This window comes from Sorex fumeus, unplaced genomic scaffold, assembly GCF_029834395.1.
Source record: "Sorex fumeus unplaced genomic scaffold, SorFum_2.1 ptg000010l, whole genome shotgun sequence".
Classification (NCBI taxonomy): domain Eukaryota; kingdom Metazoa; phylum Chordata; class Mammalia; order Eulipotyphla; family Soricidae; genus Sorex; species Sorex fumeus.
Genome location: NW_026606067.1, coordinates 17,456,581 through 17,528,669, shown reverse-complemented (window position 1 = coordinate 17,528,669; position 72,089 = coordinate 17,456,581). Strand labels below are relative to the sequence as shown.

Genomic DNA, 72,089 nt, shown 5'->3' with positions numbered 1-72,089 from the left:
TTTTCCTTCTTCTATTTTTTATTGAATAACTTTGAGATAGTTACAAGCTTTCTTGTTTGAGTTACAATTATGAAATGATCCCTCCACCAGTGCACATTCCCCACTACCAATATCCTCGGAATACACCCCTCTTTAACCCTCCTACTGCCTCCCTATCAGAAAATATTCCCCATACTCTCTCTCTACTTTTGGGCACTATGTAAAGATTATTTTTTATGTCCATGTTCTATCTCCATGACCTGCATGGGAGAGAGCATTGCTAATGTGATTGAGAAGTTAAAGAATGCTGTATTATCCAGTGGACATTAATTCAATGGCAAGCATTCTTATAAGAGATCCAAAATCAAATATGAAAGGCCTGTAAAGATGAAGCTATTTATTAGAAGTGGGTGGCTAGCCACACGCCAACAAGTGCCTGGAGACACTTAAAACTTGGAGAGGCAAGGAAGGGCTCTCTCTGAGAAGCTTTGATGGCATTTTGGCTTTGCTGATGCCTTGACTTAGGAATTTTGGGACTTCATAAGTATGAGAGAATAAATTTCTGTTGTTTTAGCACTGCATGGGGCTGGAGCGATAGCACAGCGGGTAGGGCATTTACCTTGCACGTGGATGACCCGGGTTCGATTCCCTGCCCCTCTTGGAGAGCCCGGCAAGCTACCGAGAGTATCTCACCCACATGGCAAAGCCTGGCAAGCTCCCGTGAGGTACTGATATGCCAAAAACAGTAACACCAACTAACCCCATATCAAATTCACCAACCTTAACAATTCAAAGGTTTTATTTTGGAATAATTTTAACTTTATAAGAGAGTTGGAAAGAAAGTACAGCATGTTCGTATCTCTCATCTAGCCCCCACTAATGTTAGTGTTTGACCTAACTATGGTACCCTTTTCATAACCCATAAATGACTCACTGCAGTGCTATAAACTAATAAAATAAAAATTAAACAATAGAACATTTGGCTTTTACTGGGAGATGCGAGAGGTTACTAGGGCACAAAGCCTGGAATTATCCCTGAGTACTGCTGAGTGAAGCCTACTCCTGCCCTCAACAATAAGAAAAATGAATACTTCTCTACAAATAAAGTTTCCAATTATAAATAAAAATTTCTCATACTGCTTCGAAAGTAACTGGCATACTTATTATTTTATAATATCCTGGGGTGACTTTCTTTTCTCCTAAATCCCCGTACTGAATGCTTGTTTCAAGTTATTCTTCCTTCCTCTTTATTGAGTTTTAAAAGGGCATGCAAAGGAGTATCAACTAATTAAATAAAATGTAAAGACTCTGGTTAGTTGCCAGTGGATTTCAAATTAAACATGTCCTCCAAGTACAATACAACCATTAGAACCTGGAGTTTGTAAGTGACTACCAGAGTGTACACAGTGCTGCAGAAGGTCTCTGACTGCTGTTATTCCAGACACAGCACCAAGGCAAAGCTGGAATGACTAGAACATTTATTTCTCTTCCTGTATATACTGTCCCAGAGCAAAAAAAAACAGCATAAGCCATGGGTTCTGGGATCCTGGTAGCAGATTGCCCCCAATGGATCACTCATGTTCTTGCTCCTATCCATACTGCATAGGGGGGAGTATCTGCAGTGCTCAGAGCAACAAACATCAGTCAGGAAAATTAAACTTCACAGCTTAAAAAGAACCTAGAATTATAGCATTATAGAATTCTCCTAGAATTATAGTGAGCTGTATTAGAGTAGAGCATTTTTTGTGCAGAGGGTCTGGATGGCTCTGAGAGGCATACGTTTCTTGTGGCCATTGCCTTGGCTAGTTTTGCTCAGTGTTGGTGCTGATGTTCTGAAATTCTGGTAATTATACAGGTATGTGGCAGGTATGTAGGTCTAGCTGAGATGCACCAAGGTGGTAGTAGTTGGGGATCCTTGTGTGGAAGATCACAGTGCAGATGGACATCAACAATCTGAAGAAGATCCTCATAGACAAGATTATCTAGCCAAGGAGAAGTGCTCTCCTGTTTCTCATTCTCATGCTGCAGTTCAAAACCTTTTTACCATCACTTATATTTCAATCCTAAATGCTTAAAAGTATGCAACAATGTTGAAAACTCAAAGCCTGATGGCAGGGCAGGGTTTCTCCTCCAATGAATTCCTCCAATCATGCTATTTGAGCATCTCTTTTTCCTTGCCTATGTGTGTCCAAGTCAAAAACTTACAGCATACAATGGTAATTCAGGATCTGGTCAATTCTACCCAACCAGAGTATGGCTTACTCCTTCCAAAAGAGCCTTATTCAACCCCTTTCATTTGAAAACTTGGTATGAAAAACATGCCAGACACACCCTTCCTAGGCAAAAGGCATATCACTTTTGTCTTAGCTTGACTCTTGCTAGCTCTAAGATTCTACTTACAATATTTGTGCCCAGTTTCCTCAGATGTAAAATGATAATAATGGTAGCTAGCATGTATGATTATGAGGACTAATGAGTGGGAAGCACAATAAGCCTGGTAAATGGTGTCTCTGTCTGGTTAGTGATCATAAATTATAATCTCTCATTTCAAAAGTTCCTCTGGGTGGCAGGACTATGCTGCTGTGCTTTATAGAACTTTTTAGTGAGTATATATATATATATATATATATATTTAAATATACTAATTTTCTATTATAATATGTCTTATTTTATGAATTTCTGAATTATTTGAGGGAGTTTCCAAGTAGTGATCAGGGGTTCAGGGGTCAATCCCAGAGATAGTTGATATTTGGCCAACTGAGATGGATGACTCAGTGCTCAGCTGGCAGAGCTGAGGTCTACCAAGGTGTTGCCTCTAGGAACCATTCGGTGTTAGAGTTCAAACTAAGGTCCTGAAGATTAAAGGCCTGACCATTTGACTATATTCCAAGACCTGTGATCTACTTATTTTGAACTATTAACTATTCTTTCTCATATGAGTTCACCAATATTTTTATTGTTTTTATATTGAATATTTGTTACCGCAAAGGAGCTCCATTCAATATGCGGTAGATTTAATTTTATCAAAGATTGGGGTGATATGGGACAGTCACACTGGAGGGCACTTTTGGGTGTGGTGGAGTGGACAGAGAGACAGTTAAGCATCCAACAATGACCAGGCAGCCACCTCAAAATAAGTAATGTCTGGTGCAATATTTTATTAGTGGCAATATTGAGAAATTGCCTGAAAAGAACTTAGTGAAGAAAAATCATTAGAACTAAATTTCTCTTTAAAGCAAAGTTAGATGAAGAGAAGATAGAGCCCAGGGAGAACAGAGATGGGCTCATTGTACTGATTGATGATCATTGCTGGTTTCTTCTGAATTTTCTATCTTGTATTTTATGAGAAGGTAAAGGGAAAAGGAACAGAACGAGAACCAGAGAAAAATAAAACTATTGAATTCTAGAAGACTAAATGCTTACTTCACGATAGAAAAAAAAACAAAAGCACTGACATAAAAAATGTTTTTAGACACTGAGTTGACTAAAAGTCAACATCATCTTCAGATAAACTAAGTCAAAGATTAAGTTGAAATAAACATCACTCTTGCCTCTATCTGATTAAAATACTGATCATATGCACCAATAAGTGAAGCAGAATTTTCTGAAGAGTTTTCTGAAGAAATTTTGAATAGAAACTAGCTATTGGAAAAGGGTTGACTTTACTCAAATATCAGCATATACTAAGATTTTAAACACTTAGAAAAAAGCAATCCCTAGAATCATAGATATTCAAGATATTGTGTTTGGATCTTTAAACAGCTTTACTAAAGGCATTTGGTTGATACTAAGTTTGGGTCAATCTCTTCTCAAAGAATTCTTCCTGGCAAAGCATAGCATGTGCATTGCCACTCATTGATAATGGAGTAACCATGAGCTTGGTTTTGAATGGACCATCCATGGGACAGGTTGTGACTCATGAAACAGAACCCATCCTGAGGAGTGAACAATGATTGAGTAATTGGTTTTGTCCTCTAGCCAGTCACCATGAGAATAGCCAGTTACTGTGAGAAGACTTGGTATTCTCATGGCTTCTGTCCTTTCAGCATGAAACAAACCAAAATGATGGGCCCCAGTCTCTGAATATAGAGCCAATTCAGCCTGAATCAGCAAAATAATAACCTTCTTACTTACCTTCAACTGATAATAAATGCCTGTTTTTTAAAGTCGTTACATTTTGGATTGCTTTGTTGTGTAACATTAGAGTGGCAGCAGACGTGCCTTTGTGAACAACAGCTCTTTGTGATTTTTCTTTTAAGTGAATTAACTAAAAATAGGATTTTAAGTAGAAATGTGCAGATTTTTCTCTCTTCCCTTCCCCAAGAGGGATAATGACTACTACTTCTCTGTTTTAAATTGTGGACCAAAGCATATGTTTTGAGAGAGCTTGGAATTGGTTGCAGGAGGGAAACTCTGTATAAGGATTAGTTTCTACAAGACTTAGCAATGTTTTTCATGCTGTCCAGGGATGACTTCTGAGCAAAAGTTCTCTCAATGCTCATTGAACTGAGGAAATCATTGGCAGAGAGAGTCAATAAACTCTAAGGAAGACTGATGGAAAAGTTAAAAGAATTCATTTAAACAGGTTTGAAGAAGTTAAAGAGCATAGTAGCAGAACTCACCAGCAGAACTAAAGTGCTAAAAATTGAATCAGTGATATCCAAGACAAAAAAGCACATGACATCATCGATTAAAAAGAGGTAATAGAAAAGAAATCTCAAAAAAATGTGGAGATGTTTTTCAAATCACTGGGATTCTTGAAGGCATGGAATAATGGTCTTTGTTATAAACTTTACTTGTTTGTAATGGATTTTTTAAAAAAATACACTCGTAGTTTGCAATCAATTGGTGTGGCAGCACTACACAGTGAATTCAAGGGAAAGCTGAGTGGTCTCATTATTTCACTTTTGAATTTTCAAGAATAGTTTCTCCATTTGGCTTGTGAGATTAGGGATCTAGTTAAAAAGATACAGAATGGAACTTTGATAGGCAATTGATAGGTGCTTAAGCAAAGTGTATTGATTCTTTGCAATAGGAAATCTCATTTACATAAAATGAAGAATAATTATGTTGCATCTTAATTGTGATCTCTCCCGATTTAATTGAATTTCAACACTGACTAGAATGTGAAGGCAATTTCTTTCTAAAACATGTTTTAAAATTAATTTTCCTCCTTCACAGAAGGAGAGAGTGATAGAGTCAGAGATAAATGAATTATTAAATGAATCTGTATTAGGTCACGCATAAGTACTTTGACTTGGGTTTAGGAAACTTGGGAAGGTTTGCTGCTGTCATAGGCATACTCGGGTGTCACTGGCAAATCAGAAAGTGTATACATCTGGAAAAGCAGATGTGTCATTAACAATAACATTTTATTTCTTAATGTTAGAGTTGATGGAAATGCGCCCCTAAAGTTGAGGCTAGGGCACTGGAATTAGAGAATGCTAGGACTGAAAGCTTCCCTGAGGAGCCAATGAAGGATCTATCTGCCACAAGAGGAAGTGGACAATTTCAGGAAGCCAGACATCTCCCCAAGATGGTGAGGGCCAGAATTGGGTGGTCTAAGCAGACACCTTACTTCATAATGCTAGGGTTTTTTTCTGAACAAAGTCAAGAGAAATGGACTAGTTGGTAATCCCCAAAATAATTATGCATATGAACACACACACACACACACACACACACACACACACACACACACACACACACGGACATGTACTCACAGTAACTTGCTGAGTTTCTAAGCAGTCAATGCCTTTGCTTTACTTATCTATCAGTACAGCCCAGAGCCCTACCATGTAGGACAGCCCACCTAAGCACTGTAACTCTCTTTGTAGGTTCTTCTCCCTGACAATGCTCTCTCCTGACTCTTCAAGGACCCACATTCCTTTTTTTTTTTAATAAACTACCTTTTTATTTTAAGATTTTTTTTTTTGCTTTTTCTTTTTGGGTCATGCCTGGTGATGTTCAGGGGTTACTCCTGGCTTTGCACTCAGAAATTTCTCCTGGCAGTGTTTGGGGGACCATATGGGATGCTGGGAATCGAACCTGGGTTGGCCACGTGCAAGGCAAATGCCCTGCCAGCTGTGCTATTGCTCCAGCTCCAGGACCCACATTTCTTGCCTGGACTCTGTTCTGACAGCACTGTGCTGGGTGCCTCCTGATCATGACTGTGGAAGGGACATGCACTCTTGGAGGAGAGTGTAGGTCAGTGCCTCCTGGAGGGTGACTGTTACATAAGCCTCCTGTCCATGGCCACGTGGACCCACAGGCCCCAGCACTTCCGAAAGAAGAGAACATGCCGGGGGCAGTGTGTGGCCCTGATGCCAATGCGCTCATGCCCTCTGGCTTGGAACCAATTGTTTCTAGTGCAATGATTTTTCATATGGTTGGAAGAAGCCCAGAGAAAGGGTCTGCATCCTCCACGCAAAGTGCTTCAGTCTTAGCTAGGATATGTGTGTGTGTGGATGCAGGGGAGGCGGTGAGGGGCAGGGCCTGTTTATTTCTGTAGTGACTTTATTCTTTTCTCTCATTTTCAGTGTCAAACACTTCATTTTGCTTTCTCAGCATGCAAAAACAGACAGATTGGCCCTCTGGGTGTTCAGACAGGGAATGTCATCAATTCGCTCGGCAAACATCCACAGGGAGAGTGTAACCCGGGCATTCTGCGTGACCTGGAAAAGTTCCTCCGAAGGACCCTCAGCAAGGCTAGTCCACACGCTTTCCTTGGAGGCTGAAGAAGTCAGAGAAATTCACATAGGCTGAAACAAGGGATGGATGTGTTTATTGGGTGTGTGTGTGAGGAGGGAAGTGGGGGTGAGGTGCAAATATCTTATCAACAGAGAGAGTAGATGAGAGAGGGGAATTAAGTTCACTTCTAATGCACTCGTTTATTTATTTATTTATTTATTTATTCATGAATCAGGGACTCAGAGTCCCAAGTCAAACAAATGAAGACGAATTTGAGTCCCAGTTGGTGATTCTTCTTCTCTAAGGTCCTAGCTTTTCTTCTTATAAAATGAAATGAAGAATTGTAGCCCCTTTAGAGGGGATTTTCATTTACCTTAGTGATAGAGTGCTTAACAGAATGGGATGACCCCTACTCATTATCAGCTGGTGCTATCGAATGAACATCACAATGGACAAAGAGACAGGACACAAAAACACATAAAGAATAGGAAGGGGCTGGAGTGATAGCACGGTTTTTGCCTTGCACAAGGCCGACCCGGGTTTGATTCCCAGCATCCCATCTTGTCCCCCAAGCACCGCCAGGAGTAATTCCTGAGTGCACAGCCAGGAGTAACTCCTGTGCATCACCTGGTGTGGCCCAAAAAGCCAAAAAAATAAGAGTAGGAACTGCTCTCAATGCTCTCAAGGAACATGCATCAACTTGAGGATATAAAAATATCAGGCCTGGAACATACTCCACATCCCAAGGCTGTAGTCAATTTATGAAACACATTTAAGTTCTAAACAGGAAAAATATAGCAGTTCATCATCACTCATACAGGTGTTGGAGTAGGCTCCAAACAGCCAATGTGTCTGCTTAGTGACTAGGTGCTTCACTGGCATTTGCTAAGCAAGAAGCACACAGGAAGATTAGTGAGCCAGAGAACCAGGTTCAAGGTTTCTGGAACAATCCAGGAGGAAATGTATATGAGTTGGCCTTTGATGATCCAGGATCAAACCAAATCTTGTCTAAATGCTAAAGAGAAATGAATCAAGAACCAGACTCCACTCTTTTTAGCAAGGCTAGTGGTTCATCCTGGATATGTGACATTTAAGTGAAAAACTAAAAGAAATGATAACAGGAAATAGAGGGGGTAGATAGAAACAGTATTTCCTAACTCTGCATTCTTTCACTTCCTACTCTTTATTTTATGTAACTCTACAGTTGCTGAAATGATTATTTGGAGGCAATTTATCCAATATTATTGTGGCTGCCTCCTCCTCCTCATACATATAGTAGGTTTCTTTTTCTCCTTGAGTTTTAGTATTAGGCCAATTTCATCCATATTTGCTTTTCCAGAAAAAAATTAAGTCTAGAGAATTCCATCCTAGGAATTGCCAGACCATGATAATGTTTTTGATGTGGAATAATTGCAAAAGTACATAACTAGTAGATATGCCGCTTACCTTCATGTGTACTCCAGGTAAAATGTATGTTCAATCTGATTCTGAATTATGTGAGTTATACAGAATAAAGCTTTAGTGAAGAAACTGATCCTGCTCTACTGTCAGGTCCAGTCAAGCAGATCTTAGAGGATATAATTTGAATTGTCCTTTCTGCTTTGACATTTTTTTTCCAACATTCTACAAAAAAGAGTTTTATGTAGCTAATTCCAGAGATAAAAACTAAAGTGACTGGGATGGGGAGAAGCTGGTTTACTGTCTATGACTCTATTCTATCAATCCACAACTGTAAGTAGGAGAGTATTTTGTTATTGGTTCCAGACCAAACAGAATTTAAATGACTCGCTAACCCAGGGAATTGGTCATTGGTGGAATAGAGATGTCCCCAAAGAGAGTAATTGTAGGACTGTAAGATCCTCCAATCTTCCCTGGGGTTTTTGTTTGCTTTTTGGGTTATTTTTTTCTTTTGGGGTCACACTCTGCAATGCTCAGGGTTACCCCTAGCTCTGCACTTAGGAGTTACTCCTGGCAGTGTTCAGGGAACCATATGCGAGGCCAGAAATTCAACCCAGGTCAGCTGCTTGCAAGGCAAATGTCCTACCCGCTATACTACTGTGTAGGTTGATGATGGTTTTGTTGTAATTGAGAGATTGAAAACAACTTCAAGTGGTTGGAGATTTTCCATGATTGGTGACATTGTGATAGCATCACAGTAGTTGGAGTTTTTCAGAAATCCCCTCCACAGTGGCTTCCATGATTGATAACATTTCTTATGTTTTATCACCACTTTGCCTCTTGCCCTCTGACTACTTTTGATGCAACAAACAGTGCCTCAAAGTTCAATGTCCACTTCCACACTTCTCAAATGCTGGTGTCTCAGACTGTTTGCTTTGGTCCTGTTTTTTGTTTTCTTTTTCTTCCTTCTTGCCACATCAGTGGGAGGCAGATTTTCTTGGAAAGGATGTTCCTGGTGTCTCAGCCTGCACTGGAGTTTGAACTGCTGCTGACAGAGCCCTCCAAAGTACCCACAGGTGGTAGCCACAGCCCCAGAAATCCTAAGTGTCTCGATTTCCAACACAAAAAGACTCCATTGCTAAGAAATCTTTATGATTATAGTCTCCTGTGCCCATGCAGATGAAAAAAATAGCCTCACCTCCAGGCTAAAACAGGATGATCATCTCGTGAGAGGGCTTAGTTGTCTCTACCCTCCTGAGGAAGAATTTAGGAAGCTCAAGACCAGGTGGTAAGAATTCACGCTAGATTTGGGGTCTATGGCTCCCCTTTTTCTCATCTCCCACAGCTCATAATATCTGATACAGGAACTAGGGCAAAACCTCTTCATCAAAGGAGCCTTGGGGCAGGACTGTGTAAGGGAGCTGGGTAGGACGGCATCAAGGCAATCTCTGCAAAGGGAATGGTCAGTTGCTGAGCAGAAAATGCCTGTTAGTTTGCAGAATTGAGCATGAATGGCCCTTTACAGAAATCTCCATTTCTCCTGAGTAACTTCACTATTCTGGTCTTTGGCTGCGAACAGCCTGAGGGAAGCAAAATCACTATGTAAAACTGGGATGGATCCAAAGGCACAGTGCTCTGAGTTGTCATTCAGTCTTCTCTGTGCTCCAGGTGCTCTGAATGGGTACATAATTATGCCTGAAGTTCTCAGGAGGAATGTGAAGCATTGTTTAAATGAATAAAATCAATGTGTATGCATGCAAACAAAGGTGAGACCATGAAAGCACTGGAATTTATAAATACAAAGTACACATGCACACAGGGATAATAGTGTCAGAAGAACCAAATCTCAAAAAGGAGCTCAGGAAGGAAAGGTGAAGTAGGTGGCCCCCATGGGTGGCTTATGTGAGGCAGAGAGAAGAGAGATGGTCACCTCCTCCAGATCCACCTGTGTCACTCTGAAGTTAAAGTCTTCAGTAAACCCTCTGCTCAGTAAGGTTCAGAGATCCACCAGCCCCACAAAGTGTCTGTCAAGAGATACCTGATGCCTGCTTTTTCTTCTCTCACAGGAATTGATTGCCACCACCCAATGTCTCGGGGAGCCACGGACTCATGTTGGGTCAAGGAATTGCTCTTTGCAGGAAAGGCAAGTCAGTTCCAGGCCTTACCCAGGGTTCACTGGTTTCTTGTCTTGCCTTACAGAAAATAATTTCAGGGATATATGAGCAGTGAAGTAAAACAGATTTTATTTGGAAAATTTTAGGAAGGGGAAGGAGGGATAGAAAGTGTGTGTGTGAGAGAGTAATGTGCTAAAAGAGAGAAAGCAGGCTTTTCCAAGTGTGGAGAGAGAGTTGAATGGGCTTTAGGACTTGCTTGTATATGGATAGCTTCTCGGGTTGCCTTTGTCTGGAATGTTATGGAGTCTTCTTTGGGTTAAACTATAAGGGCTAATCAAATTAAAGAAGAGGGTTGAGGATTGAATATTTCGAGGATTTTCTTTCAGGCCCTTTCTATCGAGAGGGGTGAAGACTCCTCAGGGTCTGCTGCTGAAGGGTCTTGCTTTCTGTACCCACAAGGTGGGTTAGCCTTGCTTTCCTGAAATTTCACTGTAAGCGCCAAAATTTTATTGCCATGGGGTCCTTCCTTGTATCTGCCTGCCTACATCAAAAGGACTCAGAAACATTCTCTTTCTTGTTTGATTTGAAGCTGTACCTAGTGATGCTCACAGGCTACTCCTGCTGGGTTAGTGTTCGGGGGTTGCTCGCAGCATTGCTGGGGTGGGGGCATGATGCAGTCCAGGAATGAATCTGTGTGTCCAGCATGCAAAGCTGGTATACCATCTCTTTGAGCCACTGCTCAGTGCAGGAAAAACACTAAGACACATTTTGAGCAGGAATAAAAAGGCTAATCTTAGAAGAGATGAATCAACATCATGTATTTTTTAGTCACTCAGCAGCATTTTTTGAAATAAATTGATTTTATTTGGAGGGTTTTTAAGGTGTGGAGGGTGTGTGTGTGTGTATGTGTGTGTGTGTGTGTGTGTGTGAGAGAGAGAGAGAGAGAGAGAGAGAGAGAAATGGAGAAATGCACTCAAGAGAAAACACGAATTTCTCCAAGGGTGGAGAGAGTCCATACACATATCCTAGCATTAGACCTGAAAGCATGAAAGTACACATCTCAGGAGAGATGCGGGCGATGCATGTGCTCAGCCACCATATGTGCTCGGCCACGTAGGTGCAAGCAGCACATGGACTCTGGCAGCATATGCACGCACTTCCTTTCTTCAAGGTGGCCTTTATAGGTTTCTTTAACCTGCCCCCATATGGGGCTTCTTCCCAGCTAAAAGTCCGTTGCTAAAGAGGTTACCAGGGAGGTTGGGAGTGGTGATGGTCTTCTTTGGGCTGAATCACTAAAGTTAATCAGACTGAGGGAGAGGTCCAGGGAATTTGAGGAGTCTCCTTCATGGGGAGGGGTCCAATCTCCTTAGGGTCTGCTGCTCAAGGTCTCATCTGTATCCACAAAGTAGATCAGCCTTGGAATTTTCCTCCCAGAACTTCTGTGACCTGTTTCATTGTCCAGGGCCTCAGCATCATTTATTGACTATTTTACTACACATAAAATTCAACAAGGCAGCAGGGTAAAAAAAGATATTTTCTCTTTTCCACCAATGTTTTTAGGATCCTAGGTCCCTTGAGAATCTGGAGCAATGGGATTAAGAAAAGAAAGAATAGGGAAGGGCACTATTTAGAAGAAAGAGAAGAAAGAGAAGATGCAGCAATAGTAAACATTCACAAACAAATGTGGCATGTGAATTCATGGGCCTTCTAAAAAGTGGGAATATTAGATCCTTGAATTTGTTAAATTATAAATTCTTTGCTGTGAACTCCTAATTTATACCTGCCTTTTCTGATAATAGAATGACTTTTAAGACAGCACTAAAATAACTAGGCAAATATTCAGTAGGATAAGTACAAGTTCAGAAAGTACAAGTTTTTTCTAGTTTTTGTTGCAACAAATTTCATCTCATGATACTTAAAGGTTTATATTATATAACAATGTAACTCACACTGTTTGCTTCAAGGAAACATGTAGAATATAACATGCATTGGATAAATCATAGTATAGCATCTCCAAAGTGGGAACACATGAACACAGATTAACGTGTTCGTTATCCTAAGGATTTTGGAAGGAATTGTGTGTACATAGGAATAGGGAGCATTTATTGTACCTACCCTGGTTTTAGTAGAAGCAGAATACTGCAAACGTATTGTGCATCATTTTGTAACCAGTTTTCAATAGACTGGCAGATAAGGAAAATGAAATAAATATCAGATATTCTGCAACTGAGTTTACATAAATTGGTAAATCCACATCAGAGATTTTTCTCTTAAAACTGTGCATTGGACAGAGAAATGTAAGCATCACGATAATAGAACCGGGAGAGCATGACAAAGCTTGATGACTGAACTCAAAAAATCTTTAATACCAGGTTGATATGTCAGTGGTGTCACTAGGGTTCCATTCTTTTTTTTAATAAAACTTATTTATTTTTGCTTTTTGGGACACATCCAGTGATGCTCAGGGGTTACTTCTGGCTCTACACTCAGAAATTACTCCTGGCCGTGCTTGGGGGACCATATGGGATGCCAGGGATAGAACACTGGTCGGCCTTGTACAAGGCAAACGCCCTACCCACTGTACTATCACTCCAGCCCCTAGGGTTCCATTGTTATTAGCACAACATTGTAATTGGTGAATGTTACCATTTCCTAGTGTTACAATTGGTAAGAAGTTCCAAGCTAAACTAATACTGTAATTAAAAACAATTTAAAATCCATATACTTTAGTTGGAGCTCTTTTGTTTGTAAATGTAAATTTCAACTGGGCTTGAGCCCCCTCGGTATATAAATATTATTTTGCTCCCAGTGGGTTAGGTCACAGTTAGAACTATACTATACATACTCCTGGGTTAGGGACTGTGCCTACTCTTTTGAGAAAGAGATAAAGTTCTTAAAATCATTCAACCTAAGAAATGATTGAAGGAATTTGGAACTGTTCAACATAGAGAAATAATTTAGAGTGTTCATGCTGTTTAAATTATTCAGAAATATTATATAAAAGAGAATGACACATGTTCTCTATGGCTCTGAGAAAAAAATCAGGGCAACTGAATATACATTAGATGAAAATGTTGACTTAGCTTAAAGAAGAACTCTTTCCCAATGATTGTTAGGGGAAAAGTAGAAAAACATGTTCAGGAATAATGATGCCCCATTAGTAGGATTACCCAATTAACTATTCAAAAGGATGACTCAATATCACCCTATCATGTTTTACAAAGAGCCATGTGAAAGAATTGACCTGGAATCAATGCACTCTAGGATATGTCAAAGTAGAAATATTTTCTGTTCAGGAAATATGATCCTAAAGTTCCTTTATGCAAAATTATCTTTTTTTCTCATCAAAACTTCTGGTAGGGGGCTGGAGTGATAGCACAGCGGGTAGGGAGTTTGCATTGCACGCAGCTGACCCAGGTTTGATTCCCAGAATCCCATGTGGTCCCCAGAGCACCACCAAGAATAACTCCTGAGTGCATGAGCCAGGAGTAATCCCTGTGCATCACTGGGTGTGGAAGAAGAAGGAGAAGGAGAAGGAGAAGGAGAAGGAGGAGGAGAACAAGGAGGAGGAGAAGAAGAAGAAGAAGAAAGAAGAAGAAGAAGAAGAAGAAGAAGAAGAAGAAGAAGAAGAAGAAGAAGAAGAAGAAGAGGAGGAGGAGGAGGAGGAGGAGGAGGAGAAGGAGGAGGAGGAGGAGGAAGAAGAGGAAGAAGAAGAGGAAGAAGAAGAGGAAGAGGAAGAAACCTTCTGGTTGTGGTTTCAATGTTTGAACTTATTTATTTATTTATTTATTTAAATATTTGAACTTTTAAATTCATTTTCATGATCCAGTATTTATCCGATAAGAGAAATGTGGCTACAGCAACTAAAATCTCAATGGTTTAGAATCTGGAAACAATGCATGTGTACTGGAACAGATGACTGAATAAAAAAGTTATGGTACATATACACAGTGTGTTCACTACTCTGTTATAGGAAAAGACAAAATCATGCACTTCGCTGCTGTGTAAATTATTCTGGAGAGTGTCATGCTAAGTAAAGTTAGCCAGATGGAGAGGGACAGACACAGAAGAATCTCTCTCGTATGTGGGATATAAAGAAACATAGTAAGGAAGTAACAAATACCCCAAGGTCACAGAAACTTTTAACTTGTCTTCAGTAGGAGCTTATGAGTGGACAGGAAGGAATAGAATAGGGAACAAGGTACAATACTGGAAAGTAATGAACACTCTGGTGGAGGGTGTGGGGCTGGGATGTTTTATGCATTGTAAACCATGATGCCTAAAATAAAATGAAATCTTTAAAAACTCTGAGTGACTTGAAATAACAAAGACTTGTTTCTTACTCAGCACATTCAATGTCCATCACTGGGGACACTGAGGCTGTCCAGTGAGGCATCCTTCACTAATGTGGACAGCAACCACTATGAATCAGGAGAACTTTAACTTGTGTAGTCAAAAATTAGAGCAAAAAAATTAACTCAATAGAGTATGCATTAATTCTTACATTCACCTGCATGCCTGGAACCGTCACAGGTTTAAGAGTAAGGGGGACAGGCAACTTGTAGAGTGAGAAGAGAGGAAAACCAGTGATACTAAATCATACCCAATGAAGCTCTGAAGTGAAAACAGATTTCAGCCTTCACAAAAATAAAAACTCTATATATGTTCCATTGATTTCTCCTTGGTACTTGCCTCCAACAGTCTCTATGGCCCACATCAATTGTTAATACCTACATTTCTGCAAAAGAAAAAAAAAAGAATCAGTCCTTCTCTCTTACTCTTGGGATTTTAATCCAGTACAATGAATCCACAAACGTAAATGTAATTTGGAATATTTCAACATCCCCAACAACCACACACATGTAGACAACTAGCCAAACAGCTGGGAGTCCCCTGAACATTGAATGAATTTTTAGTATTTTTGGTGAGAATTTTTACCTGTGCAATTTAATCTATCTTTAACTGTTCCTGTATTTTCCAAAGGTAGGAAAAACTGTTTCTGATTGCATGCTACAAATGACAAGATCTAGCAAGGAGGTCATTGTAGACAGCCTTTCAGGGGCAGGAATAAATAGTCTCTGACTAAGGAGTCACTGACTCCCTCTGGCGAATGTGTGTCTTCTCCCTGACCACTTTGGCCTGGTTTGCTCTGTGACTCTGATTTCACTCTACAGAGTCTTGGCTTGGGGAATGGATTTCTCCATTGGTCCATGGATGTAAATACCTCCTGCAAGTGGCCTGCTCCAAAACAGCTCCAGTTCACCTAAAATATCCGGCTTGCCCTTCAGGAAGGTGACATGAGGGAGACTGGACACAGGATAGAAGCATTTGGGTCCAGTGGCTGTCCAGATGTTTCAGACCCTCATGCTGCCCTACAGATGGTCAAATCCAGGAATGCAGGTCTAAGGCCATGCGCTTTGAGCCCGGGAAACTCCCTTCTCCAGGAACTGACTGTGCCTTGGAAAAGGATTTGGAAAAGTTTGGAGGCCCAGCACACAGACAGCACACAGTGTCTGAGGTTCCTGGGGGTTGCTCTCCCATCTAGGAATGTCCCTGCTCAGGGGCTATATAGTGCATCTTCAAGAGTTTGACAGGATTCTAGGTGAGGGAAGCAGTGCATGTAAATAAACACCATGTGTCACACACAATGCCTCGTCACCTTGCCAAGTCAGCCTAAGAGGACTGACCATTGACCAGATAAGAGAGAATCAAAATGCAGACAGCTCAAGTGCCTGCCCTCAGGAACTTAGCAGTGACTGGAATAACCATAAATAAACATGTAACAATTCAAAATAATTTCAGTATCACATATAATATAACTAGGATAGTTATAGCTACATGAGATAGAGTTTAGAAGTGAATGAAATTATTGAGGAAGTCTTCATAGTTTATAGCACCATTCTTTTTTTCATATTTTCCCTTTATTTATTTTTTTTAATTTTTATTAGTGAAACACCATGAGGTACAGTTGTAGACTTACAAATTTTTGTGCTTGGGTTCAATTATACAATGATCGAGTACCCATCCCTCCACCAGTGCCCATTTTCCACCACCACTGATCCCAGTATCCCTCCCCCGCCCCTGTCCCCCCATCCCACCCTGCCTCTGTGGCAGAGCGTTCCATTTTGTTCTCTCTCTCCTTTTGGGTGCTGTGGTTTGCAAAAGAGGCATTCAGTGGCAATCACATTCAGTCTATAGTCTACTTTAAGCATGCATCTCCCATCCTGGGAGGATCCTCCCAACACCCTTTATTTGGTGCTCCCTTCTCTGAGTTGCCTTTTCCCCTAGCATGTGCAGCTGGCCTCCAGGCTATGGAGTAAACCTCCTGGCACTTATCTCGGCTGTTGTTGGGTGTCAGTCTTCCATTTTGTTACTTTATATCCCCCAGATGAATGCAATCTTTCTGTGTCTATCCTGCTCTTAATGACTCATTTTGCTTAACATGATACTTCCCATGTAGTACCACTTGTAAGTAAATTTCATGACTTCATCTTTTCTAACAGTATAGCATGGTTCTTGCCTAAGATCTGCCATTTCCATAGTTTGGATTCTTCCAACTTCTCCCAATATATAGAAATAGTCACTTATCACCTACTAGAGAGCTTTTGCCTCCAACATGTATAAAGAATTTCAGGAAATCAAGCTACATTTATGAAAACATTAAGGGAGAACTGCACCCATGAAGCATGTGAAGTGATCATAGTGTGCTATCTTTGGTGATTTTCAGTTGAGAACCAAATAGCTTACCATTCGATCTAATTGTTTCCTTCCTACTCTTACCTCCCAGTAGAGATGATAATGTTGGTCATCATAAAATGGGTTCTTTTCTGGCTATGGTTATGAAAATTTATGGGGCACTGGGAGTAGGAACAAGAGAAGGTGCCACCTGCATACTCTTGCTATTTAGCAACTGTATCCCTCTTCAAATAAAGGATCTGGAGGGACCCTACTCACACAGCCTAGTATGGTTGTGCTAATACAGATATTCAGTTGAATTCTTGCTGGAATAATAACAGTTTCTTCTGTGAAATATTCTACCATCACTGTTTTCCTTAAACAACAGGAGTTACTTACTTCTTATCCTCTTTTACTATTTCTGGATGAAAAGAATTCACCCAAGAGGTGAGTCAATAAGGAAACTGTAGAATATGTTGTGGGAATACTATTCAGCTACAAGAAAAGATGAAATCACAGTTCATTGCTACATGGATGGAACTGGAAGTGGTGCTGAAAGAGAACAGTCAGAGGAATAGGGACAAATACAGAGTGATCTCTCTCATATGTAGCTTATAGAGAAACATAGTAAGGGAATACCAAAGGACCAATGACAACAGACTCTGAGGATGCCTACAACAAGAAGATGTGATGAGGAGTTGAAAATAAGGAACATTGAGACATTGGTGGGTGGGATGCTGACGCTGGTGGTGGGAGCAGTGTTGTAATGTTAATATTGGAATATTAACCTGGAATGTTAATATTTATAGTATTGTAAATTATAGTACCTGATTAAAAATGAGGGTAATTATTCCCTCCAATAAACTATTATAAAGCATTCTTCTCTTTTGTCATGAAAATGAGATGAAGAAAGTGGGGTAATAGGGGTTTTCTTTTATAAGAAATATGACAATAATAGGCAAGTGTCCTTTATATTTGCATCAGTTCAATATGTGATGGGAAAATAACCTGGCCGAAAAAAGAGGAGAAAAGGACAGGTAAAGCTTTTCCCAATACACTGAAAGAGTCAGTTCTCCATACAAAGCAGTCTTCTCACCATATCTTTTGGGCTTTCTTGTGATCATGACTGTTTAATAAATCCTTAATTTTCCATTTTGATCAAGTTGACTGATTCTTCAAAGAACTCAGCACAGCTGTCAGTAGGGGTGCAGGTGTTACTATGTTAAACAAGTGCAGTTCCCACAACATATTAATGGGGTGAATGTCTTACCGTATGCCACCCAGAGGTCTGGACACTAGTCCTTTCTTTCTGGATCCTATTTTTAGGAGGCACATGTGATACACGGCACTTGCACCTGTCATCATGTGGGTCAACAGCCAACAACCCGTTTGTGCTGCTACTGTAAGTGTGTGACCATACGGTGATGACTGGCCTGGGTCTGAAGGTCTCCTGGTCTATGACCTTCAGACAAGGACACAGATAGAAATGGCCCTCCCAGCTGTTCTCCTTTACCTGAAATTCCTCCATGCAAACTTTGACATCCCAAGATAGTAATCCACTAGTTTTTTATGATTAAAAATGGTTTGGGGAGTTATTTGGCACAGTTAAAAATACTTTTTTACAAATACAAATATTTACTTATAAAGTATGTCACATAAGGAATATTTAAGAATATCTACTAAATTTAAAAAACTGTATAGAGAGAATACTAGCCTTTGGGAGTGAGAGGAAGATATAAAAGGACATTTTAACTTTGTCCCCGGGAACTTGAGTATTATTTGAAGTTTTAAGCAATGAGAATACTTCTATGGTCTTTTAAGAATGAAATTTTATTGGCTATCCTCCAGTTAATAACTAGAAAATTTGAGGACACAGCAGAAGATTCATGAAATTTTTAAGTCAACCTCATAGCACAGAAGTTGCTATATAATAGGAATTTAAGGGGGAAGTAAGAAAGACAAAGAGGAAAAGAGAAAAAGAGGAAGGAGTGAGGGAAAGGGAAGGAAAGAGGCAGAAATAGGAAAAAGAGAGTTTCCAAAAGAGAAAGAACCAAATCCACGAGCTCTGAATCAGTGGGTGGCTATTTAGTTATTAAATTTAAAAATAATAATATCCTGACATTTGCAGAAACATGGATAGGCATAAAGGTACCATGCCTAGTGAACAGATGGAGAGACAGACACCATCTGATTTCACTCATGTGGCAGGTCAAAATACAAAACAAACAAATGAACTAAATTAAACAAAAACTTACCTATTAGATTATAAGAACAAATTAGTAGTTTTCTGAAGGTAAGAATGGTATATCAACTGGATATATGGAGTCGATTGAGTGAAGAAGGATAGAGTTAGACTTAAATGATGAGTTTAACTTAGCTAACAGTCGTTGATTTATAAAGATGCATAACTCAGATGTAGGTAATGTTATCATGCAATATTATTCCAACATTTTAAAGAGGGGGCGGACTTTTGAACAGCTTTTTGGAATTTTTATATTTTGAGAAGAATTTACTGTATCCTAGAAAATGTTGATTACAGAAAAATTGGAAATCAGGAAAACATTACAGCCACCAGTAACAGTTGACATGAAATGGATGTCCTTCTGTTCTGCTTTGTTTTGTTTGGGGTCCACACCGAGTATGCCTAGGGCTTACTCCTGTCTCTGCACTCAGGGATCATTCCTGGCAATGCTCTAGGGACCAGATATGGTGGCAGGGTTTGAAAACAGGTCAGTTGCATGCAAGGCAACTCTACCCACTGTACTATTGCTCCAGTCTTCCTTTTACTCCTTTACAATTTTTTACGTAATATTCTGAATAGGCCCTCCCGTTGATCGTCGATTTGCTCGAGCGGGCCCAGTAACGTCTCCGTTGGAGACTTTGTTGTTACTGTGTCTGGCATATCGAATACTCTCCGTAGCTTGCCGGGCTCTCCGAGAGGGGCGGAGGAATTGAACTCGGGTCGGCCATGTTGGACGCGTGTAAGGCGAACGCCCTACCCGCTGTGCTAACAGAAAGGTTACATCACAGAAAAGGGAGAGGTAAGAGCAGAGGGGCCATTCTAGATGACAGTGCAAGAGTTTTTTGTACCTGTGAACAGGCAACCTCAGTCTGCATCTGGATTATTGATCCGATTGATCCATCCATCTTTTCTCCTGAAGGCTACCCACAGGAACAGTCTCTCAGCCTCAGTTGCTTCCCTGTAAAATGGAGATAAGCTTTTATCCTACCCTTCTGGCTGCTCCAAGTTTTTTCTGACTAAAACAAAGCACTCTAGCTAATTCCTCTACAAAAATGGTTCTAACCTGAAAAAAAGAGCAATGATATTATGCAGGATTGTGGACTAATTTACAAGAGTTTGCTTAGCTCACAACAATGAACTTGAAATTCTAGACTGGGGATTTATTGCAATGTGATTTTCTACCATTTTACCGCTATCAGTGTTTTATTTTCAAACACCGTGAGAATTTTATAGCAGATTCTTTGCATTTATGTGGAGAACCAATGCTTATTTATACTCTGAGGTAATGCATTTTATCTTCTTGGGAAGGAGACAGTTGATAACCTTGCCTGTAAATACCTTGGCTGCATGACCAAGGAGAAAGAAAGAGAGTGCAGAATGGGGACAGATTTCATTGTTGGAGACCCCTAGCCCCAGACAGTGCTCAGGTCAATCTCATCAAAATAGCATTAGCTATAACAACAGGTGTCATAAGAAAGGAGTGATGATTGCAGCTATCAGTTCTGGAGTGATTTGAGCTCACTTATCAGTTATTGATATTCCTAAAGTGCTTTCTGTGCATTAGGACATTGAATTCTCACTTTAAATTGATTAGGGCTTCAATTATTTTTCTCATTTTACAAAGGAAGAGAAGTTTACACAAGACACGGAGAGGTTAAGTAAGCTTATCCAAGATCAAGCACATTAATTTAAGGCAAAACCCAGTATTTTGTAATTCTGATAACCTGACTCCATAGGCTGAGTGCTATATCCATTGCTGAGACAGGGGTAGAAGGAGAGCCTTGATCTGTCATTACAATGAGTGGAGAGGTCCAGTACAAGCCCCCTAAAAGATACATCACTTAATTCCCATATCTAAAATGCCTTCCAGGCTGAGACCTTCCCTGTCAGCAGAATTAGCTGTGTTGTCCTAGTTCATATAATCAGCTGTGTCCAGGAGACCCTAAATCCCACTGTTGCTCAATTCTGCTGCTCGATTCTGAGAATTGGTCCAGTCATGCTCTGCCCAGGATAGGCTCAGATTATTTTATATAAATCTTACAGAACATTTTATATACAAGGTACTTCCCTCCCAGAATTGGATATGTGTTTCAGGTTCACCACTCCATCCCACCCCATGTAGAATTTACCCATCTACAGAGAGCAGAAACTTCCCACCGAGAAGCAGCCCGAAAATGCAAAAGCAAAGGGTCCCCAAGTGGGCTAAGAGAGTCTCTCTCTCTCTCTCTCTCTCTCTCTCTCTCTCTCTCTCTCTCTCTCTCTGCTGTGTCAGTCTGAACAGTGGAATCTCTTTTAACAGCTGGCTCTTCTCTGACCTCAACTGTCCTGCACTCTTAGTAAATTCTCTTTACCAAGCCATCACTCAAACCCAGAAGGTCGAATTGCTCCTTTTCCTTCTAAGAAGTTGTGCTGGGAGAATCTCCAGCCATTTTTGATGCATTTCTAAAGGGTAGAAAGATGGCAGCAGAAATCTATGTCAAGGAACATTTCATAGTAGTGGGCCTTCCCCTTAACAAACTTCTGTCTCAGAGATGTCATTCTGGACAACCTGGCACTGGCGAACTTTGTCCGTCCTTCTGGTAGCAGTAATGTTTTCGCTAGAAGGTTCATTTAAGGTTCTCTGAGCCAATTGTCTGACTCTAGGATTGGAGAAAACTTATAATCATCTCGTTCTCTCCCACACTGCCACTCCTCTGTTGGATCACAGATTTTCTAAATCATCTCTCAATTAGAATCAACCACCCATAGCATGCTCTGTTTGAGAAAAGAGATTTTTGTTCTTTGATTTGAACACATTTTTCCCTGTTTGGTTATATTGCTTATAATGTGTATGCAGCTGCAGACAGACTAAATATGCAATCAGTGTGAATCAATCATTCGGTCCTTATTAGGGAAAGGAGAGAATGTCAACTTGAATTTTATACAATTTTCAAGAGTTCTGTGATACCAAATGGTAAGTTCTCTTAATTGATGTGTTCTTAATGGGAATCACAAGGGGGAAATGGAATGCACATAGAGTTCAGTTGTTCGTGTTTTTATAACACTCTGGCTGAAACGAAACTATTAGCTTCCCATCATTCCCCAGATGAGGGAGAGTTCTCATTTCTAAAGTTTGCTGAAAGTGGAATGCCAAAGGACAGGATTTTGTCCTAGCCTTTACTTATTTTTCTATTTTATATGAGATTTAGATTTTTATGAGTATTTGAGAATGGGCTGTCACAAGAATATATTTATATACATGAACATATCCATATATATATCCTAGTATTGTATATTTCTACTAGAACACACTTAAAAAGCATCATATTTCACAAACTTAAATTAGTAATCTGGCTGGTGTTCATTCAATCTATCCTATCCACTATGAAGACTACTTGCCTATAGAAAATTAGTGCATTCCTTAACTTGTACTTCTTGAGAATTTTAATGCACAAATACAGAAGATGGAATAGATGTTTTTGCAAGATATCTCCAAATTTCAGACAATGATGCATGTTATAACCCTGAACAACTCTCTTGCTTAAGGTTACAATAGTACAATAATTGGTGAATAAGATTAAGGAACTATAAAAAAATCATCAAATTTTCATCTCTAGCCTTAATATTCTTTTTTCTTTTGATTTCCTTCCTTCCTTCCTTTCTTCTTCCTTCCTTTCTTCCTTTCTTTTTGTCTTTATCTTTGTTTGTTTTGTTTGTTTGTTTGTTTCTTTCTTTTTTCATTCTTTCTCTATTTGCATATTTGGGACTGGAAGAAAATATAAGAATTCAACAATATTTGATATAGTAACATTTATTATTATTTTTATAATTTATCACTCACAGAGAATATTTTTAATTCGTATTAGTCTTGCAAACCATGCGAACTGTGTAACATTGGTCAATTTGACAGAAGTGAAAGCCAAAACTTGGATTAGTATATTATCTGCCTAAGAGTATAAAATAAAGGACTGGCGCAGGATTTAAACAGTTTTCTGATGCCTGATCCTATCAATTTCCTATCATATCACTACATTTATAATGATAGTTCAATTCATAATGTGTAATGATACTTCTTCAAAAGGTGTTGCTTGTGTGGGAAACACTAAATAGGATATAACAACAATGACCTCTTTGTCACGAATATAGAGATGACTAAACATTTCTCATCTAGTTATTAGCCAAGTGTATGTCCTTTTCTCAGCCTGCCTCATCCCAGACTGGAAATGGGGTAGTACTGCACTGTAGCACTGTCCTCCCATTGTTCATAGATTTGCTTGCACGGGCATTAGTAAAGTCTCACAACAAATTGTGAGAGATGTTGTTACTGATTTTGGCATATCGAATAGGTCACGGGTAGCTTGCCAGGCTTTGTTGTATGGGTGAGATGCTCTCAGTATAATCTAAAAATCTTTAAAGCCATGTGTTTTCTAGTGAATTGTTTTATAATGATTCTTGGGAATTTTTTTTCTTTTTTTATTAGTGAGACACCATGAGGTACAGTTATAGGCTTACAAATTTTGTGCTTGGGTTTAAGTTATGCAATGATCAAGTGCCCATCCCTCCACCAGTGCCCGTCATCCATCACCACGGGTCCCAGCATCCCCCCCACCCCCCATCCCCCCCTATCCCATCCTGCCTCTGTGGCAGGGTATTCCCCCTTGTTCTCTCTCTCTTCTTTTGGGTACTGTGTTTTGCAAGAGAGGCATTGAGTGGCAATCATGTTTGGTCTATAGGCTACTTTTAGCATGCTTCTCCCACCCTGGGAGGGTCCTCACAACACCCTTCATTTGGTGCTCTCTTCTCTATCTGAGCTTCCTTTTCACCTAGAACGTGTGGCTGGCCTTCCATTCATGGAGCAAAATTCCTGGTACTAATCTCAGCCATTCCTGGGTGTTAGTCTCCCTTTTTGTTGCATTATGTTCCCCAGATGAATGCAATCTTTCTGTGTCTATCCCGCTCTTAATGACTCATTTCGCTTAACATGATACTTTCCATGTAGTACCACTTGTATGTAAATTTCATAACTTCATCTTTTCTAACAGCTACATAGTGCTCCATTGTGTAAATGTACCAAAGTTTCTTTAACCAGTCATCTGTTCTTGGGCACTCAGGTTTTTGATTCTTGGGAATTTTTAACTGGCAATGCTTTCTTTGCATTTTAGATGATAGATTGAGTAATAGTTTTATTCTATCCCAGGCTGAAAGGGTTTGCAGCTTACTTACTCTGGATTTCTGAAAATAAAAGTGGTTGTTTGATTCTATGGCTCAATAGGTCATTGCCTTGAATGACAAAACTCAACCAGGCAGTAGAGTGAGGTTGAGGAGGCTTCCGAGAGTATTCTGCCCACACAACAGAGTCTGGCAAGCTCCCCATGTATTCAATATGCCAAAACTCAGTAACAGTGATGGGTCTCATTCCCCTGACCCTGAAAGAGCCTCCAATGTGGCACTTGCTAAAATATCAGGGCTAGGACGAGTAGAGATGTTACTGGTGCCTGCTCGAGGAAATCCATGAACAATGGGATGACAGTGATACAGTGATAAGTAACATAAGGACATTGGTGGAAGGTATTGGGCACTTTGGTGGTGGTGCAGTGACTTTATGGACCAATATCATAAATGTTAATTCTATTTCAATCCTCTTATTGGAACACTAATAAAATAAATATAAAGCAAAGTCAAAACCACCACATATTATATGACTTGGTTTGGTAGGAAGTTGCATAGATGATAATGAAATAGTGACAGAAACTAAATTTACAGTTGCTTAGGGATGTAAGGAAGAAGAGAAAGAGACTAGGGATATGATAAAAAATAGGATTTTATTTTGTTTTCTAAGGATATAAAAATATTCTAAAACTGATAATAACTGTAGTAATTATATCACTGTCCTGTCACTGTCCTCCCATTGTTCGTTGATTTGCTCAAGCAAGCCCACTAACATCTCCATTGTGACAATTGTTACTGTGTTTGGCATATTGAATACATCATGGGTAGCTTGCCAGGCTTTGCCATGCAGGTGAGATACTCTCAGTAGTTTGCCGGGCTCTCTCCGAGAGGGGCGGAGGAATCGAACTCGGGTCAGCTATGTTGGCTGCGTCCAAGGCAAATGCCCTACCTGCTGTGGTATCACTCCAGCCCAATAATAAATTAAGAACCATTGAATTATATACTTTAAATGATAATATATGAATTTTATCTCAATAAAATTATTTTGTAAGTAGGTATGTGTGTAATAATTTCAAATGATCTCAGTTGTTCTCTGTTATAATATGAGTGTTCCTGACAGACTTGTTATTATGAACAATGTCTACCCTTATTTTTTTACCCAAGGATATCTATGATCCTATAGGTGGCAGGGTATTTTCCATGAAAACCATTAAATTCTCACTATGTTTTTCAAAACAAACAGCTTATCTCTTATACTTTGAATATGTGATCCAGATGTCAGGCTACTTGCTCTTTATTTCCATTATTTCATCATTCGTCATGTTTCTTTGATTTCACCCAGGCAACAGTTTGTCTTATTTGTCTTTTTATACCTAGCACCATGTACAGCTAGTAGGTTATTGATAAAGGAATGAAGGAGGAGAAAAATGAGTGGGGTTGGGATGGGTAACAGGAGGGAAACTGAGGACATTGTTGATGGAAAATGTATAGTGGTGGAAGGATTGGTGTTGGAACATTGCATGACAGAAACTCAAACATTTGTAACTTTGTGGGTGAAGGTTGGCTTATTACTGATAAAACCTTCAAAGCATGGTCTTGGTGAGGGGTTGCACATGGGTTGAATTTATATACATCTGGGGAAAATGATCAGTAGATACCACCAAAATGTCTGAATATAAAGTAAATTAAGTAATTTAGTGTTGGTTTATAGTTAATACAATGTCACTCTTTAATTTTAACTGACTGGAAATTTACATTCATGAATCTGCTGTGTGTATTTCCTTTGGTATGCGCTGTTATAAACCAAAATCCAAGGGCTCTTTTGTTCACATCTCATATGTCTTCCAAAGCAAAGACCACAGAGCAATCTATTCGTAGACTTATTCTCTGAATAAATGCCTAAATGACAACATTCACTGAATTTCCTAGGAAATCTGACATTGCTAAAGACAACTGTAGTCTGACAAAAACTTGGAAAAGTTTTAATTGGCAAAGTAGGTTGGGATTTTTTTAAACTCACCATTAAATTAGCAACCTGATTCTTTCATTCACTCGTGTTCCAGTTACTCTATGTGAAATTCTGTATCACAGGCTATTTTGTAGTATGGTCATAAAGACAACATTTTCCCAAAAGGAATTAGGTATTTACAGTGAAAAAGATCAAGTTATGACATCTATTATGCCTGTGGTCATCAGTGGCCAGGTGCAAAGAGAATTTTTTTCTGACTGACCTTGTGACTCTGGTCCCCTTCCTGTCCTGCCTGCCAAACCCTCTCTGTGTAAGGAAGCCAGGTGCTACTCGGCTCTTTCTGCAGTAATGTTCTGTTTCATTGATGCCAAAATGTAAATCATCACGATTAAGCTGCTATTAAATGTCCTCTTATGAATGATGTGGCTTTTTCTGCTAGAGTCCTGACCGTAACTTCATGTACCTTCTTGGTCAGGGCAGCTGACCACTGAATTGGAAATTCAGTGACTCCCTACAAAGGGACATTTGAAGCAAGAAAAAATAAGAGTAAAATTTGTCATGCCCTCTACAAGGAAATTTATAGGAAACCCAAAACCAATTTTTCAGTCCAGAAAGTGGAAGTGAAAGATTTGGAAATATTGGAGCTTGTCCTGTTGGTTTTCTACTGAGAAACTTGATCCACTGGAAAGAGACAGTCATGGGCTTGGGTCCAGGAATCAGGAAGGCTATTTCCAGTGCTTCCAACAACTCAGCACGACTGGCTTCACTGTGTTTGGGATTGAGCCAACCTTAGGGCAATATGAGGCCATACTAGGTGTCCCTAAGTGGCCTTGTGTGTGACTACATGTACATGAATCTGCATACTGTGCACTTTTTTCAATAGAACATACCTCTAATTGGTAGTCTGTGATGGTGACATTGGGTGGCATGGAAAGCCACCACTTGGAGGGCTGTTTTGAGTCCTCAATGTCCCCAACTAGCTTCTCCTCATTTATATATTTAATATAACAAGAACTGAGTTAATCATTACTGTGTATCAGTTACTGTTTTAATACAAGGGATACAGTGGAGCATGAAAAATCTCTACTGTGGAAAGTAATCTCTGGTTTGGGGACATGGACCAAAGAATGAAACTATTCAGAGCCCTCATATTTTTGTTGCATTTGCGTTAGTGGTTTTTGCTGGCTACCCAAGGGTTTCCCTTCTCACTGGAAATTTTCTTGAATAGGACATAAAATCTTAGAATGTGTTTTTCCACTTACACAAAGTCCCCATCCTCTAGAAAAAAACTAAAAATATTGTCCCCAACAAACTTTTAGATAGGCAGTAAGGACAGGAAGAAAAAAAAAGTCTTCATACACTCTTTCTGGCTCTACCATTTACTATCTACATATTGGAGGCTACATTGGATAGTATTTGTGTCCCACCCCCCAGCATATATAATTTACATGTTAAAATTTATCCCCCCAATGTAATGGAGAAAGAGGTCGAGTCTCTGGAAGGTAAGTAGGCAATCTTTTCTAGTGACAAACTAAGCAAGCTGAGACAGTAAATTAAAGCCTCATCTCCCCTTCCATATTTGTAAAATAGTAATAATATTAATGATATACATGTGCAGACCTGTAAAAAATAATAATGAGGCTTTCACATAAAACATACCTGTTTATTTATACTTAAAATACTTAAAGTCTTATCTGTCTCCCTTTCTTTCCAATATTAAATTATTATATATAGGGTGTTTCAGGATGTCCCAGACATCTCTCTGCAGTCTGCTTGTATACCATCCTGCTCCCTATTTGACCTTTCTATTGGGTCTCCATGCAGTGGGGATAGGAAGTGCTTGCTTCCTTCTGCTGAGAAATGAATGGGATGTCATTGACGCTGTCTTGGCATTGCTGAGAAAGTACACAGTATGTAAAGTCACCTCTCCCTCCATCTGCCTGACTATTCTCCACAGTCACTGAATTTTCACCAGCAACCAGAGTCTACACCTCAAGCACACTAGTTTCTCCTTTTTATTTTCTCAAAGTAGGTGATTGTCCTTTAACAGTCCATTGTAGCCAATAATACCTCTTTAGTTCATTCTGTGGTTCTCATCCCCTCACCTCTTCCCCATGACTCTTGTCATTTTAAGCCCTTTTTAATGATATTCTTGCCTTTGATTCACAGATCCATGTGTTATTCCTGAGCACCATTTGGTGTACTCCCCCCGCCCCCCAAAAAAAGCTAGAAAACTGTAAAAATGGTTAAACGAAGGTTTGAAGTTGGCATTGTTTGGAGTGAAAAGAATGCAGAAAAGAGCAATGCATCTGTGATGTAACTGTTTTGACAACTGTTTGCTTTAGAAGACAGCTACTTAATCCACATATTAAAAGCTAAAATTATAGAATTATACCAATAAATGTAGTACTGGAGGATAGAAAACCCCCAAACTGAAAACTAACTTGAAAAGGACAAAACCCACTGGGTTTCAGCTGTGTACTGGAACCTGAATGAAGAATTGGTGTACAAAAGATAAACTAGTTCAAGTAACTACACTAACACAGTATTTGACTATCTGATAAGTGGAGAACAAAAACATCCTGAACTATATTTAATAGATTTATGTTTTATAGTGGTAGGTCCAAGGCAATTCAGAAATTATTTAAAGGGTGTACTAGGTTAGAGCCAATGAGAAAAATGCAGCAAAGTCAATGGATTCCAAAGATTTTGCTGCGGAAGAAAAAGACATAAATAGGAAATGTGGAAGGAAAGAAATAACCAAATAAGGATAGATAGACTTGAATCTACCATTACAAACCCACAATTTCTAAAATAAGTACTTATGGATAAGTACTTGTGCTTATGTAATAAATGACTTATACATGTAATAAGCACATATGTATTTAATGCATGAAGATGTGCATGTATACACATGAATATGTTTACATTGCATTTATATTATGTGCATATACTTCACACTTAAGAGCCTTCGAAGTAAAGGCACCTTAAAAACAATGAGAATTTCTAATGCCCAGACCTTGACAACAAAGATGGTATCCCCAGGAGACTGAAAGATTTCAGATCTCGTCTCAGGATAGGGGCAAGATGCCTGGAACTTGCTGGTTTGTCTGAAATACAGAAAATGCCAGAAACTTGCATGGACATGTCTCAAAGACATAGGAACCCATAACGAGGTTCCCCACTGGCCAACCAAAAAAAAAAGGACTGGGGCTAGAGAGAGAATATAAGAATCTTGTCTTGCATATGGCTGACAACAGTTTGATCACCATGACTACATATGGCCCCCTGAACACTACCAAGACTAAGCCCTGAGCACAGTGAGAAATAAAAATGATTCTAGTCAGCACAAGATTAAAAAACAAAACAAAAATTAATAATGAGGACAATAAATATAAATGGTAATCCATAATTTCATATTGGTAATAGATAAATGGTAATAAATTTGAAAGAAATATAAGCAGATAGAAGAACAGAGGATGTAGAATAACATTGGTTTGTCCTTTCTGCCTTGCCACAGGGAGCTTAGGTTTATTGGGTTACTCCCATCACAGTGCTCCCATTCCCCTGTGTTTATTTTTAACCTCTTTCTTTGTGCTCTGTTAACTTGTAAATATTTCTTTTTCTCTTCTCCTTAAGTCCTTTGGATAGTTAATTCAGAGCAATGCCCTTTTTGTATAGACACAGGGAGACAGTTAATCCTATGCTTTTGTAACTTGGTAGTTAATTGACTCTGGATGATGTTCACCCGTGGGCATCTATTCTCTTGACTTAAGCCTCAGTTGCCTTTACTTCCTAGTGTCCCCAAAGCAGGGTCCTGACAAGGGACTGGATGGACCCAGGGCAATCAGTGAGCTACCCTGGCATTGAAATGGACCTGACCAAAGCGCCATAGTACTTAACTATAAGTTAAGAGCATGATCATGGACAAATTTTGTCATGATCCAAAAAGTAATAACTGGAGTAGGACACTGCTACGATTAGTAGGACACTACTAGTGCTCTGGCCTGAGCACTGTAGCCTGGGATCCATAGGAAGACGTCCCCAGGAGTGCCACCCTACAAGCTCAATGTATCTCTTACTGTGTCCATACAAAATAACTAATATTATGTAGAATTAGATGTTAATTACGATGTTGATTAAGTTATTGGACTAAGGCGAGGAGAAATATCCATGGGGGTATTTTGCCCTTGAGCAGAAGAAGGGCTTTCATATGTTGATTTTGCTACCAGGACAGATACATATATGCAGGACAGAGGGAGTGTGATGGCTACCCCCAATGCAGGGGAGTGAGAGAGAGAGAGAAGGAGAGAGAGAAGAGAGAGAGAGAGAGAGACAGAGACAGAGACAGAGACAGAGACAGAGACAGAGACAGAAACAGAGACAGAGACAGAGAGACCAGGACAGCAAGATGTAGTGCAGAGAGACTAGCAAAGGGGACAGAGGGAGGGAGAAGAATGTAGGGGAGGAATGCAGGGGCAGACACATGTAGAGACGAGAGTTGCAGCTGTGAGAGGGAGCACAGAGAGATGAATGGGAAAGATAGGAGGAGATGGGAATGAGGGGCAGTGTGATAATAGAATGAGGAGCTTAGTGAGACTGGAACAGGTGCGTGGGGAGAATGGAATAAATGGCAACTGATGATCAACCAGCCTGGCAGCCTTGTTTCCTCCTTCATCTGCCCATGGCATTGGCTGTCCCGGTTGGGGAAGTATCCCGAGATCACTGAATGCAGGCAGCAAGCGAGTGAGCCATGTGGGGCCTCCAGGTCCCCCAGAGATCACACAGAGAGACAGATACACATATGCACACATACACAGATATACACATATACAGACAACAATAAATACTCAAGTAGAGAGAAAGAAGGACTCCCTTTGTAAAATGATGACTTCCAGCTGGAGAATATGAAAAGTGCTGGAGATGAGAAATTATCTTTATGTGTTGTCACAGGAAAGATAGGAAAGATCTCTTTGGTCAAGAATTGTTAATGGTTACAAATCCATGAAAATGCCAATAAAATTGATATTTGCATGATCAAATGCCTTCCTTTCACAGACTAACTATTAATTGAAAGAAAAAAATCATGAGTGTGCAGCTGAGAATTTGGCAACTGCTTGGCAGTGTGATAAAAATTCCATATGTTGCCAGTGAGTCAGAGAGTCATGATGTCTCTCCAGATGTGCTACGTGAGAAAGATGCAGCATCATCCCTGTTCAATGCAGACCAGGAACATGCTGTCTGGATTTAGTAATGAGGAAGTACCAGGTAAATCCCAAAGAACAATTGTTCTGTCAGGAAGATTGAAAAACACTGTGGCCTTCAAAAATTAACAAAAAGCAAATAAAAACTGTGGAAATATTCCAGATATAGGATGTCTAAATCCATATAAACAGCCACATGGAATGTCAAGTAGAGGACATTCCTGTGTTGATTTTTAAAAGAATTACAGGGGTCAGAGTGGTATTATCAGGTAGCGTGCTTGCCTTGAATATAGCTGACCCATAAATCCTTGGCACCCCATAGAGACCCCCAAACCCTGCCAAGAGTGATACCTGAGCTCAAAGTCAGGAGGAGAAAGCCTTAAGCATAGCCAGGTGTGGCCCAGAAACAAAAAGAAAAAAGGGATAAAAACAACGAAGAAAGGATAAAAACAGAAAAGCAGATGAAAACGTCCATTCATATTAAATGTACTGAAGTTACTAACTGAATTGTGCCTATATAGAACTTCGTTATTCTCAGAAACAGATATTCAACATGTCATATGCTTTTGAATCATTCAGAAAACATGTATAGTGTATCAACGCATATGTGTGTATGAATATGCATATTATAGATAGAGTATACTCTGTGTGTTCTCTCTCATTAGAAACACAGATTTATGTAGAGAAAGAGAATTGGTGGAGGAGCAAATAGCCCAAATGTCTACAAAAGAGGTATCTGAGTAAAGAATTTGAACGGTTTCTTTTTTTTTATCTTTAATCATTCTTACTCTTTCAATGGCACAGTGATAGGGCATTTGCCTTGCACGCAGCCAACATGGCCGACCCGAGTTCGATTCCTCCGCCCCTCTCGGAGAGCCCGGCAAGCTACCGAGAGTATCTCGTCCACACGGCAGAGCCTGGCAAGCTCCCCATGACATATTCGATATGCCAGACACAGTAACAACAAAGTCTCCAATGGAGACGTTACTGGGCCCACTCGAGCAAATCGATGATCAATGGGAGGGCCTTTTTTTCCCCCTTGTTAATTAATTATTATTGCACCATGATTTACACAGTTAATCAGACACTACTAGTGCTAACTTCCCTCCACCAATGTCCCCAGCTTTCCTTCCACTCACCCCCTAATCATCTTACAACTTTTTAGAAAAGTTTTGGTTCTGCAAATTCAATGTTGGATTGAACCAAACAGAATAAAAGTAATATTGTCCATGAGCAAAAGTAATCAGACCATGAGAGCTAAACTAGTAAACAGGGAGTGCAATGGAAGAAAGTGTTGGGGGAGGGGGTGGGAGGGTTGTGGTTAGGCAATTGTGGGCATTTTCCCATCCTTTCTCTCCTGGTGGTTTTGTCTGTTTCTGTCATGCAAAAGCCCTCCTCTCAATCATGAAACTCAAATCTGCCCCTTTTGTCTTCATCCCAGTGGTTATTTAATGACCTGTCCCTGGTATGTGTGACCTTGGGGAAGGATGCAGGTGTCAGCCTTCCTGCTGAACTTGAACCTCGCCCACCACTAATGGGCTGCAGGTAGCCATGATTCCCACCTGGAGCTCAGTGTTCTCATGAGTGAGTCAGTGGTAAGTACTGTCTGGTGAGGATTGAGTCAATACTGTAAAGCACTGACCCCAATGAAGTTAGCAATGTTGAATGTATTTAGTTATTGTTCTAAATAAAGCCCTCTATATTTTAAGTCCCTGTCCCATAGCTATATTTTGTAATTTTTTCCTTCATATTATTCTTTATCTGATTATTACCACATAAATACATATTTCAGGTCAATAGTTGTTGACCACTGACAATGCTCGTATGCTCTCAGGCTCCGCATGTAAACTGGAATAACAGAGCACCTCCTGATAGACCAAGTGAGGCTTTACTCAGTTTCTCAGGAGCACAGTCCTTAGCCAGAATGAATGATGGAATACAGAAGTCCTCTGGAGTCCAAAGTTCCCCTTGACACCTTGTCAAGTTAAATGTTCTGTTGAAAGACTGATGACAAATTGAATTCAAGGTAAAAGCCTACAGGGAGAGATCAGTGCTCTTGGCCCATTCTATCAAAGTCCATACTTCTTCTGCAGATGCTCCAACTCCTCAGGGATTTCACTTTCCCCACCAGAAAAGCAAGGAGGTCATATCAAACCCTCAATGGAGTTTTATATCACTTGATACTTGATCACTTGATAACCCGTTACTCATCAATTTGCTCGAGCGGGCGCCATAACATCTCCATTCATTCCTGTTGCATGCTACCATAGCCCAGTGGCATCTGCTCATTCTAGGAACATGAAGAGCTTCAAACCGATCATTCAGATTCTTGACAAAGAAGTCTGACCATCTCGTAGGGCAACCACACAATCTTTTGATGTCCCGTGGAATCCAGTCAGTAATGGCTCTAGTCCAGCGATCATCTCTAAAGCTTATTACGTGTCCAGCCCATCTGATTTTCAAACCTTGGCAAATGAGACACCGTCCCTGATTCTTGAGCGTTGATGGAGGTAGGAACTCCAGATACTTTCTCTCATTTGAGTGAAGCGTGATACTCCAAGCATAGCTCTCTGGATTCCTCTTTGAGAGACCGGAATAGCGTTCTCATCCTGTTTTCGTAGGTCCCAGGTCTCTGAGGCGTATGATAATGCAGGAAGAACAGTGAAATCAAAGAGATGTGCTCAGAGCTGGAGGTTCTTCGTCCTCTTAGTTATTTCTTCTACACTCTTAAAAGTGTTCCAAGTCACTCTTTTCCTCATGGCCAACTCAGTTGCCAGGTCATTCTTCATGCTGACTTCTCAACCTAGGTACACATAACTGTTGCATTTGGAGATGGTCATTCCTTTGAGAGTAAATGGAATGTAAGGAACGAGACCATTTCTCATAAACATTGTCTTTGTGAGATTCTGCTATAATCTGACCTTTCCACACTCATGGTCAAAGTCGGTCAGCATTTGTGCCGCTTGGCTGATGTTTGGTGTTATTAGAACGATGTCATCAGCAAAATGGAGGTGGTGTAGTTGCCGACCATCTATCTTCACTCCCATTCCTTCCCATTCCAGCCATCACAGGACGTTCTCGAGGGTGGCACTGAAGAGTTTGGGTGAAATAGTATCACCCTCCCGAATCCCTCTCTTGACACGGTTGATCACTTCTTTGTAGAATTGTGAGATCCTGGTAGTGAATCCGTAATACAGCTCATTGAGGATCCTGATGTATTGAGTTTAAATGGCCTGATTGACTGGGGATTTGATGACCTCTTCCATCTCAACAGAATCAAAGGCCTTCTTTAAATCAATGAACGTTAGACAGAGTGGTATCTTGAATTCCTGAGAAACCTCAATGAGCTTGGTTATTGTGTGGATATGGTCGATGGTGCTGAATCCTTTGCGGAACCCAGCTTGCTCACACGGTTGTCCTTCATCTAGTGTTCTGCCAATCCTATTCAGGATGACTCTAGTGAACAGTTTGTTTTATATACAGAATATTTATCACAGGCATGCCACCAACCTCATCATTATTATGACCATCTTACCTGCATAAACAGTTAATCAATGATGTTACATTAAGAGGTAGGCACTAGAAATAGTATGATGAGCAAAACAAATATGGGATAGCCTATTGGAAGCAAAAAGTTTGTTTAAAGTGACAAATTATCATAGGAAAAGAAAATGAGGCTAGGAAGAATGCCAAAATAGGGGCTAGAGTTAATGTCAGTGTTTGGTCATCAAGATAGACAGAACTGAGAAGGAAATCATTCCCTTGAGGCTTGGGGAAGAAAGAGAAGCAATTAGGTGAAGAGGAGCACCAAACTTGGGGTAGGGGGCTCTTCCAAAGACTCCTTCCTTGGTGGGCATTTGTCCAGAAGTGCTTGATTTAATGGGTGAATGAGTGAATGCTCCACAATAACCTTTTAAGAGTCATCACACATGTAGAACATACCAGCACATGGGTGTCATTTTAAACATAATCTCATGAAGCCATTGAAAGTTTTTAGGCAAGAAAGTAAGATGATATGATTTCCTGTTCAGATGCTCTTGCTAGCTGCATAGAAAAGTCACTGACCTAAGGGCAAGACAAAATCCAGGCCAACTAAACCTTATTGGTTACGGAATTGGCTGCTGCAGGCTAAGCCACATGACCACCCATGAAGGGGCTTTTGTAGATCACATATAAAAAATGCATGTCTCTGTTCTAGAGAACCAGTCCAAAGCCCCATGTACTCCTTGGGCTTGGATCACTGATGTCCCATGGGGGTTTGGAGGAGTATCTTCTGGCTCTTGAATCCTGTCTTACAGCTTTTAACATGTGGCTTTGATATAGTTGAATGGAGATCTCAGTCTGTTTAGCTGACATCATTATTACAATCCCTTTGGCACATAAGCAGTAAGTTACATCCCTTCTTATTTTAATTCTATAATCAGTTTGTCTTTAACTATGAATACGAAGATGTACTCTTCAGTTCTCCAAGAGGAAATGGGGAAATAATTTCAAGATTTAAAGTATTTTTCATGTTGAGATGACATTCACACATGCGCAATGCACACACATATAGATGTATTTATACTTAGTGTGTCTGAATCACTGTGATCACTGTGGTTTTGTTTGCTTGCTCTTTTAAAAAATAATATGCTTGAGTGTCTACATCTGCATGATTATATTAACTAGCTTGACTTATTTTTTACAATATTTTTTATATATAACTGTTCTTGTTTAATGTAATATCTATTGTTCTCTCTCTTAGCAGCCATGTGAATTTCAGCCTCTGAAGCCTTCCGTACCAACTGGTTACTGCAACTCTCACCTTCCAGTGCTCTGGGAGGTATTTAAGGGAGAGAACACTGCTTTCTTTCATTGTGTTTTTGTAAAAATCTGCCCTAACTCTGCAGTTAGGAGGTCAGAAGGCTAAAGGAGGAAGAATGTGATTGTGAAGGGAAGGGAGGAAATAGTACCCGGCTGGAGTGTCATCAAACTGTGACAAAGTCTTTGTCAGCCCTACTTTAGACTCCATACCATCATCTGTCCATTATAGGGTTCTGTGCTGGACAGAAATAGCCCGACCCTTGTAGTACCATCTGCCTAGTCCTTGACATAGAGTCCCCTTGAGAAAAGTGTGAACACCATCAAAAAGCTCAAGTGGTCTCTCCCTTAAAGAGCTAACAGATGGCTGTGGGCAGCTTGCCACGAACCTAGGATCTGGGACATTGCCTTCTCTCTGAAGGCAAGATGGAACACATCTCTCTCTACACCTATGTGCAAACCGCATCCCTCTATAGATCCAAGATAAATGCGATGCAATCCACTTATCTGCATGCCTAATAAAAGAGGATCTCCCTCCTTCTTAAAGATAAAGCTAGAAAATTGTGAAGAATGGAGCAAACTACAGACCTTAAGGGTGACAGGGTGACTTTATCAAGAGCCATAACTGGTCCTCATTGGATTTACCTCCACCTATGTGCTTTCTGTCTTTAACCTCCTGGTCATTTTCTCTGCAGACTGGACATCTGGCCAAGTCATTGCCACTGTACTTGGGGTATTTCTCCCTGCTACCTTCCAGGATCTTGCTACATGCCATCATAATATCACCATCATTAGGTTTTGATCTGTGCTCCCACACTGAATTTATCCATTGAAAAAGCATAGCTGGAGAGATAGTAGAGTAGGTGGGGTACTTCCCTTGCATGTATTCACCTGAGGTCAATCCCATGACCCCATACAGTTCCATTATATGTGACTGGAAAGTTAGTGTGACGGGAGGCTGCTTTGCCTTGCTTATTGCCCTGAGCCTTCCAGGAGTTATCCCTAACTGCAGATTCAGGAGTAAGCCCTGAGCACCTCTGGTATAGTCCCCAAATCAAACAGAAGCAGAACTCTTGGGCTTTTTCTTCTTGCCTGGCTTTTATTATAATCTTCTGCACAAGCCCATGAGTCTGAGATGAGGAAGGAAATTTCATGGACTTAGTCTCAAATATCTGCATGTGTATAATTCTTACCACTCCCACCACCAGAGATATTTGAATGTTATGTAAGTAACCCTGATTTTTGGCCATAGACTGACATGCCATACAATATTGGGGATATCAATAGCAGAAAATAATGTGATGTGGGTTTCAAAGAACTTCAGGGTAAGAATAATAGTACAATTCATAAAGCTCTGGAGGCAGGGGTGCCATCTCCAGCAGAGAACTATTCACCATTCAAAATTTTCTATTACATGGAGCTGGAGAGGGTAGTATAGTGGGTAGGCATGTGGTCAGTTCAGGATGTAACCCATATACCCCATATGGCTTCTCCGAGTTCTACCAGATGCAGAGCTAGAAGTAGACCCTGAATACTGCTGAATATGGTCCATAAACCAAAAAGAAAGAATTTCCATTATTTGATAAACCAATTACAAGCAATTTGAAGAAAACAGTGTGGCAATAAAGAATTTTGGAAAAAAAATATCCAACTAGCAGTAGTACTATCCCTTTACAATATATTATTTCAAGATATGATCAGTAATTTATGCCAATTAAATTACTGCCCTTTCCTGTCTCTGTTCTCTGCCTGCCCCCAAGATGGGGTCTTCCTGGACAGCTGGAAAGCAAGAGTTGTAGTATCCAATCTCTATCCTGCTGCCTGGTTTCTCTAAAAATGGGGACCAAATGTGCAGTGAAAGGGGTTTTGAGTTAGAGATAGAAATGAATTGTGTTGGAGATTATCAGCATTTTCTTTAAAAAGGAAGAGAGCCAGGGGAAGAAACCACACTGAGAAGCCATCCTGACGGGTTGTGCCACCCCCATGTGGGCTCTGGACGTCACTTATTAGAGGAGTCTTCCTTGGGTTTGACATCAGTCTTGCTAAGTTATTAGCAAAGGGACACTCTGAGATGACTAGGATTTCAGCTGCTACCCTTTGCTCTATCCGTGAATGAAAGTCACCTCAAACTTGTGTTCCCCGTCTAAAATATGAAACAGACCATGAAGGTAGGTCTAAATTCAGGCAGTGAACCCCATGACACACAGCTAGACAAAAAGTCTCTTTTTGAGGAGAATCTTAGCCTCACATCTTCACACCTGCCAGAAAAATCAGAGACCAGTAGATGTAAACAACCAGAAGGACTTCTGAAGAATTATTTTGTTTCTTCCGCATTTAGATGTGATAAATCAGACTAAGCACTATTTGTCTGTGAACCTTGCAGCACACAGTCACAATAGGTCATCAATTTTAATTGCATCTCAATTCAGAGATGTCAGGATCTAGGAAAACGCACATCTTAGAACTGACAACTATGGTGTTTGCCTTTCTTTTTGATGACACTTCAGTGATGAAAATACCCCAGGTTTTTCCTTAGAGATTCAGTCAAGAATCATGCTGAATTGCAAAAGTAGCCCAGCTTCATTTCTTGTCATTGTGTTGTCTGTGGATCACATGGAGATGAGATCATCAATGTCTCTATTTCACTAAAATGCAACACTCTTGGGTCACATTAAATTCACACTTTGTTCCACCTCTGCTCAGAACTCAAAGCAAAAAGAGAATAAATAAATAAGAAATAAAACTAAAAATCATAACCAGGCCCAAAATATACACAAATATTTCACCAGTGGGTTTTTAAATTGGTACCGTCACTTTTGGAAAATTATTTGACAGTATTTACTGCAGATAAAGATGTATATACCCGATGATTCAGCAGTTCTGCTCCTTCCCAGATATACAGTCAAGTAAATAGATGCTAAAGCACATATTCAAGAATGTTCCAGTAGCATTACTCATAGTCCAAGTTGAAAGCAACCCAAAGACCCACTCACAAGTAGAATGGATAAATTAATACAGTATGAAGCAACATATGAACCACTGATTGGAAACAACAGTATGCATGAATTCTATACAAGACACATGCAAAGAATATTGCAGTGGTATCATCCTGTTCATAACATGCTAAATTACAATAATCACGTCTACAACACTAGAACAAATACCAGGATCTTTGTTATCTTTGAGAGAAAGAGGACAGGACAATAGTAACCAAGATTTGCCCTAAAGTTGCCAAATTTTACAGAACTTTACCAAGCTCTCTATATAAGCTGTATCCAATTTTGTGAAATTCAAACCATTTCACAAAACTCTATACTAATGATTTTACACTTTGCTATATATGCTCTAAGAAGCTGATAATGGAGAAAAAAATAAAGTACAAATAATTAAAATGTTAGGGTTTGAAAGAGCTAGGTATCTAAGGAATGGTACACTGTCACATTAGATTTCACATGCATAAACATTCATTATAAAATTTTGAAAAAACTTGAAAATCATGAAAATTCTTAGCTTTTTTTCTCCAATTAAGAATTTGCTCAGAGATTGGTGGTATATTGATTGAAAAATAATTTCCATCTCACTAGTCTTAAAAAAGGTATGAAAATGTATAAAAGCTATTATTCAAATTCTAACAAAAGGAAAGATGATGTTATGGCACTTATGAAAATATATGTCAAATTTTAAGGGGCCAAAGAGATAGTACAGTGGGTGGGACTTTTGCCCTTCATGCTGCAGACCCTGATTTGATCCCTGGCATTCCATTATGGTCCCTGGAGCACCACCAGGAGTGATTCCTGAATGCAGAACCAGGAGTAACCCCCAGAGCATCACCAAATGTAGTTCAAAAATAAAAAATAAATAAATAATATAAAAGAGGTAAGTAAAAACATTTACTATAGGAAAAGATAGCTTCATAATGTAAACAATATACTTGGGGAGGAGGGTCCAAAGCAATGTTCAAAAACTGAGGGGCTTCTGGTGATGCTCTAACAATTGTGCTGGGCACTTCAATGCTCAGAGCAGCAGTGCCATGTTCCTTAGCCCAGCGGTGTTGGGAGCCACCGAGGCCAGTGGTGTCGGGCTTAAACTGGAGGCCTCAAACATGCAAAGCACGTGCTATAGACTTTTGAACTAGCACCCTGACCAATTTGAAAGGCTTAATTCAATAAATAGATGTAAAATAAAAACTGTGTTTATCTCAAAACATAACCCAAAAGTGAATAAAGAAAAAGTTTACAAACTACAATGAGTCAGACAAATCCACCATTATCTAAATAAGGGAATGCATAGATTTAAAAATCTACTGCAAACTATTAAATGATAGAAAAAGTTTAAATACTTTAGTATAATAAAAAATGTTGTTCCACATAGCAAACTTACACAAGACATAAAGTGCAGACAGAAAATTTTAGCTTTTGTCTCATATTGGAAATAATATGTAAAATGTTGAAAATTAATTAATAAACATTTGAAGACATAAAAAAGGACAGAAATATAAATAAAAAATAGTAGGTAAGAGAAAATTTTAAAATAGAAATAAATAAAATGAAAATATTTTAAAATAAACATTTTAAAATAAATATTAAAAAATAAGTAAATAAAATAAAACACATGAAACAAAACATACGTTTTTCATAACTTACATTAAGAAATATTTCTTAAACTAAATATAAAATATAAGCTACACAGATAAAAGCCAAATATAAATTTGGCTACCATTGAATTAAAAGCTTCTTTTAACTAAGAGATTATATTAAAGAGTGAAAATGCAAGATGTCACATAGAAGATGTTCTAAAATATACATCTAAAAATTATTACTATCCATAACACATAAAAAAACATACTCTATAAAATAAGCCAGCCTATCCAAAGGTAGGAGAAATGATCTCTCTCATGTGGGCTTTAAAGAAAAATAGAAATGGAGTAACAAATCACTAAAGACAGCAAACCAGGAGGGTTGACCTACAGAACTGAGTGGACCTGGGTGGAATGTATGGAGGGGAGGGGATTATTGGTGGAGGAAAGTGGTTGCTCATTGTGATTGTTAAGGTGCTGGAACAATGTATGCTGAAAACCCTAGTAGCAACAGTACTGTGAAGTCAAGTGTGTGTGGGGTGGAGGGCAGTTAAGGTAAAGGAGGGTTCAGTATGACAATAATAATTCGAAATGACCACTCTGAATAAAAACTGTGTGCTGAAAGAAGGTAAAGATATACATAATAACCTTTTAGCATCTGTATTGCAAACCATAATGCCCAAATTGAGAGAGAGAGAAACAGAGAGAGGAGGGGGGAGAGAAGAAAGAAGAGAGAGGTGCCTGCCATAGAGGCAAGCTGGGGTAGGTAGGAGGGAAACTGGGAATATTGGTGCTGGGAAATTACACTGGTGGAGTGCTGGTTGTTGGAACATTGTATGATTGAAATTCAATCATGAACAGCTTTGTAATGCTCTCTCTATCTCACGGTGATTCAATAAAAATTAAATAAAAAAAACAGTATTGTGAAGTTTAGTTCTTCAAATAAAAGAATAAAATATGTTCCTAACAAAAGCCTACAGCAAACATCATCCTCAATGGGGAAAAACTAAGAGCCTTTCCCCGAAGATCAGGGACAAGACAAGGATGCCCACTCTCTCCACTACTGTTCAATATAGTACTGGAAGTACTTGCAATAGCGATTAGGCAAGAAAAAGATATTAAGGGCATCCAGGTAGGGAAGGAAAACATCAAGCTCTCACTATTGGCAGATGATATGACACTATACTTAAAGAATCCTAAAACCTCTACCAAGAAACTCCTAGAAACAATAGGCTTGTATAGTAAAGTGGCAGGCTATAAAATCAATACCGAAAAATCCATGGCTTTACTATATGCAAATAGTGAAAGAGAAGAAAGTGACATGAAGAAAACAATCCCATTCACAATTGTGCCCCAGAAAATTAAGTACCTAGGAATCAGCTTAACTAAGGAAGTAAAGGACCTGTACAAAGAAAACTACAAAACACTACTTCAGGAAATAAAAGAGGACACAAGGAAATGGAAAAATATCCCCTGCTCATGGATAGGGAGAATTAACATGGTCAAAATGGCAATACTTCCCAAAGCACTGTACAAATTCAATGTGATTGCTATAAGGATACTTATGACATTCTTTAAAGAAATGGAGCAAACACTCCTGAAATTTATATGGAACAATAGCCCCCACGAATAGCTAAAGCAATTCTTGGGAAAAAGATAATGGGAGGAATCAATCTCCCTAACTTCAAGCTTTAATACAAAGCAGTAATAATTAAAACAGCATGGTACTGGAACAAAGGCAGAGCTGTAGACCAATGGAACAGAGTTGAATATACTGACATCTCCCCCCAAACATATGATCATCTAATCTTCGATAAGGGGGCAAGAAAAGTGAAGTGGAGCAGGGAATCCTCTTTAACAAATTGTGCTGGCAAAACTGGACGGCTACATGCAAAAAAAGTGGGCTCAGATCTCTGCCTGACACCATGTACAAAAGTAAGATCAAAATGGATTAATGACCTCAACATCAGACCGGAATCCATATAGTTCACTGAAGACAAAGTTGGCAAAACCCTCTATGACATTGAAGCTAATGGTGTCTTCAAAGATGTCACGCCACTGGCCAAGCAAGTGAAAACAGAGATAGACAAATGGGACTATCTTAAACTAAGAAGCTTCTGCACCTCCAAAGAAACAGTGACCAAAATACAAAGACAGTCTACAGAATGGGAAAGAAAATTCGCCGATTTCACATCCGACAAGGGGTTGATATCAAGGATATACAAGGTACTAGTTGAACTCCACAAGAAGCAAACACCCAACCCCATCAAAAAATGGGGCAAGGAAATGAACAGAAGCTTTTGCAAAGAAGAAATCCGAATGGCAAAAAAGCACATGAGAAAATGCTCTACATCATTAATCATCAGGGAGATCCAGATCAAAACCACAATAAGATATCATTTCACACCACAGAGACTGGCCCACATCCAAAAGAACAAAAGCAACCGGTATTGGCGTGGTTGTGGCGAAAAAGGGGCCTTTCATCACTGTTGGTGGGAATGTGGACTGGTTTAGCCCTTTTAGAAAACAGTATGGACAATTTTTAAAAAATTAGAAATTGAGCTCCTATTTGACCCAGCAATACCACTCCTGGGAATATATCCCAGAGAGGCAAAAAAAGTATAGTCAAAGTGACATCTGCATTTGTTTGTTCATTGCAGCACTCTACAATAGCCGGAAACTGGAAAAAACCTGAGTGCCCGAAAACAGATGACTGGTTAAAAAAGTTTTTGTACATTTGCACAATGGAGTACTATGTAGCTGTTAGAAAAGTTGAAGTCATGAAATTTACATACAAGTGGTACTACATGGAAAGTATCATGTTAAGCGAAATGAGTCATTAAGAGCGGGATAGACACAGAAAGATTGCATTCATCTGGGGGACATAAAGTAACAAAATGGGAGACTAACACCCAGGAGTGGCCGAGATTAATACCATGAATTTTGCTCCATGACTTGGAGGCCAGCCACACGTGCTACGGGAAAAGGCAGCTCAGATAGAAAAGGAAACACCAAATAAAGGGTGTTGGGAGGATCCTCCCAGGATGGGAGAAGCATGCTGAAAGTTGACTATAGACCAAACATGATTGCCACTCAATGCCTCTTTTGCAAACCACAGGATGGAGAGAGAGAGAGAACAAAAGGGAATGCCTTGCCACAGAGGCAGGGTGCGTTGGGGGGGCTGGGTGGTGGGAGGGATGCTGGGACCCGTGGTGGTGGGGGATGAGCTCTGCTCGAGGGATGGGTACTTAATCATTGTATAACTGATTCTCAAGCACAAAAATGTGTAAGTCTATAACTTTACCTCATGATGTTTCACTAAAAAAAAAAGTAGAAAGAAAGGGGCTGGAGTGATAGCACAGCAGGTAGGGCATTTGCCTTGCATGTGACTGACCCAGGTTTGATTCCCAGTATCCCATATGGTCCCTCGAGCACCACCAGGAGTAATTCCTGAGTCATGAGCCAGGAGTAACCCCCGTGCATCGCTGTGTGTGACCCAAAAACCAATAAATAAATAAATAAAATTAAATAAAAAGTAGGAAGAAGCATGCATGAATATTTCACAATGAAAGAAACTTTAATGACAAATAATATGCAAAACAAATCTTACATAATAATTAGTCAAAAATGCAAATTGAATACACAAATATGTGCAGTGGCATGCCCTCCAGATTGGAAACATGCAAATATCTGATTATACCAAGTAATTGGAAAGATGGAAACTTTTGTCTGTGGCTAGTGGAAGAGAAAGCAGCTTCAAGAATTTTGGAAAACAGTTTGGAATTATGCAGTAAATTTATGCACAGATGCACATTCTCAGATATGAGCAATTTAATTATTTACAAGAATATTTATAAGACCACTCTGAGTAACTCAAAATCTGTAAACATCTCAAATGGATATCAATGATAGAAATTTTAAAGATTGTGGTATAGTCATTTTTCAAAAAGGGCTAAAACTATACAGAGAGATAAAGAAAGCAAAAACACTCATTTACAGTAAAGAAATTATCTAAAAAGTCAGAATAATAATTGGGAGGAAGGTGATAGCAGGCACCATATGGGAGAGTCACAGAGGACCAGCTGCCAATGTTTTCTTAATCTGGGTGATGATTGCACAGATATCAGTTTCAATATCAGTATTTAAAACATATATGGCAATGTATTTTCTTTCGTGTATACTACATATCACTGTACAAATGAAAAGTTCTGCCTCTTGATAAGAACTGAGCAGGTTTTCTAAGAGTGAGTGTGATCAACTGATCAACTACAAAGCCATTAGTGAAGTGAGAATTGCTCAGTCAAAGCTGCTTCCTCTGTCACTTCACACCTGTTTGATGGATCACCTGGATGTGTGATTTCCTTACTGGATTTATCTATTTGGATTCCAGGGTATCAAGTAGAGTTATCAGCAGTCTCTAGAACACTAACTTGACTAGTAATGGTAGGTATATATTACCCAGGAAATACAGGTAGTCTCTTAGAAGTTATTTTTTTCCTTTTTTAGTCTTTATTTAGGCACTACAAATTACAATACAATTAACAATATAGTTTCAGATATAAAAGAATACAATACGCTATCCACCACCACTTATTTGATTGAAGTACATTTTTGGGGGGTTTGGGTTTTTTTTTTTGCTTTTTTGACTCACTCCCCATTGATGCTCAGGGGTTACTCCTGGCTTTGCACTCTGAATTACTCCTGGTGGTGCTCAGGGGAACAAACGGAGATGGAATTGATTACAGTTCTTGAAGTAGCTAAGATTGTCTCAAATGATCAGTTTCCTGTCATCACACGGAATATAGATGGTAGAACACAACTCTGGACTTTAAACGGTAATTATGGGGCTCCAAGACCAACACTCTTCACCTTTCAGACCTCTGTTGCAACTCTAATGAGCTGCACATATTTGGCAATACATAATGCTCTAACTGAGGTCAGCCAAAAAGCCTTTTTTTTTTTTGCTTTGGTGGCACCTGGTGTCTTAACTCACTTTTCTTCTTAACATCTTCCTGTTGGAGTGGATGCCAAGAAGGCATGAACTCAGGTCATGATTGTATGTTTGCAAGTTCCTGTGGAGCAGAATTGCAATCCATGAGGCTTTTGTGGGACTGGAAAGCTTGCTGTTTTAATTGCAGTAAAAGTTTGGGCAGAAGGATTAAGGGTGAGAGCACAAATCTCTTTCTTTTTTTCTAGATATCAGCAAGAGTATTCTGTGTGTGTGTGTGTGTGTGTGTGTATGTGTGCGTGCGTGCACATTTTCCACCACCAGTGTCCCCAGTATCCCCCCCACACACACACACACACCACCCCTCCTCCTACCTCTATAGCAGACAATTTCCTCCATACTCTCTCTCTCTACTTTGGGGCATTATGGTTTTTAAAACAGATACTGAGAGACTATCACATTTGGTCCTTTATCTACTTTCAGCACACATCTCCAAAATCTCTTTAACTAGAGAAAGGGTATAGAAGGGGGACACTATACAAGAGTTCAAAGGCGGGGAGGGGAATGGTGATTTAAAAGGAGGACGGTCTGGCAGAATGAACCAAAGGAAGGAGCAGAATAAAGTCATGAAGCAGATTGTGTTACACTTACACTCAGAATAACATAAAAAAGCCCACAGACCACAAACTAATTTAATAGTAGTCTGAGAGAGACACACTAATCCAATTCCTTTTCCTGGCACCCCAAACTACTCACTACCTACAAACTTTCAGGATGTTAAAAAATAATTCTGGAGCTAGAATAATCAAATGAGCCCCCCAAATACATAAATCTTATTTAGGACACTGTAAGTCAATCTCTAAGTCCTTTTGGCGACAAAGCAATCATCCATTCAGAAATGAATGAACCAGCTCCTGGATCTGGCCACTAGGAAGTCTCTCTCCATCCTATTCTCTTACCCACCTTTGCAGATTTGAAACACAGAACAAATCTCTTGCCATTTGAACAGTGGCCATTGTTTCTCATCTCACAGACAAACTATCCTATATCTGTAAAAGCCCAATTCTGGATGTGCACAATTTCAGGTGAAAGTATTCATAAAAACTGCTGGTTTCAAGATTAAAAGGTTGTTAGACTCTGATCATAAAGAGAACAGAAAATTCCAAAATTAAAAGAATATTGAAAACTCATATAGTTCAGACTTACTTTCTTACCAATGAATAGTTAAAAATTTTAAAATGGGACCCAGAGAGACAGCACAACAAGTAGTGTACTTACCTTGCTTGCAGCTAACCTGGTTCAATCCCAGGTACCACATGTGGTCCTCTGAGATTTCCCCAGGAGTGAGTGCAGAACCAAGAATAAACCCTCAGCACCTCCATATGTGGCCCTCAAACCAAAAACCAAACAAAAAAATGTTCTTTAGAACACTTAGGATTTTAAGTTTGAGAAATCATTCTAGTTGCTCAGAGATTTTGTAAAAGTTTTCAGCATAGGAAAAAGTGCAACGGATATGGGAATGAATGAATTTCACTTAAAAATTTTTAACACAAAATCCTCCTGAGTCAGAGGCAATAACAACTGTAGTAATTTAGGTTCCACTTCCTTTGTCTTTACAATCATCCTAGAATGATGTTTTCTTATCTATTGTTCATGCCCAGTACTGTTAGCAAAATAGAGGCTGGGATAATACAAACTTACCGATGATTTTGAACAGTGACAATTTCAAAACAAATGCTTGACTGAATCTACAGAAACGGGGAGAAGTGACTTCCACCTTTGTTTGGAACCCAACGTGTCTATAAAAGAATGCAGTGTTTATAAAGAAAAAACACTTAAAATGAACTAATTTAAAACTTAAGCACACATTATTAAAGCAAATCAATAGTTGCTGTAAATGTTTAGATTCAGGGGGAAATATTCCAGGAAACTGACATTTTAACAGTAATGTTTTTTTAGATTTAGGAAGGGAGAATGTTGGGAATGACATATCCATCCTGTGGAATTTGGTATGTCGGCAAGTGGACATGGCTATCGAAGAGATTTGAGTAGAAGTCATGGATAATCTTCTCCATTGCCATTCTGGAGGATGTGATGGATCCATCAGGACGTCGGAGGGCAGTCATCTTGGTCTTATAGTTGGCGAAGGACAGGTGGGCGTTACGAATACTTTTGCCGGCTTCTGCCGCATCTACCAGTACTTCTGCTCTTCTCTCTTTGAGGTCTTCCTTGATCGCATCTCTGCACTGCTTTGCGAGCTCGGACGTTAGCTTGCGGTTGCCTGAGGCACTGCTTCTACCCCAGACTCCTTGGTAGTCTACCCGTGGGAGACCCTCGCCTCCCGTCCTTCGCTTCCTCCTGTCCGGATCCGGCAAGACCTCGTAATGCATGAATGCATCTCCATCCACGTTGGCCAGGCTGGTGTCCAGATTGGCAATGCCTGCTGGGAGCTCTTCTGCCTGGAACACGGCATCCAGCCTGATGGCCAGATGCCCAGTGACAAGACCATTGGGGGCGGAGATGACTCCTTCAACACCTTCTTCAGTGAAACGGGCGCTGGCAAGCATGTGCCCCGGGCAGTGTTTGTAGACTTGGAGCCCACAGTCATTGATGAAATTCGCAATGGCACCTACCGCCGGCTCTTCCATCCTGAGCAGCTCATCACAGGCAAGGAAGAAGCTGCCAATAACTATGCCCGTGGCCACTACACCATTGGCAAGGAGATCATTGACCTCGTCTTGGACTGAATTCGGAAACTGGCTGACCAGTGCACCGGGCTTCAGGGCTTCTTGGTGTTCCACAGCTTTGGTGGGGGAACCGGTTCTGGGTTCACCTCCCTGCTGATGGAACGTCTCTCCGTCGACTATGGCAAGAAGTCCAAGCTGGAGTTCTCCATTTACCCAGCCCCCCAGGTGTCCACTGCTGTGGTTGAGCCCTACAACTCCATCCTCACCACCCACACCACCCTGGAGCACTCTGACTGTGCCTTTATGGTGGACAACGAGGCCATCTATGACATCTGTTGTAGAAACCTTAATATTGAGCGCCCAACCTACACTAACCTGAACCGCCTTATTAGCCAGATTGTGTCCTCCATCACTGCTTCCCTCCGATTTGATGGGGCCCTGAATGTTGATCTGACCGAATTCCAGACCAACCTGGTGCCCTACCCCCGAATCCACTTCCCTCTGGCCACATACGTCCCTGTCATCTCTGCTGAGAAAGCCTACCATGAACAGCTTTCTGTTGCAGAGATCACCAATGCATGCTTTGAGCCAGCCAACCAGATGGTGAAATGTGACCAGGATCTCACCATTCTACAAAGAAGTGATCGTTGATGTCAAGAGAGGGGTTCGGCAGGGTGATACCATTTCACCGAAACTCTTCAGTGCCACCCTCGAGAACATCATGCGACGACTGGAATGGGAAGGAATGGGAGTGAAGATAGATGGTCGGCAACTACACCACCTCCGCTTTGCTGATGACATTGTTTTAATAACACCAAACATCAGCCAAGCGGCACAAATGCTGGCCGACTTTGACTGTGAGTGTGGAAAGGTAGGACTACAGCTGAATCTTACAAAGACAATGTTTATGAGAAACAGCCTTGTTCCTGACGCCCCATTCGCTCTCAATGGAACGACCATCTCCGAATGCAACAGCTATGTGTACCTAGGTCGAGAGGTCAACATGACAAATGACCTGGCACCCGAGCTGCGCAGGAGGAAGAGAGCGGCTTGGAACGCTTTCAAGAACGTCGAAGAAATAGCTAAGAGGACGAAGAACCTCCGGCTCCGGGCACATCTCTTTGATTCCACTGTTCTTCCTGCATTAACATATGCCTCAGAGACCTGGGCCCTACGCAAACAAGATGAGAACGCTATTCAGGTCTCCCAAAGAAGAATAGAAAGAGCTATGCTTGGAATATCACGTTTCACTCAAATGAGAGAACGAATCCAGAGTTCTGACATCCGTCGACGATCAAGGATCGGGGACGCTGTCTCATTTGCCAAGGTGTCGAAAATCAGATGGGCTGGTCACGTAATGAGATTTAAAGACGACCGTTGGACTAGAGCTGTTACTGATTGGATTCCACGGGATGTCAAAAGACCGCGTGGCTGCCCACCTACCAGATGGTCAGACTTCTTCGTCAAGATCATGAACGATCGGTTTGAGGCCCTTCATGTTCCCGGAGCGAAGAGATGCCATTGGGCTACACTAGCACGCAACAGGGACAAATGGAGACGTTACTGGCGCCCGCTCAAGCAAATCGATGACTAACGGGAAGTTAAGTGGTTAAGTGATTAAGTTTTTTTAGAATTGCCTGCACTCCATGATAATCAAATATAACAATGGTTAGTTCGATGATTGCTCTGTTATTTTCTATGATGATTTTCTCTATTTTTCTTTGTGAGTTTTGTCAATTTTTCTTTCACATAATTCAGAATTTCTCTCTTTGCCTATAATCTATAATTGAAGTTTTAATCATTATTTAGTCTTAATATACTTTTTGTTTCAAGGTTTAATGTATGTCCTTTGTTAACTGCAAAAAAACACAGAATATGGGCTTTGTTTTTGTCATATTATCCCTTGAGTTTGAAGAAAAACATTCAATTAATGTTGTCTATTACTCTTACAGTCAAGTTTATATTTATTTTCATTATCTTAGTTTGTTTTTCATTTTCTCATTCTCTTTTGTTGCTTTTTACTTTTGTTTTACAAAATTTAATTTCCTTGATCTTGTTTTGTATGACCAAGTTAGGTCGATCATGTTCTACTGTTACTGCTTTGGAAGCTGTATACTCTATTTCTGTTGTTCTAATAGTAGTAGTTTGGAAAAATATAACATATTTAAATAAGATAAAATTAATTTTATCCTTTTGTTCTTTTATAGTAAAAGAATATTGGAATTCATTTAGTTTTTCCTCCAGACTTCCTTATGTTCTTGTTCAAAACTTACGTTATAAGATGATTTTTTAATCCACAGATTAGTTTTACTTCACATTTTGTTGTTGTTCATTCTTCACATTTCCTAATCTACTTACCACTTTTCCTAACCTTTCCATTCTGCATTTCAATTCCTCTTGTTGAAATCATGTCCTTTCTTCTGAAAGTTGACCTTTGAAATTATCTTTATGAAGGATTTATCCTTGATGAACATTCTTCTTTTATTTGTTGATAGTACATATTTTTATTATACTTGTTTTTGCAAGACATATTTTCCTGCGTAAATAATTTTATATCTACATTGACTTTCTTTCTGAGTAATGAATATTCTGCTTGACTCATTCATCTTACTGCTATTAGAGTGTAAATATAAATGACATTCATTGGTAGGAGCTCTAATTTTCTCTCTGCCAGTTTTTAAGATAGCCTCTTTGTCTTATACATTCTCATATATCTATCCTGTGCTTTGCTTCAGGCTAGATTTCCTATTTATCTTGTTTGAGTTTTATTATATTTCCTCAATATTAGCAATGGTGTCATCTTAAAGATCTTGGAAAAGGCATGCACATTATGTCTTTAAGCAATGTGTATCAATTTTCTCTCTGAAATCTAATTGTCTGTAGTGTCATCTCAACTATTTAGACTTCCCTTTGTCTCTCTATGTTAACTTTAGCCACATTTATGTCCCTTTATTCCAGCTACTAAATCTTAAATGTACACATATTTTAACCAATGTATGCATATTCATCTATCTGTAATTAACATATATCTCCCTATAGAAAAATAAATACAAAAAGAAATACACAGACATATATATGATATGTTTCCCTACATATCAATTATTCGAGTATTTGACATTTTGTGAGTTTAATTCTATAATTTATTTTTCTGCTTACCTTCATATATGATAACTTGCCTTTCTTTTATTTTTTGCATTAAAAATTATTAACATCTTGCAAATTCTTCGAAGCCTAGGTTAAGAAAGTATTTCTTTTATAAAAGGTCTTTTTTCCATGAAAGGTTAACCTGAAACTCTTTTTTTAAAATAATAAACTTAACTTTTTAAAAACCAGGCACACGGTGTAAATTCAAGTTCCAAACCAACATGAGGAACAGATTATTGTTGATATTTCTCAAGAGACAGTTATTGTTTTTCTGCCAAAAATAAGTCAAACAAATTTTCTCCCTTAGTCCTTGCCTCTGGCTCTTTCTTTCACTTTGGAGCTTTGTAGAGACATGTTTGATTGGGAATACCATTGGCATTTACTAAGTAGAGTCCAGGAATATTAGATACTTTGTGACAGATAGGATGATATAACACAAGTATCAAAATTTCTTACTGTTGATAAAAAGATGTTTAGAATTATACAGTTCTAGCTTATAACTTCCTTACATGTTTAGCCCTACAGTATATTTTTCACAGTTCAAAAATATCCTGATCTTTTCCTGGAATTCACAATTCATCTGAATCACTATTTTCATTTTTTGCAGAAGTTATCCAAGACAAAAATCCCATTTAATGGATTAAAGACCTCAACATCAGACCAGAAACCATAAGGTACATTGAAGATAAAGTTGGCAAAACCCTCCATGACATTGAAGCTAATGGTGTCTTCAAAGATGCCACGCCACTGGCCGAGCAAGTGAAAACAGAGATAGATAAATGGGACTATCTTAAACTAAGAAGCTTCTGCACCTCCAAAGAAACAGTGACGAAAATACAAAGACAGTCTACAGAATGGGAAAGGATATTCACCGAATACACATCTGACAAGGGGTTGATATCCAGGATATACAAAATACTGGTTAAACTCCACAAGAAGAAAACATCCAACCCCATCCAAAAATGGGGCAATGAAATGAACAGAAACTTTCTCAAAGAAGAAATCCGAATGGCAAAAAAGCACATGAGAAAATGCTCTACATCATTAATCATCAGGGAGATGCAGATCAAAACCACAATGAGATACCATCTCACACCTCAGAGACTGGCCCACATTCAAAAGAGCAAAAGCAACCGATGCTGGCGTGGATGTGGCGAGAAAGGGACACTCCTTCACTGTTGGTGGGAATGTCGACTGGTTCAGCCCTTCTGGAAAACAGTATGGACAATTCTCAAAAAATTAGAAATTGAGCTCCCATTTGACCCAGCAATACCACTCCTGGGAATATATCCCAGAGAGGCAAAAATGTATAGTCGAAGTGACATCTGCACTTGTTTGTTCATTGCAGCACTCTTTACAGTAGCCAGAAACTGGAAGAAACCTGAATGCCCAAGAACAGATGACTGGTTAAAGAAACTTTGGTACATCTACACAATGGAGTACTATGTAGCTGTTAGAAAAGATGAAGTCATGAAATTTACATACAAGTGGTACAATATGGAAAGTATCATGCTAAGCAAAATGAGTCAGAAAGAGAGGGATAGACATAGAAAGATTGCATTCATCTGGGGGATATAAAGTAACAAAGTATGAGATTAATACCCAAGAATAGATGAGATCAGCACCAGAAGGATTACTCCATAACTTAGAGGCCAGCCGGGTATCCTAGAGGAAAGGGCAGTTCAGATAGAGAAGGGAGCACCAAATAAAGGGTATTTGGAGGATCCTCCCAGGAGGGGAGATGCATGTCGAAAGTAGACTATGGACTGAACATGCTTGCCACTCAATGCCTCTTTTGCAGACCACAACACCCAAAAGGAGAGAGAGAACACAGGGGATTGCCCTGCCACAGAGTCAGGGGGGTTGGGGGGATGGGGGTGGGGGGATATTATCCATGGTGGTGGAAAATGGGCACTGGTGGAGGGATGGGTATCTGATCATTTTATAATCGAAACCCAAGCACAAAAAATTGTAAATCTACAACTGTGAAAAAAAAAAGAAAGAAACAAAAAAAAATTTTTTTAAAAATTTAGTAGCACTCGGATGGGGGAGATGGGGGGTGGGAGGGATACTGGGATCCGTGGTGGTGGGAAATGGGTACTGGTGGAGGGATGGGTACTTGATCATTTTATAATTGAAACCCAAGCACAAAAATATGTCAGTCTGCAACTGTACCTCATGATGTCTCACTATTAAAAAAAATTTTTTTAATAAAAAAAAATAAAATCTAAAATCCCATTTAAGAAAAGTCGTCCTTATGAATCTTTAACTGCGAGGTAACATATTTGTTGTATCAGTTTTAGTCATAGTCTCCACCTTCACAAAGAATTAACACGTACATTTATGCATCTTAAGATTTTCATATGATTTTAGTGTAATTGCAGTCATTATGTAGCAAAATACAAATAAATTTCTTCTAACACACTTTTATTTGTATGTTTTTCAGGAGTCAAGTTTCATTTTAGTTATGTGAATATGTGATTAAATTTATTGTAGAATAATAAAGTGGAACATTGCAAAGTAGAAAATAAGAGACTGTTATTTCTGAAATGTTCTGTGAACTACTGAGCCAGTCCACAGGCATAAGTGGTAAGTGTCCAGGGCACACAGATAATTCAGATTCTACTTGGCATTCAAAAGACCAATACTCTGAGACATTAGGAGTGTGAATCACTTGATTTCTATTTCTACTTTTTATTTTTCTTCTAAAAAATGTCCTTAAGGTTTCTCCATTTTATCTATGCATTTTTGGTTTTAAGATTTGCACCTATGAATGCAGAGGACGGCTGTTTTTCCTCCTCATTGGACAAGATTCTTCCTGTCAAAGCAGAATGTATATAAAAGCACTTCTTAAATGTGTGTGTGTGTGTGTGTGTGTGTGTGTGTGTGTGTGTAAATTCCTATGTTCAACGCAGCACCATTCACCATAGCCAGAATCTGGAAACAACCTGAGTGCCCAAGAATAGATGAATGGATAAACAAACTATGACACAGCTACTCAATGGAAAACTATGCAGCTGTCAGAAAAAAATGAAGTCATGAAATTTGCCTATAAATGGATGGACATGGATAGTATCATGCTGAATGAAGTGAGTCTGAAGGAAAGGGACAGATATAGAATGACAGAATTCATTTGTGTTATATAAAAATATTTATAGTAGTAAAATAATATCCATAGCCAGAACAAATAGGGCCTAAGAGTACTGGTTAATGGTTAAAACTAACCAAAAGTGTGTATGGGAGTGAGGGTAGGTAGGATAGAGAAGAGATCTCTATGATAGTAATAGTTGGAAATGATCATGCTAGCCAATGAAGGTTAAAAGTAGGTAAGAGATAATCTTGATAACCTTTTAGCACCAATATTTTAAATCACAATATCCAAAGAGAGAGACAGAGAGAGAAAGAGAGAGAGAGAGAGAGAGAGAGAGAGAGAGAGAGAGAGAGAGAGAGAGAGAGAGAGAGGTGCCTGCCATAGAGGCAGACAGGGGGTGGGGGATGGGGGGTGATGGGAGGGAACCTGGGAACATTGGTGCTGGGAAATTACAGTGGTGGAGGGATGGGTGTTGGAATACTGTATGACTGAAATCCAATCGTTAACAGCTTTGTAATGGTCTATCACAGTGTTCAATTTAAAAAGGTTTTAAAAAGAAAGAAAAAGCATATATAAACTTCCAAATGCATGAAAAAAACTGGTAATGACAGTACCCCCCAGGCTATTGATTTACTTTTTAAAATAACTTGGGGTCATGGGGGAGTAACACCTTGTGGTTCTCAGGAACTATTCCTGGCTCAGTGCTCAAGAATTGAATCTGGGTCAGCTGCATGTAAGGTAAGTGCTTTACCCACTGTATTATCTTTCAGGTTCTAGCTTCATGATTTGTATTCTTCTCTAAGAAAATAACTTATAAAAGAAAAAATATGAAGATTGAGTATTACATGATGTCACAGCTTTAAACATGTTCCTTGTCCCCAACACCTACAGTCTATAAAAAGTATCCAAGTAAGCACACAAAGGAGCAAAAGCTTAAAACAATAAGCTCACCTCAGTGGAGGCAAGCAGCACTTCGCTTGTGAAAATTTGTGTCTTCATTCTCATGCATAAGGTTACAATTTTACCAATGCAATATAATTCTCCAATGGGTAGAGAAAATTGGCCTTTTAGCAACTGTAGGAACTCGGTCAAAGCCCCCAGAAGCAGGGGCAGGAAAGGCTTGCTGGTTTGCAATGGATGCCTTATTCTCTTCCTGGATCTCAGCATTGAGTAGCACCAGTTCTAAGGTTCCCATGAAATAGTGATTATCCCTTTGGATGACTTTTATAAATCAATCCCAAACTTGTTTTATTGAAACTAAGAATCACACATTTAAAATCTACCTATAGGACTGGAGTTATAGCTCAGTGGTAGAACACACACTTACATATATAAACACTTGCATATATACACTTGATTCAATCCCCTCATGCCAAAATGAAGTATTATTCTGCAGCAGTCCAGAAAATCAGATCTAGCTTATTTCTAAAATCTTTTTAGCTCAGACAGAAGAGTGTGTTGACATTTAGAAAGTATGTTTGTGTGTGCAGATGCGCGCGCACGTGTCTCTGTGTGTGTGTGTGTGTGTGTGTGTGTATGTGTGTGGAGAGAGAGAGGGAAAGGAGAGAGGGAAAGGAGAGATTATAAAAGAGGGAGAAAGAGAAGGAGAGGGATTATATAACCTCAGATCACAGTGGTACTGTGTAGTGCAGATGAGATCATTTGTTTATAATTGTTCAGAAGAGATGTTTACCCAGGGAACTGATAGCATCATTAAGACGCCAGTGGGACTTTCAGGTTAATGTGTGTGTTTAGACAGGGGTCAGTGGCCAGCCGAAATGGTGTTGGAGAGAAAGTCCATATGCTTCCATGTGTTCTGATCCTTCTACTGACACAGTCTGACACAGACACCCCAACCCTTACCAAAGCCTGCATCCTGGTATTCCTACACAGCATATGCAGAACCAGCATCAGTTAAATCCTGGAGAAAGCCAAAGGCACCCAGACTGCCATCTCTGAATTGACAATGGGGAGTTTTATGTGAGTTTTATGTCTTTGGAGAAACTAGACATCTCATTTTCAAAGCTATTCCCTTCTATTAACTGATTTTGTATCTCTTCCTTTACTCCAGGCAACCTGTTCCTATGAAAATTCCTCTCTGATTTATGCATAGCCTTCTCTCTCCAAAAATTAACAATCGTGATAGCTTAGTGGGTCTTCTCTGATGACCCAAGAATGACTTGAAACTGAGAAAATCAACTCTCTGAACTTCTGGTTTGTGAGATGAATATTTTAAATTTTTATTTATTTATTTTAATTTTTATTAGTGAGACATCATGAGGTACAGTTGTAAACTTACAAATTTTTGTGCTTGGGTTTCAATTATACAATGATCAAATACCCATCCCTCCACCAGTGCCCATTTCCCACCACCACGGATCCCAGTATCCCTCCCATTCCCCATCCCCCGCAACCCACCCTGCCTCTGTGGCAGGGCATTCCCTTTTGTTCTGTCTCTCCTTTTGGGTGATGTGGTTTGCAAAAGAGGCAATGGGTGACAATCATGTTTGGTCTATAGTCTACTTTCAGCATGCTTCTCCCATCCTGGGAGGATCCTCCCAATACCCTTTATTTGGTGTTCCCTTCTCTATCTGAGCTCCCTTTTCCCCTAGCATGTGTGGTTGGCCTCCAAGCCACGGAGTAAAATTTCTGGTACTAATCTCGGCCACTCCTGGGTGTTAGTCTCCCATTTTGTTACTTTATGTTCCCCAGATGAATGCAATCTTTCTGTGTCTATCCCACTCTTTCTGACTCATTTTTCTTAACATGATACTTTCCACGTAGTATCACTTGTATGTAAATTTCATGACTTCATCTTTTCTAACAGCTACATAGTACTCCATTGTGCAAATGTACCAAAGTTTCTTTAACCAGCCTTCTGTTCTCGGGCACTCAGGTTTTTTCCAGATTCTGGCTATTGTAAAGAGTGCTGCAATGAACAGACAAGTGCAGATGTCATTTCAACTATACTTTTTTGCCTCTCTGGGATATATTCCCAGGAGTGGTATTGCTGGGTCAAATGGGAGCTCAATTTCTAATTTTTTGAGAATCATCCAAACTGTTCTCCAAAAGGGCTGAACCAGTCAGCATCCCCACCAACAGTGAAGGAAGGTCCCTTTCTCGCCACATCTGCGTCAACACCGGTTGCTTTTGTTCTTGTGGATATGGGCCAGTCTCTGTAGTGTGAAATGATAACTCATTGTGGTTTTGATCTGCATCTCCCTGATGTGGAGCATTTTCTCATATGCCTTTTAGCCATTCGGATTTCTTCTTTGTGAAAGTTTCTGTTCATTTCATCTCCCCATTTTGTGATGGGGTTGGATGTTTTCTTCTTGTGGAGTTCAACCAGTACTTTGTATATCCTTGATATCAACGTGGGATGAATTTTCTATGGGCTTGAACTCACTGAGCCATCTCCCAGTTTCAAATTGTTATGTTTGTTTCTGAGATTCACAGGGGGAGAGATACTCTGGATATTGGTGATGAGAAATGTACACTGGTAGAGGGATTGGTGTTGGAATATTGTTTGAATGAAATCTGATAATGAACAGCTTTGTAACTGTGTATCTCACAGTGACTCAATAGAAGAAGAAGAAGAAGAAGAAGAAGAAGAAGAAGAAGAAGAAGAAGAAGAAGAAGAAGAAAATGTGTCCCAATACAACAAAAAGAAAATAGCCCAATGCAATTTGCAACATTAATAGAGTCAATGGCATAAAATTAGAAGTTTATTTCAGTTAATGCAGGGAAATGCTTCACAGAATTTTATGTACATCTTGGTAAAAATTATTAGTTATCTGGACATAAAGAGAAAATTCTTTCAATTTATAAATGATACCTGTAGATACTTTCAAAAGTATCACACACAGTATTGGGACAGAAAAATTCTTTACAGGCAAAAATTCCCATACACCGTACCTACTAAGGAGGCAGGCTAAGGGTGGGGGGGAACTTGGGGATATTGGTGAAGGGACAAGGAACTTGGTGGAGGGATTTGTGTTGGAACATTGTATGCCTAAAACAACTCTGTAAATCACAGTGTCTCAATAAACATTTCTAAAAAAATTTTGTCCCATACTCCCCACCCCACCCCCGCTCTCCTTTCCCTCTCACACACATAGCAAAGAAACTGAGGAAAGTTGAGCTAAATCTCTTGGAATAAGATAGAAGAAATCTCAATAATAAAAGCTGATATGTTTTATGTATGCATATTGCAGTGCTATTGTCAAAGCATCAAATATCAATTTAACCATGACTTCCTGCTGATTTTGAATAAAGATGCTTTAGCTGTGGTTACATAATGATTCAACTGAGAAAAAATGAAAGGTTTATATTTGATCAAATAAGAAACATTAATGAAACATCAGTATATTTTGTCATGCCTTTGAATTAAACCAGACATGAAAAAAAGTGGCAAAAGATTAAGATCATGAGCACAGAATATGAAATCAACAATTATTTCTACATGTTGTTTAAAGGTTGTTGTGATATTTATAAACCACAGGATCAAACTTGATATTGAGCTGTGATTAGGCACACTAAAAAGAATAAGTGAAGTACAATTAACCGATGCAGAACTGGCTACATGCTATGTGGAAAAGAATATACAGGAGAATATCAAAGAATAAGCACAATTTTCCCAACAAAGTAAATGAGGAAGAGTCATGACAAACCTCAGGAAAAATATAACAAAGATACCAAAGAACTTCTTTGGAGAAAGACAAAATCAGTTTGAAAAGAAACTTTTACACATCAAAGGACATAGCTGTTGGATCACACCCTTAATCCTTTGCAGATAACACAGAGCTTTGGGTAGAAAACTTTAGTAAGTCATCAGCGTGGCATAGCCCAAATCTCACTGTCACAGTCAACCAGGTACTTCTAAATTTAATTCCTGTTTTACTCTCTGCACCTATTCCAGAACTTAGTGCTTAACAAGTACTGAAGAAATATTTTATACTTATTCTTATTGAAGTAGCATTACATGTTATATAATTTTTATTGTGTACATCTTTATAAGTCAATGTCTATATAGACTATATTACATTCACCACCAAAAGCCTAATCTATGCTTCATCATCTGATAGACTCTTTTGATCTGATTTATTCACTCACCTTTTCTTCTATTAACTGCTAATTTGGCTTTAGAATCTGAAAGCTTATATTGCTCCTCACCTTATCAAGTATTCTTGATAGTTTTATCTTTTTTAATATGTGCCATAAAAGTGAAATCATATAGTCCTTGTCTTTACTCATCTAACATATTTCACCAAGTATCCATTTGTGTTGTTTCACCTTGTGTCCATTTGTGTTGTGGCAAATGGCAGAATTTTGACTTTCATAGCTAAATAGTATTCCGTTGCATATATACATGCCATTTCTTCTTATACTCACCTCACGTTATTACCACACTTGCTTGGTGCAAATAACACTGCAATAAATGCGGACATTTACATTTCTCTTTGAATCAGTGTTTTTGTATATTCTTCAGTTGAATAAATTCTTGAGTTGAAATCATGGCTTTATGATTTGAATAACTTCATTATTATTGTGGAGAATGCTGAGTACATCTAAGACCTCAACACAGGTCTAGATACATGAGGTTGAGCTCTTGCCTTGCACAAGACCAACCCAGGTTCAATTCACGGCATTCCATATGGTCTCCTGAGCCTGCCAGAGTGACTCCTGAGTGCAGAGCCAGTAGTAATTGCTGAGCATTGCTGGGTATGGCCTCAAAACAAAACAAAACAAAAAGACCTCAACACACATATTGTGTGGTGGGCTGCTTTCTCGGCATTTTTATGGGCTTAGCTGGTAATATTCACTGCCCCACACCATAACTACTCTTTCATTCTCCATATTGTTTGCCTTTCCCATCATTCTATTGTGTTCTCACCATAGGCCTGTGACCTTCTCTCTTTTCCTAGCCACCTTACATTTAATCCAAATCCATGACCAGGGTTAAAGTGGTGTGGTCAGCTGTGGGATAATATGTTCTTCTGGTCATTACCCTTTGGGAAACCCATTCTATTCAAATTTGGGACAGGTGGTGTTTAAAAACCATAAAGCACCAATTATGTAAAAAAGAAAGTATCTTAATTTGGTGGGCTCCTATCTTAGACCATTTAGTTTTGGGAAATAAACAAGAGCAAATCTACCGCTCCGTTACCATCAAATATTCTTACAATAATAGGAAAAAAAGAAATATTTGAGATGTGTCTTACAGGAGTGGAGAACACAGTTTTAGATTTTATACTCTTTAGCCTCTTGAATACAAGATTGAAGATTCATAGTGAGGTGCAGGGAGGGTAGTATGGAGAAATACAAGCAGAAATGTGAACAGACCAATGGTTATTTGCTATTTCATTAAACATTTTCTTTCTTTAGCTTCAAACTAATATTCTGCTTCTTTAAAAACAAGCAAGGAAAAAATATCTTCTACCTTTTCCTAGATGTACATTATTATTTATACTACTGGGGTGTCTTTGTTTTAAAGAGAACATTATGTTTCATAAGCTGAGGATTGATTACTGGTTTGTACCAGCCAAGGAGAGATACTGAATACTGCAACCTCAATTTACCATGTCACTAATTTGGCAACCAGGGATTATTCTTAATGGAGTGAAAAACAAACCATTTTTCATGTTTCTTTAAAGCCAATGTTTTTTTTGCTTCTTGAGAGAGAGGCGATGTACACATTTCATTACTATAATTCTGACTGTAAGAACTGAAATAAATATTACAATTAGACCAGCACCTATCTAATTCCATCATATTACAGTTGAAGAAAGATAAATTGGGTTGTTTGAGACATTAGAACAAGCTGATGACAAAACCAGAACTAGACACTAAGTTCTATTAGATGCAACTAGTTTTTACAGGCTATTTATGAATCCAATAATTTTCTATGAGAGATATCATGGTCACTTTTGTACTCACTCACTGAACATAGTAACTTTTGAGAATGAATTGGGCCTCTCATTTTCCACATATGTTGACTTAATAGACTATGTAAAAAGTATTGAGGTAGGCTTTCCTTGGAAGACTTCATTAATAAATATGAGAACTACAAGTCTTATCTGAGCATAATGGCTAACATTTACACATAGTTCTGATTCAGAGAACAGTGTCAATGCCTGTGCACTTCATCCCTATTCCCAGAATAGAAAACTGAGGCCTGAAACACCACCAACCAATATAACCGAAGAAGAAAGAGACCAAGAAGAAAGAAATTTCTTTCCTGGGCTACATCCTGCAATCCAAAGCTTGTGCAACTTTATAAAGACCTGTGATTCAGCATGATGTCAGTCCAATCAATAAATAATATGGAGAGTTGAGAGACTGAGGTCTCTCAGCAGCTTTACCAAGGTCTATTAAAAGTAATTTCAGTTCCCTTTTGAATTGCATTCCTTTTCCTCTTAGCTCTGCCAGCAGTTTTTGTTTTATTTGTTCTTGCATTTTGGATGGCCTCCTCTGTTGGCTGTGGGTTAGATTTGATTATTTCATTTCATTTGGTCCATTCCAGTTTGTTTCTTTGATTGGAGTGGGCTGGAAATGGATTCCAGGCTCACTGCCTGAATAGGAAGGAGAACGTTCTCCTCGACCTCAGTCACCGCCCTCCCAGCCTCACTGAAACAGAGGCCTAAACCTTCCCACCGACCCATGACTCATGTTCTTCTCACTTTCCAGCCACCTGATCCCATTGGTGCTGCAGGTCAAAGGGGCTGCCCAAATAGGTCTTGATAAATTTCAGACTTATTTGGAGACCTATATTTCTTCTATCAAAAGAAAGAATGAAAGAAAGAAGAAAAGAAAGAAGAAAAGAGAGAAATAGAGCAAGAAAGAAAGAAAGAAAGAAGGAAGGAAGGAAGGAAAGAAAGAAAGAAAGAAAGAAAGAAAGAAAGAAAGAAAGAAAGAAAGAAGAAATAAGGAAGGAAGGAAGGAAGGAAGGAAAGAAAGAAAGAAAGAAAGAAAGAAAGAAAGAAAGAAAGAAAGAAAGAAAGAAAATATCCATCATCAAATCAAACAGCAACTGTTTATTAAGAAACTACTATGCATCTAGTACATAAAGGTGCTAGACAATAAATCATGTGGAAAATGTGGTTCTGAGCAGCTGAACATTTTCTTCCCTTTTTATTGCTCCTCTACATGCAGAAATGAGCACAATTCTATCTTGTGTATTTGGCCAAGTTACCTCATTATGCGACATGTTGAAATAAAGCAATGTGTGCCCATAGTTTTACCCACAATCTTCTAAAGCACCATATGGATTTCAAGAATGTGTTATTATTTGGCTGGTGTTCTATGAAATAATACAAAACTACAACATCTCCTGTTAGCTGTACCCTATAAGACAAAATAAATGCACCTTGTGGGAAAGGTTACCATGATACTGATGATCAGGGGAAAAATCCAAATCCTTTAAATCCTTAAATCCTAAATCCTATGAAGAACTCATCAGCTACACATCTCCTCATCCCCTCCCCTGTTTCTCTCTCTCTTTCTCTCTGTTCCTCTCTCTCACTTATAAACACACACACACACACACACACACACACACACACACACACACACACAGAGTCCAGGACTCCCTCTCCAAATCCAGACACCAAAAAATACAAAGATCCATTTGGAGAATAACTAGTAATGTCTCAAGTTAGCCTCCTGCAAAGGACACTGAAGGCAATTGAATTTTCAGTCTGTCAATAACAGAGCTTCCTGGAGAAGCTAAAAACAGCAATGTAGATCAATTTAAAGAATTGTATTACATGACAAATGAAAGAGATTTCCATATGAAGACATGTTGCAGTTTTTATCTCTCTTGTGCATTAATCTTGTAATTTTGTAAAAAAAAAAGTTCACTTTATTTGGTATTACTCTGGAATAAAATATCTTTTTATTACTCCTGATTTAGTTCTTTTCAAGTTTTTAAATAAATTTTTCCACAGGGATAGACTAACATCAATAATAACTTTAATGAAGAAGACTTACATATGACTTCCAACTTTGCTAATTACCAGATGTGAGACCTTGACAAGACACTGACAAATATGACTGAAACTTGATTTTCTAAACAATTATACGTAATACCATACATACCTTTTGTTTCATCTGTCTGAATTGTGGGTATCTGCCTATGGGGGTATTTGAAGAGTCTGAATATGAGTAACAGCCAAGAAGATTAAAATATACTTTATATTTCCTACTTAGTAAAATGTATCTACATTTTTTAGTAAAATGTATTTACATTTTTCTATATTCACACTGTTGAGAAGCTTAATGACATTGTACTAACCATGCCAGTGTTCTCCTCCCCTCTCTAGATCTCTATTGAGTATCATTCACATGCTTGACCTCCTTGCCAATGAAACTAATGCTATCTTGACCATCTCAAGATGAAGCTTCTTAGAATGATAAAGTTTTGCTACTTGATTCATTTTTCTTATTCATTTCCTTTTAAAAGGATCACTGGCAAACTGGAAAGAATAAAGGGACTCCATTATCCTGCCCTATGACAAGTAATTGAAGGAACAAAGTTACCTTGCTTGAGTAAAAATTCAGTGTGAGGAGAGGGACTCAATTCTTGTCTACCATGATATGACAACAGCCATATCTCTATTAGGAGTAACAATAATAATCTTGAAAATAGCTAACAATATTGAGCATGTTCTATGTTGTGGATTATATTGAATTTTATTTCACGCATCCCATAAAAAAATCTATCAGTTGTATATGTATCACTGAATTCATTTTACAGAGAAGAAAACCAAAGTACAATAAAAAATCAAGCTACTTGCCCATAGGTAAACAGTAAGTTGGTGGGGGGAGCACTTAACTCAAAACCTGAGTTCATCTGTTTGGTGTGGTCCTGATTGGCTGGCAAGGCTAAATGTTTAATGGGAACAACCAATTGATTATTTAAGCAAGTGGATATCAAATCACATGAGAAAAGTAATTATGTGAAATAAGTCAACTAACTGTCTCAAGCTCTCTTCTCTTTGTCTCTTGTCTGTCTTTCTCTCTTTCACACACAAATCACACAAAAGCATATACATGCACACAAGTTTTCCCTGTTCAATACCTCTTCCTATAAGGAGAAATATCATAAAATTTCACAGGAATATATAAAGGATATGTCACATGTATCACAGCCTGTACCTAAACGTGAAGGAAATATCTTCAAAAACAAGAATATTCTCATGGGCCAGATCCATAAGATAAAGGTTATGAACTGAACAGTGAAGACTAAAGAAGTCCACAAGTACCCAGAGAAATTACCTCATGTTAAAAAGTGGGAAATCATCAAAACTTTATGAAGGAAAGATGAAAAACTCCTCCCTGAAATGAACAGAAACTTCCTCAAAGAAGAAATCTGAATAGCCAAAAGGCACATAAAAATGTTCTTCATCACTAATCATCAGGGAAATGCAGATAAAAAATGAGATATCATCTCATACCACAGAGACAGGCACACATCCAAAATAACAAAAGCAACCGATATTGGCATGGATGTGGGGAGAAAGAGACTCTCCTTCACTGCTGGTGGGAATGTTGGTTGGTCCAGCCTTTTTGGAAAACAATATTGACATTTCTCAAAAACTAGAAATTGAGCTCCCATTTGACCCAATAATGCCACCTCTGGGAATATATCCTGGAACCGCATAAAAAAGTACAGTAGAAATGACATCTGCACTTGTATGTTTATCGCAGCACTATTTACAAATAGCCAGAATCTGGAAAATATCTGATTGCCTGAGAGCATATGACTGGTTAAAGAAACTTTGGTATACCTAAACAACAGAATACTATGCAGCTGTTAGGAAAGATGAAGTCATAAAATTTGCTTATAAGTGGATGGTCATGGAGAGTATCATGCTAAGTGAAATGAGTCAGAAAGAGAGGGACAGGCATAGAAGGACTGCTCTCATTTGTGGATGATAAAGTAATGTAATAGGAGGATAACACCTCAGATAGGATAGTAGAGATAAGGGCAAGTAGGATCACTTCATAGCTTGGAAGTTGGTCTCATGTGCTGGGAGGAAAGGCCAGCTGGGATAGAGAAGGGATCACTAAGTAAATGATGGTTAGAGGGCTCACTAGGGATGGGAGATGCGTGATGAAAGTAAACTATGGACCAAACATGATGGCTTCTTAGTACCTGTATTGCAAACCATAACACCCAAAGGTATAAAGAGAGTAAGAGGAAATGTGCTTGCCACAAAGGCCAGGGTTAGGAGGAGATGGGAGTGGTGGGAGGGATACTGGGAACTTTGGTGGTGGAGAATGAGCACTGGTGGAGGGATGGGTGCTTGATCATTGTATGACTGAAACCTAATCATTGAAGTTTAGAAGTCTGTAACTGTATCTCACAATGATTCATTGAAAAACAATAGTAAATTTTAAAAAAAGAAATGCCTTTCTCCTCGTGACTGTAAATATTGATCAGTCATTGAGTAAAGCAAGATTCTGTGTGCCTAAAAATAAATAAATAAAAGACACCTTATTGGATGAGAAAATATTTGCCTACTATACATCTAAAAAAAGGGTGACATTCAAAATTCATAAAATATTCACAAAACCTGACACCTGAAATCTAATAACTCCATCAAAATCTAGGGAGAGGAACTGAACAGATGCTCCCTCAAAGAAGACATACAGGTTACCAAGAAACATAGTGTTCATCATCACTGATTATGGGGAAATGCACATCAAAATGATATTGAGCTGTCGTCCCACATGAGAGGAAATGGCTTATTCCAAGAAGTTCAGCAACAACCATTATTGGCAGTCTTGCAATGAGAAAGCAACCCTCATTCATTGTTGATGGGATTGCCAACTGTGTTGACAAATACCAACCACTGTTAGTCACTCAGTTTCTGTGGGAAACACTATTTATACTTCTTAAAAAATTAAAAATAGAATTATTATATTGTTGAGGGATTCCACTCCTTGGCATTTATCTCCAAAATGCGAATTCATTTGGTTGAAAAGTTACACATTCATCTGTGTTCATTGTAGTACTACTTACAGTAGCAAAGGCCCAGAAACAGCTCAAATGTTAACTGATGGATGCATAAATAAAAACATCTTACTATATGGACATAACAAAATAGTACTCAGCTATAAGAAAAGATTAATTTGTTTCCCTTTGCTACAAATTGAATTAAACTGGTGGGGATCATGTTAAGTAAAATAAGTCAGAGGGAGAAGGACAGTTGCCGAATGATCTCATCCATGTTCTATGTAAACGAAGCAAAGGAATGGGCAATGTCCAATGAAAACAAATTGTTGGACTCTGACAACATAACAGAAGAGGTTATCAAGTGAACCCAGGGTTGCGGGTAGGAGATTGTTTGGACTAGAAGTGACTGAGGGAAAATGTTGGATGTTTTGTGCTTGGTGGTGTGGGCCAGAAACTTTGTCAAAAGCTTAAATATTAACACTGCTGTAAGTCATTTTATTTCAATAATAAAAATACATTAAATGTAAACCAAAATTGAAGGAAAAATAAAAACACCAAAACATCAATGCATAACTCCAGAATTCCTCTTCCAATCTACTGTAACCAGAGCCATAAATATAAACAGCTTACAAGCCAAGTGAGTATAGCCTGGAAATTGCTGGCAGAGTGTGATACATTCAAGCGTCAGGAGAAGGTAATCCTAATTCTTTAATTTTTGATTTTCATACTTTCAATCATGTGTCTCTGCTGTATTATTTGACCACTCTGTGCATATTCCTACAAATATATTAATTTTATCTAAGTAGCACTGTAGCCCTGTCCTCCCATTGTTCATCGATTTGCTCAAGCAGGCACCAGTAACGTTTCCATTGTGAGACTTGTTGTTACTGTTTTTGGCATATAGAATACACAATGAGGAGCTTGCCAGGCTTTGCCATGTGGGTGGGATACTCTCAGTGGCTTGCCAGGCACTCTGAGAGGGGTGTAGGAATCGAACCCGGGTGAGCTGCATGCAAGGCAAATGCCCTACCCGCTGTGCTATCGCTCCCGTCCTTTACCTAAGTAATCTAATTTATTGACATATGCTGTTTTATAGTACTTCTTTATAAGACTTTTATTTCTTAAGTAGATAGTAATGTTTCCTTTTATTAATATAAGTATCTCATTTTACCAGTCTTGCTAAAATATTTTCAATTTTATAGATTTTTTTAAAAGAAATTAACTCTTGCTTTAGGTTTTGTTTTTTAAATATCCTCTATTGATTTCCAATTTTCTGCTCTTATTTATTTTTGACTCATTATTTCCTTCCCACTTACTTTGGGTTTCCTTTTCTTTTCACTCTTCTTTGTTACTCAAAATGAGGCATTAAGTCATAATGACTTTATATTTTCACATAAGACATTTACAATTATTCCTTGTAAGCATAGCTGTAACTGCACCCTGTACATTTAGATATGTTTTTCTTTGTTCTCATTTATTATTAAGTATTTTTTACTTTTAATAATATTAAGTAAAAATATTTGTCCCTCTATTTGTCACTTTGGCTTATTGGTTATTTGCGTGACTCACTTAATTTCCATATGCTTATAAGTTTTCAGAGTTTCTTACTATTATACATATTTGATTTCATACCATTATATTTGGAATGAAAAAAGTCACACTTTGTATCTTTTCCATTATTTTTAAATTCATTGAGACTTATTTTTAGTCTGAACAATCATCTACCAAGGAGACTATCAGATGTCCTTAAGAGGATGTGAATTCTGCTATGAGAAGTAGAATGCTCTATCTCCTCATCAGCCACCCTCTAGAACTCACAGATGCTCCTTCCAGATGGGAGTATAAAAGGAGGCTCCCAGAACCATGCCACCAGAACCATGATTCTGCACCAGGCTGTGGGGTGGGTGAGAGCCCTCCCCACCTCAAGGGAACCAGCCCCGGCAGCCGATCTCCACTGTCCACCCACTTCCATGCTCCAGGATGCTTTCCAGACTGCGCAGCCGCTTTGCGGCCGCATGACACATTATAAAACACTTCCTACCCATTTATGCCTCTGGGAGAGCACAGCAAACTACCGAGAGTATCTTACTTACACGGGCAGAGCCTGGCAAGCTCCCTCTGGTGTATTCTATATGCCAAATATAGTAACGATAATAGATCTCATTCGCCTGACTCTGAAAGAGCCTCCAGTCATTTGGAAAAGATGATTAAAAAGAGGCTGCTAAAATATCAGGACTGGGAGAAATAGAGACGTTACTGGCTGACGCTCGAGTATTTCAATGACCACTGGGATGATAGTGATAGTGATAGTTATTGCTACATGTATTTGCTGACTATTATAGTGCACTATTATGTATTATACATATTATAACTGGATGCTCGGCCGAGCCTCACGCATGAGTGAAGCCCCACAGAACCAGGTAAGCAGAACTTTGTGACCTTGGACTCCAGGTTCAATGGGACCTGAAACACAGATCCTCTGCCTGCTTCCACCAATCTCGCGCGATCCAGGGATGACACCTAGAAGCCCCACCCTGCTGGTGCTAGATAAATACCTCATTGGCTGACCTCCTCCATCTCCACTACCTCCACTACTCAGCCTCTACCATGCTTAAGGCCACTTTCCGGACCATGCAGCCACAACACATCATAAGACACTTACTACACATCTTCTAAGAATACTGCAATATTCAATGGGGTTCAAATATGGTGTGAACCATGGGAACACCTACAAGAGCGATTAAAGGCCGCCCTAAAAGCCTCCATCACTCTCAGAGAGCCTGGCAAGCTACCGAGACTATCCCGCCTGCAGAGCAGAGCCTGGCAAGCTACCCGTGGCATGTTCGATATGCCAAAAACAGTAAAAACAATGGGCCTCATTCCCCTGACCCTGAAAGAGTCCAAAATATGGCAGCATTAAGAAGGATGAGCAAGGAGAGGATGATAAATCTCAGGGCCAAACTAGGCTGCCAAAATGAACAAGGACTAAAATGACTGTCTGTACTTTCAACGCACTTACACTGCCATCAGAAGCATCCATTGAGGACCTGATGGTGCAAGCACAGAAGGTCAAATACAACATCATTGATCTGACCAAGACGAGAAGGCATCAACCACATCACACCACTTTTGACACTGGAGAAGAACTGTTCCTCAGAACATGTGACAAAAAGGCATCGGTGGTAAAGGTATCCTTGTCAACATGAACTTGGCCATGAGCATTGATTCATTTGAATGCCTGACAACCCAAATCAGATGATTACAATTGAATAGATGTGGCTCATTGCTGGCAGTTTCTATCTTCATCCTCTACGCACCAAAATCCAATTATGATGAAGAAGAAATTGAGAAGTTCTACATGGAGCTGGAGAAGTTCTATAAAGAAGCCCACACTTTCTACAAGATCAATGTTGATGATTTTAATGCCAAGATAGGACCGAGAAGGTCACCAAAGAACTCCACATTGGGAGCAATGACCTAGAATGAAACAAACAGGGTGAGAGACTGTCTGAGTTCATCATGTCAACCAAGACCATCCATGGCAACTCACAATTCCAAAAGGCCGAATCTAAATGTTGGACATAGGAGTCTCCCCTGGAAAGTTCCACAACGAAATTGACTACATCATATTCAATCGACGCTTTTGCCTGACTGATGTTGCTATTGTCACAAAATTCCAAATGGGACTGGACCACCATCTCCTTTGTGCAAAATTCTACTTCAGAGAGTGGTGAGAAAAGGATGCAAAGTTTAAGAAGAGAACTCCCAGAATGACCACCAACTGGGAGCTATTTGGCACTATTGCAGCAACATGGGAAGATACCAATTGTTGATGACATCAATGAGGAATACTATCAACTGGTTCAGCACCACATTGATTGTGTGAGGAATGCTGAGAGAGAGAAAGCAACAAAGAGATGCCTGTCTTCAGAAACTCTCGAGCTCATTCACCAATGTGTCTTAGTGCAATCTTCAGGCAATCACAAGCTAACATCCGAGCTTGCAAAGCAGTGCAGAGAAGCGATAAAGGAAGACTTCAAAGAGAGAAGACCCCAGCGCCATCTTTACAGCACATATCCGCAGAGAAGAAAGGCCGCTGGGAGGCTCCACAGCTCCTGAAGAATGCATCAGGTCCCAAAAAGAACCGAGATCACCAGGAAGTCCCAGATGGGGTAGGTGCCGCATCCCGCCTCCTACAGATGGAACCCCAGTAACCATGAGCCTCTACAAGCATAGCTCGAGCATGCGGGAACCAGGACTTTTACTCCAAAGTGATCAATAGAAAGTAAATCATCCAACATTTCTCCCTGAAAATCAGGCTTAACTCTTTTACAAACCACAACACCCAATAGGAGAGAGAGAACAAAAGGGAATGCTCTGCCACAGAGGCAGGGTGGGCTGGGGGATGGGGGGTGGGAGGGATACTGGGATCCGTGGTGGTGGGAAATGGTCACTGGTGGAGGGATGGGTATTCAAAATAAATAAATTAATTAATAAAAAATAAATAAATAATAAATAAATAAATAAGTAAAGAGAGAGAAGAGTAGACGATGCCACAGAAGACGAGAAAAGTATTCACAACACTATTCTGTCCTTTGCCAAATACAGAGCAAGCTGACTGCCCTCTAACATCCTGATGGATCTGTCACATCTTCCAGAAGGTCAATGGAGAAGATTATCCATGACTTCTATTCAGATCTCTTTGATAGTCACATCCAACTGCCCACATACCAAATTCTGCAGGATGGAATATGTCATTTCCAAAGTTCTCCCTTCCAAAATCCGACATACCATTTTGTTGGTAAAGAAGTGAACAGCACCCAACCCAGACAAGCTCAGACCTGAACACCTGAAGAATCTGCCATCAGTACTCATCAATACACTGACTTGGCTCTTCACATGCTACCTGTCTTAATAGAAGGTTCCATCCCAATGAAAAACCAGCAAGACTGTGTGTCTACTGTACAAGAAGGGAGACATTCACGACATTGGCAAGTTTCACCTGATCTGCCCGTTGTCTGTCATCTACAAGCTGTTCACTCGAGTCATCCTGATTAGGATTGGCAGAACACTAGATGAAGGACAACCATGCGAGCAAGCCAGGTTCCCAAAAGGATTCAACTCAATCGACCACATCCACAAGGTGACCAAGCTCATTGAGGTTTCTCAGGAGTTCAAAATGCCACTCTATCTAACATTCATTGATTTAAAGAAAACCTTTGACTCTGTTGAGACTGAAGCAGTCATCAAAGCCCTAGCCAAACAGGGCATTCAAACTCAATACATCAGGATCCTCCATGAGCTGTATTGCGGATTCACCACTACAATCTCACCATTCTACAAGGAAGTGATCATTGACATAGATGGGTTTGGCAGGGCAATACCATTTCACTGAAACTCTTTACTGCCACCCTTGAAAATGTCATGCGACAACTGGAATAGGAAGGAATAGGAGTGAAAATAGA

At 39.4% G+C, this 72,089-nt stretch overlaps 1 pseudogene; it reads left to right on the top strand.

The window, feature by feature from the left end:
• The first annotated feature begins 48,118 nt into the window (after positions 1–48,118).
• Positions 48,119–49,037, top strand: LOC130020017 (tubulin alpha-1C chain-like; annotated as a pseudogene).
• Positions 49,038–72,089: the final 23,052 nt, after the last annotated feature.